We start from the raw sequence: 52,440 nt of genomic DNA, 5'->3' as shown, positions 1-52,440 counted from the left end.
TTTAAACCATTTAATTCTCACAGTGACCCTCTGAGGTACATACTAGCATCATCTTCTTGTCCATTGATAAGGCAGCTGAGGCACAGAGAGGGTAAGAAAGCTTGCCCAAAGTCCCACAGGAAAGACCAAGCCTGGCTCCCTGTCCCTGCCCACCACATCATCACCATGTTCTGCTGTGTCTGCTACAACATGTGAGCAAACAAGTTTTAGATGATGATTTATTCTTCATTTTCTTGTCTTCTTGGAAGAAAGTTTAAAATTATTTAAAAACAGATGTTAGGGTTTAATTTTATCTCCAAGTATCAAGGAGATAAAGAGACCCATGAAGTTACCTCTTGAATGATAGCTAAATATTCTCATTTTGTTGTTGTTGTTAACCTTGACATTTGCTCGGTATTGTAAACCACTTACTTACCACTGTTTACTGGTAAACAATGTCATTAGTAAATATTTGAGGCTTGAAAAGATATAATTTTTTCCCCCACAATCCTTGAAGCATTTGGGGATTGATCTGTGTAATGTCTTAGATTACCTTAACATCAGTTCTAACTTCAGGGTATTATGGCAAATTTATTGGTACTTTTTTCAAAAAGATTGTCTCATATCTCACAAAATCAAGTTCAATAGCTGGAGTAATTATGTAAGTCTTAAAACACTTTTTTTTTGCTTCAGCATCATTTTATTAAAGAATCCAAATAATCATTATTGACCTGGATGTTGCAATAGGGTGACTTATCAGCATAAGATTTTCTTGTGGACAGTGCCATGGTCACAGTTTCAATAACTGTCTCTCCCAAAACAGTCTGTTTGAAAAGGTTTCTTCTTCTACCTTTGACTTTAAACCATTTCAGCATCTACTAGGATTTTAACCAAGGAAAAGGAAAACAAGAACAAGAAGAGGAAAGGAAATCCAAACCAGTTTGTCACTCATTTATTATCCTGATAAGGAACAGATAAAAAGGAGGTGAAACATTGACTTTAAAAGTTACTTTGTAACTAGGAGCAGTGGTGGCTGAGACAGGAGGATATTGAGTTCAAAGCCAGCCTCAGCAATTTAGCGAGACCCTGTCTCAAAATATAAATGGGCTGGGGATGTAAATAAGTGATTATATGCCCATGGGTTCAATCCCCAGTACCAAAAAAAACTTACTTTGTGGTGCAAATTATTTATACCCATTTTATACTACTATAGATGATTTTGTACATGGAATAGTGGAGCTTTCAATAATGTAATAGCAGAAACCCTTTATTTTAAATGTTCAATCAACATCTGCAATCCTAATTTTCAAGTTAAAATCCATCTGCTAGATAGGTGCCTAAAGTTTCCTTTGCTCTTTTAAAATTTTGTCTTACCAGATTAATCTTGCAGGCATGACTTTGCTGACACCAGCACTTGGTTGTCAACTGAATTTCAATGCCTTGTTTTCTCAGGCTGGAATGATAAAGCACAGACATGCTATTGAGCAGGTACGAGACCAGAGCAGGAGCTGAGCTTATGGGCTGGCAGTTACTGGCCATGGGACTCAACTTCTCTGAGGCTCCTTTTTTCTAATTTGCTAATGTAAATTGGGGATAAAGCTGGGGTGGAGCATGCCTGTAATCCTAGCAACTCAGAGAAGACTGAGGCAGGAAGATCTCAAGTTCAAGGTCAGTCTATTCAGTTTAGCAAGACCCTGACTCAAATAAAGCCAGGTGTGGTGGTGCCAGGTGGGAAACTGAGGCAGGAGCCTCAGTTCAAAGTCAGCCTTAGTGAGGCCCTTAGTAACTTGACAAGACCCTGTCTGTAAACAAAATATAAAAAAGGCTGGGAATGTGGCTCAGTGATTAAGCACTCCTGGGTTCAATCCCCAATACCAATAAACAAATAAATAAAAAGGGCTGAGGATGCAGCTTAGTGGTAGAGTACCCCTGAATTCAATCCTCAGTCCTGCAATAAACAAATAAATAAATAGAGCTTGGCAACATGGCACACCTGTAATCCCAGTGGCTTGGGAGGTTGAGACAGGAAAATCATGGGTTCAAAGCCAGCCTCAGCAACCGTGAGGCACTAACCAACTCAATGAGACCCTCTCTAAATTAAATACAAAATAGGGATGGGGATGTAGCTCAGTGGTCAAATGTTCCTGAGTTCAATCCCCAGTACTAAAAATAAATAATACTATTGGGGGTAAAAGTCCTTGCCCTGCCTACCTCTATTGTTATGATGCTGATCAAATTAAATAATGTATGTGGCAGTACTTTACAAATTTTTTCATAAATGAAAAAATATATATAAATGTATAAATATGTGAATTTTATATAAAGGGAGTTCTTAAAAGACCATCAAGATGATTGGAAATTTTTTAAAAATTTTAATTAAAAAAAGAACTTTTAAAGCCATCAGAGTAGAGTGATGATGTGAATGGGCTAAATTAAAAGTCTCCTAGGACTGCCTCCCGGTCAGCTTCTGCCACTGCTCCTGCCGCTGCGGTGGGGGAACTGGGCTGGGGAACTGGACTGGAGTCTGTACCACCCACCTATGGAAGTGGGCTTTGCTTGGGGCTGCCTCCTGCAACCTGGCCCATGCCGCCTGCCTAGAGGGGCACAGAGGATGAGGGGGCCAAGGCTTCCTCTGGGAATGTTGGTTCTATGTCAGTGGTTGACATAGAATCTAGGCTGAGAATGCAAGGTGTAGAACTGAAAGAAGAATGACAAGATGAAGATTTTCCAATACCTTTACCAGAAGATGATGGTATTGGAGCAGATATACTAGATGTAATGGACCAGAGAGCCAGCCTGGCTCACTAGACGTTAATGGAAAAAAAGTGAGAAGCTAATGGCTCCAGACATCAGCCTGACACTGGACCAAAGTGATGGCTCTGTGTTAGATGATCTGGATGAAAGTGGGGAGATTGACTTAGATGGTTTGGATACACCATCAGAGAACAGTAACGAATGTGGGTGGGAAGATGATCTTCCTAAACCCCAAACTTTGGAAGTAATTAGGAAAGGCTCCATCCCTGAGTATACAGCAGCACAGGAAACAGAAGATGTTTGATGCTGGCATATGTTCAGGATTTTAGAACAGCACCAGGGGGTTGACGTGAAGGCAACTGAACCCTATAAAAAAGTTATCAGCTATGGAAGATATTACAGGGATCGATTAAATGCCGTTGGGTTTGTTGTCTGTTTTATATCTGAAAGTGATCAATCTAACTATACCGGATGGACAGTCTCTTTAAGTATGTTATTGGCACTTTGGGGCAAGTAATAAACCACATGATAGTTTATTTAAATGGTGCAACAACTCAAAGAAAAATGCCCAGTCTGGGATGGCTTATAAAATGCTATCAGCAAATTGATAAAAACTCATGGAAAAAAACTAAAATCCCTAATCATCATACCTATGTCTTTAATTTAGCAGAACTACCAGAACTTGTTCCCATGGAATATGCTGGCTTACCAGAATACATGAAACAAGTTGATCAAGAGCTTAATGTAAAACAAGATGAACCAAAAAGTGAACAGTAAGTTTGGCCTCTAGTTCAAACAAGACTGAAGAACATGCTGATGAAGCAAGGCTCTTTTTTGCATTTATACTGCATTTATTGACTGGCATTTTTATGTAATCTGTAACAAAATTGACTTTTTCTTAATAGACTTTTGTACAGGGGACTGTTTGCTGCTATATTGGTTTACAAATCTCTTGAATTTAGCTCTTTTTAAATTTTTAGTTGTAGATGGACTTAATACCTTTATTTACTTATTTTTATGTGGTACTGAGAATCAAATGCAGTGCCTCACTCACGCAAGGCAAGTAAGTGCTCCTACACTGAGCTACAACCCCAGCCCCTTGAATTAGGAGCTAATTAATTATATTGTAATAATTTAGTATTTTATAATAATGAATAGCAGAGAACTATATAAGGCAGTTTTTGCATTTGTTTATTGAAAGATGATGCATTTTCAGGAAACTATATGTATATATAGCAAAGAAAAGAAATAATATATATTTTTACTTTTTGAGCAATATTTGTAATGTATACCTATTTTGTAGAAGAACAGGCAAGTAAATAAATTTTTTTGGTACCAGGGCATGAACCCAGGAGTGCTCAACCACTGAGCTTCATTCCCAGCCCTTTTTATATTTTATTTAAAGACAGGGTCTTGATAAGTTGCTTAGGTCCTCACTAAATTGCTGAGGCTGGCTTTGAACTTGAAATAGTCCTGCATCAGCCTCCCAAGCTGCTGGGATTACAGGTGTGTGCCACTGAGCACGGCATGAGACTATGGTCTTATAAAATGCATATTAGATGTTTTGATTTTGTAAAAGGTTGAATACATTTTCTAGGTAACTTTAGAAAATTATGTTGCTCTAAGATAAGGTTCAGTTACACTGATTCTCATGAACACCCAATATCATATACATAACCTAAGTAGATATGTACCATTAGCTTTTTTTTCTCACTTAATGTATATTGTTCATTAATTAAAAACACAAATAAAGTGAATTGTATACTTTTTCCTCTCTGAAAACAAGTCAAAAAGCTATTTTTAGAAGTAGAAATTTAATATACTAGGGGTGTGTGTGTGTGTTGGGTATTCCATATATGGAATATTTTGTCTTCTGGCCCAAAGTCAAGACTTTTTACAAAAGTCTTGGATTTGTTCACTAATGTGAAATAAACTGGTGTCCAGGGTATTGCTCTGCCGAATGTGGAAGTGCTTTGAAATATTGCAGAGAATGTGATAAGTGGTCACTGTCACAATTTCTGTAGGAAACGGGCTGCGTTTGTTGTTGTTGTTTGTTTGTTTGGATTTTTTGTTCGTTTGTCTGTTTTGGTACCAGGGATTGAACCCAGGGACACTTAACCGCTGAGCCACATCCCCAGCTCTTTTTATTTTTTTATTTTGAGGCAGGGTCTTGCTAAATTGCTGAGGCTGGCCTTGAACTTGCAATCCTCCTGTCTCAGCTTCCTGAAAGGCTGGGATTACAGGTATGTGCCACCATGCCCAACTCAGGGCTGCTTTTTAAACTGTTCTGCCTGTGGGCATTTCACCAAAATACTTCCATATCAATTACTTAAAGTCAGTAGAGTTTGAAATACTCAGCGATTATGTGCTTTCAAGTTTCTGTTGAATCTATTTGACAATAATACTATGAATTAAGTTAATTTTTATGTCTTAGAGCATTATTATAATGTGCTGTTTGGGATGAAACATTTGATATAAGTGTGTAAGCTTCTTGTTTCATTTGGTAAGTACCTATACATTGAAATAAATTCTATTTGTGCCTCAAAAATAAATAAAGTAAAAGTCTTCTAGGAATAATAAAAAGGAGTCTCTTAGGATGTGGTAGCTAGTCTGCAAAATTGTCCCTAATGAGCCTCTCCTGCTGATACTCCAAGACGAATGCAATACAATTGATTTCAATCTGGGCTGGCCCCCTCACTAAAAATGCCATGCATCTTTAGCCAGGGCCTTTTGGAAAGCTCACTGTGAGCAAGCCAGCAGCTCAATGAGGAAGCCCCAGAGAAACCATGGGGGCTGGTAGAGATGCCTAGCCAGCCTGTTTCTTTCAGCTATTCCAGCGGAAACATCATATGTGTGGGTGAAGAAACCATCTGGGATATCCAGTCCAGACTACCTGCTACGTGACTACCATCATATGGAAGACCCCAAGCTGGAACCCCCCAGCTCAGCCAAGTCAACCTAAGAACGATGAGAGAGAGTAGTTGTTTTAAGTCACTGAATTTTAGGGTAGCTTATTACACAGCATCTACCACTGGAATATAGGATGATTTTGATTTTTTCTTTTTCATGGCAGGTTTGTTGAATTGATTAATATAAAATTCACAAGGCATCTAGGACAAAGCCACTGATCCATATCAGGACTGATTTCTGTTGATTTGCTGCCTCTTGCCAAAGATGCATTGTTTTTAGAAAACATATTTCAAGGGGTAAAATGACTGGTAATCGAAACCAAAATGAAAGAGGGAGGAGGAAAAACACTTTGACTTTTCAGGCTTGAGTTCTGTCACTTATAAATGATTGCTGTGAACGAACAGCTGTGCTAGTTACAGATTTTCAAAGGATGGATTTTAAGGAATTATTGGAATTTATTGAAGTTCTCTTTATGGTTTAATTTGTGGATAATCAGAATTATCCCATTAGTTGTCTTTCTTATTACAGTCAGGTTTTTTGAGATAAAATTTATATACAGCAAGATTCATACTTTTTAGGTGTCCATATCTCAGAGTCTTAATAAGCATGAAAGGACTTATATCCACCACTAGAATCAGGGGAGAGTATTTCAGTAACCCCCCCAAAATCCCCTCATGCCCCTTCATTGTCAATCTCCTCCTTACCTCCCCATCCCCTGGTAAACACTAATCTGATCTGTCCCTGTAGCTCCAGCTTCTTCAGGATGTTACATAAGTGGAATAATACAGGGCATGCTCTTCTTGAATCTGGGTCCTTTTACTGAACATAATGCCTTTGAGATTCATCCATGTTATTCCAGGTTAATACTTCTAATATGATATCATTTATATTGATTTTTTTATTTCTTTCTGTAGCTTTTTCTTTCTTTCTTTTTTTCTGTGCTAGCTATCAAATCCAGGGTTTCACCCATTCTAGGAAAGGTAAGTGCTCTACCACTGTGCAAAAGCTCTATCCCAATTTTTCTTATGTGTATTCTAAGGGTAGACAGAGTTATGAATAAGCTAAATAAGCCACAGGGCCAAGGCTTTTCAAAGTTTTGGCTGGGAACTCACTGCATCAGGATCATCTGAAGTGTTTTTTAGATTCTTAGATTCAGATCTATTAAGTAGAATGTCTAAGCTACTCGGTAATGTGTGTTAATACAACCCCCCCCCACACGCCCAACTTTATGTATGCCTAAAGTCAAAGGCCCTCAAAGATTCCAGAATGAACAAGAATGTCAAAGTTAGAGGGTTCTGCATTTGAATCTGCCTATATTAGATGTATGAAATTGGGCGGATTACTTGTTTTCTCCGTATCTATTTCTTCCTTTGTACTCTAGAATCCACTCTAGTATGTACTTTAGTATGCTATGTATGGTTCTAGAAACTAGAATTGTAGCAACATTCTGCTATGGACTCATCAATGGTTTAATGCAATAACAATAAGTCAAAGCCTATGTCTTTATGGAGTACACATTCTGTCAGGGAAATATATACAATAAGCCCTTAAGCACATAAATATGTGAATTACTTTCAGATATTAATAACTACTCTGTACAAGATGACATAAGATGTTGGTGTAGAAGGTATCTATGTTAAGGTATAGTCTGGGATACTTATAACAGAGTGATCTTTTGTAAATGTCTGGAGGTAGTGGAGGACATACACAAGTTGTCATCCTTTCACATCTTTCTCTTGCATTTTTTGATATTTAAATCCATTTCTGAAAAAAATGAAACCTATTTCTCAAGTTCTGAGGCTATATTAAGAATAAAGAGTGTGTGGGGGGGAACAGTATATCAGACAGCATGCCTTATGGTAATTTTTTAAAACCTCTTTGGGGGTTGCAGATGGTTCTGAGAAGAGTAGCAACTTTCCCCTAAGACAATGCAAAGTTCTGGGCCTTCTCTTACTGGAGTCATCAGCAATTTTTTTAAATATAATATTTCCTTAGTTGTCAATGGACAATATTTATTTATATGCGGTGCTGAGAATCGAACCCAGTGCCTCACACATTCTAGGTAAGTGCTCTACCACTGAGCTACAAACCCAATCCCCAATTTTGTTTAACTGATTACTCCCTCCACTCTCGGCTGTCCGGTCCAGGTCCGCCTCACACAGCGCACCCTCGCTGCACTCGAGCTTGACTCCACCTCAGAAGTGTAAATGGCTGGGAGCCTAGTTTGGAGTCTAGTTTGGGAGTCTGCGGGTTCCAGGAGGCCGCGATTGAAAGCGGAACCACAGTGACCCGCCTCTGTTTCCTACCGGAACACGAAGGAAATGGAACGGAAGCTAGTTTAGGGGACGTTTTTGGAAAAAGGACGCGCTACTCTGGCTGCCTTCTTACTTCGTTCCTCGGCCATGTTCCCTATGATGTCGTCGTTTCTACCTGTTCGCCCCTTCACCCGCCTCTCTTGTCCCTCCGGAACCCCGGAAGCGTCGGTGGCTGCAATCGTGCTGCTTGGTGCTCCGCTCCGAACGGTCAGGTACTGCATTTCAGAGCTACTGGCCCCGCACCCCTCCGGTGCATGCATTTGTTGTTCCCGGCTCTCTGGGGTCGAGGTTATAACCCTCAGAGTCTAAAAGCTGTCTAATCGTCCTACAGAGAGGCGAAGTTATTTTGTCCCCCAGCCTTTTTTTTTTTTATGGTCTCATCCCTTCCCCTTCATTTATTTAGTTTATTATTGGAAGTACTTACAGTGTGTCATTACTGGTGTTAAGCCTGGAACAAGACAGTTGGGCCATTCCCGACTGCATAGGTTTACCAAGTAGGTGATTCAAGTATAACGAAGTAACTGCTATAGCAGTTTAGGTGCGCCCAGTGTGCTGTATTCATCCAATAAGTAATTGCTGGGAGAGCAAATAGGGACACCTAAACCTTGGAGGAGAGATTTAGGGTATCCTTTCTGGAAGAGAAGCCAGGTAAAATCTGAAGGAGGACGACTGGTTGATGTGAACCAGAGAAGGTAAAGGAGTTGTGGCATGCTTGTTTTGGTATGCTTGGTTGTGAAAACCTAATTCCACTGCATACGTCCACGCAAAACTGTTTGGGACCAGTTTGGTTTAATGCAGTGATGAAGCAAGTTTCTGGCAGAGGAATGGGAAGGATCAGCTGGATGGAGAAGGAAACCCCAGAGGTAGAATTAATAGGATGTGACATAATGAGATAATGGTAGAGTGGTCAGAGAGCAAAAGGTTTCAGCTGATTGCCTTAGAGGATTAAAGTATCATCAAGTGTTAACAAGAGAATGAGAAAGAGTTGTGAGAAAGAGTTTAAACATGTCAGAGTTTTTAGAACACAAAACTTTTTATGGTAGGAAGCCCATCAATCCAGAGGGTATAAAATAGGAAGTCAGTCTGAGGGAAGAGCTGTTTATTGAAGGAGGTTTTGGGTATGTTGCATTTGAAGTGCTGATGAGATGTTCTCAGTGGAAACAACAGGTGGGAAGTTAGTGTTATGGAATTTACATGATATTCCTTTAATAATTATAGATTATTTTCTTAGATACTCTAGCAGTGTGGAAAGAAAACATTGTAAAAAGATTATATGTGAAATTCATCCTCTTCATTGCCATCTTTCTGTTAAAATACCTTTAATACTAACTTTCTGATAAAAAAAATATTTGCAGTATTTCCTTATTTTGAATTGTCCAATAAATTAGAGTCCTGTGTATTGATTAAGATTAAGATACTGGTTGTGCAGTTTGTTTTTCATGCCAGTTTTCAAGTGCCTGATGTGATAGCCTCTGACATTTTCATAATCACAACAAATAGTTTCAGCATTTTTGAAAATTGCTCCTTATATTAAAGTGTCACTGTCCTAGCACTACTATTTGTTAGCTTTGAGAATTTAATATTATTTAACCGAGAGTCTAATGCAGGGATCAGACTGCATCAGAATCACCTGGGGTCTTAGTTAATATACAAATCCCTGAGCCCATTCCAAACTTACAAACTAAGAATCTTAGGAATCTGGTGGTGGTGGTTGTTTTGTTTTAGTAGCAGGGATTGAACTCAGGGGCACTCGACCACTGAGCCACATGCCCAGCCCTTTTTATTATTTAGAGATAGGGTCTCAATGGGTTGCTTAGTGCCTTGCTGTTGCCGAGGCTGGCTTTGAATTCTCAATTTTTCTGTCTCAGTCTCTGAAGCCACTGGGATTACAGACATGCACCATAGCACCCAGCTAATGAATAATTTTTTATACATTATACCTGCTTACTCAGACTAACATGTTCATTAGTTTTTAAAATTCTTCAATATCAAATACCAAAGAGATATTTGACCTGCCAGAATAAATTTAGACATTTGCGTTATTTAAAAGGAAAATCTTCTGTGTAATCACATGTGTTCTTTTTCATAAGTGTACCTCTTGAACAGAGCAGGACAGCTGTAATCACTGAATATTCTCTTTTCCACTTGTTTTAAAAATACCTTTATTTTGTGTGTGTGTGTGTATTTTTTTTTTTTTAATGTGCTGGAGATTGAACCCAGTGCCTCACGTGTGCTAGGCAGGCACTCTACCACTGAGCCACAACCCCCTTCCTCTTTTCCACATTTGCTTAACTTACTGTTAAATAATATTTGCAGGGGGTCGTGAATTTGTATTGCACACCTGCCCTTGGCCCAATAGATTAAATCAATATAGAACCAATTCATAGCTTTGGTTGTTTGCAGGAGGCTTGAAGCCAATTAAGTAATTGAGCTGTAAAAACTAATTAAGCTATAACCACTTGACTGACTGATTGACTAAGCTCTAACCAATTAAGTTGTTTTATATTCTTCTCTTCAATTTTTCTATAAATGCTCTCTGGTCACCTTCTTGGTGGGAGTTTTCAGGATCTGCTCTGGTGCCAGGAGCTGCCCAATTTGCAGATTGATTTGATCATATTCTACTTTGCTCAGACTCTACTAAATTAATTAATTAATTAATTAATTTTTTTTGTACCAGGGATTGAACCCAATTGAATGTAGATTGAACTCTGATCTACATTTCTAGTCCTTGAAACAGGGCCTTGCTGAGTTGCTGAGACTGGCCTCAAACTTGGTGATCCTCCTTCCTCAGCCTTCTGAGTGGTTGGGATTATAGGCATATGTCACTGTGCCTGTCTTCTACTAAATTGAATTGTCTAAGAAATTTTCCTTTTAACATTACAAGTAGTGATTGATTAAATGGTATGTCTCTCAAGAAAGTTGGTCAAAATAGCACACAGGGACTTTTGTGAGTAACCTTTCTTCATAGAGATTTTGGATTTGAGAATAATAATCATTTATTAACCATGTCAGTGTTTCCCAACTCTTTTTAATATTATGGAACCCACAGAAAATATCTGAGAGCTGGGGTTGTGATTCATTGCTAGTGTGTAAAGCTCTGGGTTTGATCCTTAGCAGCAAATGAATAAAACCCATCCTGGGGTAAATGGAGGGAAAGGAAACAACAGACTTGGGAACACCAACAGTCCTGGTGTCATCCAGCCACCCCAAGAACCAGGTAATCAGTATTACCTCAGCATACCTGTATCCATTTGTGGCCCATCGGTGTAGACTTAGGCTTTAGTAATCTGTCAGCTACATGATCTTGGGTAAATTACTTCTGACTTTGTTTCCTTATCTGCAAGACAGGAACTATGCCTACCATGTTGATGTGGATATAGGAAAATGTTTAAATTATGTTGCATGAGGCTAGGTACATAGTAATTGCTAATACATGGTAAATTGCTACTGTTATAATTGTTAGTAATAATTTAAAAAAAACAAATGGAAAAGGCTTGAATTGAAAATCATTTAAAACGCAGAAGGAATGTTTTGAGTTATTAATTATTTTACATTATATTTTTCACTTTTTCTTTAATATGTCTTTACAGGACAAAAAATAATATTCCAAGATATTTTGGCACTAGCACTGTGACTTATAGCAAGAAAGATGAGCAGTGTATTCCAACTGTTGCAAGTCCTGAGAAGACCTCAGAGAACCAAGGCAGAATAAAGGAGAATACGAAAAAAGGCTTGTTAGACATTATTAAGGGTATGAAAGTTGAATTAAGCACAGTAAATGTACAAACAACAAAGCCACCCAGCAGGAAAACACTCAAAAGTTTGGAGACAATTGGCAGGCTTCGAAGAACTCCAGGAGATGCTCCAAAGAAGGGGTAAATTGAATTGCATTTTGAATGTTTTTTGAAATTAATTTTTGAAATTCCAAAAAGCCTTTTTCTTTTACTAAAAATATTTTTAATTAGAGTACTTGGGAGATGTTGAATTAATAAACATCAGCTTATAAACACAGGAACTCAAATTACTTGAGGAATGCTTTTATTGTTTTATATTTTAAGTAATAAAACGATATTTGTATACAATCCAAAGGAAAAGAGTAGTGGGTCTAATTGAGAATTCCACACATTCTCTTATATAGTCATTAATGTTATTAACTGTCACATGGTTGCTTCTTTAAACTTAATTAACAATATCGTGTACATCTTGTTTTGAAAGTTGTTTTATGTCTGTAGAGGACTTGCTTTTTGAAATGTTTTAGCCAATATCACTCCCCAATACTTCCCCTTTCTCTCTCCTCCCTCTCCTTGGTCCCTTTCCTCTCTTCTGCTGATCTCCCTTCCATTTTCATGAGATTCCCCACCACTACCTTTCTTTTCCTTTTTCCTCCTCTAGCTTCCACATGTGAGAGGAAACACATGACCCCTGGTTATTTCTATTCTCTGAAAATATAATCTGCCATTTCTGGTAACTTGATAACTGTAGAAAGTCAACTATAGTATAGGCAGTTGTTAGGACAAAATTGACCTTGATTGATAGATTGCATCTGACCTCAGAGCAGCAGGTATCTGATAAGGCCACCATCCTTAGGGCTTCCCTGAGAGCTTTTTCTCATCACTGCCTGTCCTTTGCAGCAACCCTGGAAACAGCTTATGGCCTTGTTTTTAAGAGCTGTTGATTGTTGTGGGGCACTAAGCCAGGCAGTTCCCTGGCCTATGTGATGCAGATCTTTCTCTCTCTCTCTCTCTCTCTCTCTCTTTTTTTTTTTTTTTTTTAACTTGTGATCCTCTTGCTTCAGCCAGCTGCACCACCGGGATTTGTAATGCACCACTGTGCCAGCCTGCTGTGGTTCTATCTTTTATCTTCTTTTAATTTCTTTAAAATGTTGATGGAGCTTTATTTTATTCATTTATTTATATGCAGTGCTGAGAATCAAACCCAGTGCCTCATACTTGCTAGTCAGTCCTCTACCATTGAGCCACAACCCCAGCCCTCTCTTTTATCTTCTTAATGGATAGGCCATGAATATCTGTGGGTCTCAATGTTTGGTGACACCTAACTTACATCTGGTGGTTATAGTAATGACCAAAATTTCTAGTTTCTGATTTAACATTCTTACAATCAAGGAACTTCCTGCCCTAATCATCCAGTAAGAAGGCTTCAACTATTATTAATTGATCTCCTGCTTGAAATTTAGATTATTTTCACCAGTATCAAGATGCTGTGGGCTGGGTACAGTGATCCCACCATCTTTGGGAGGCTGAAGCAGTAGGATCACAAGTTTGAGCCCAACCTGGGCAACTTAGGAGACCCTGTCTCAGAATAAAAGATAAAAAAGGGGTCTGGGGCTGTGGCTTAGTGGTAGAGCGCTTGCTTAGCACGTGTGAGGCCCTGGGTTTGATCCTCAGAGCCACATAAAAATAAATTAGTTAATTAAAGGTATTATGTTCAACTACAACTAAAAAATAAATATTTTTTAAAGGGGGCTGGAGATGGAGCTTAGTAGTAAAGTGCCATTGTGTTCAATCTCCAGTACTGCTGAAAAAACAAATACAGCAACATGGGATGAGACTTAAGCTTGTTCATAGATCACAGTTTTGAAAGCACATTTCTTTTTTTTAACTAATTGTTATATTTTGTTTTCCTGTTTTTCTCTTCCTATAAGATCTTCCATATCATAGTAAAATTCTTATAATCTTTATCCTGCAAGCTTTGGGTTTCTTTAATTTGCATATTAAATAGCAGAATATAGAAAGCCACTTAAATATATTAATTTGGATCTCATTCACTGAGGTAATTCTCAGAGAGTTTAAAAAAGTGGTGCATGGCTGTAATCCTAGTGGATCTGGGCTGAGACTGGAGGATCTTGAGTTCAAAGCCAGCTTCCACAACTGTAGGACACTAAGCAACTCGATAGAACCTATCTCTAAATAAAATACAAAATAGGTGTGGCTCAGTGGTTCAGTACCCCTGAGTTCAATTTCCAGTACCCACCCCCCCAAGAAAACAAAAACTGGTAAATAATTTCTTCTTACATATTTTTTCTATTAACTTACTCCAGTTTACTTAGGAGTATACTTGCACATGATAGGCAAGTGCTCTATCACTGAGCTTCCAACTCTAGGCTCAGTAGGGCTCTTTGTTTGTGTATTAGGGATTGAACCCAGGGGCAGTTAACCATATCCCCAGCCCTTTTTTATATTTTATTTTAAGACAGGGTCTTGCTAAATTGCATAAGGCCTCACTGAGTTACTGGGGCTGGCTTAGAACTTGATATCCCTCTGCTTTGGGCTTCTGTGCTGCTGCTATTATAAGACAGTGCCACCACACCCACCCAGCAGTAGGTTTTTTTTTTTTTTTTAATTTATTTATGTTTTACAGTTCTGGGGATTAAATCCTTGATACTATACCACTGAGCTAAACCCCAAACTATTTAAGACAATCTCACTAGGTTGTTGGGATTGACCTCAAATTTGCAGTCCTGCCTCAGTCTCCCTAGTAGCTGAGATTACAAGAGTGCGCCATTGTTCCTGGCCAGATGTTTTAATTTTAAGCTTTTTTCTTATGGAAAACTTAAGACATATGCAAAGGAAACAAAATTGTATAATGAACCTCTATGTACTTGTCATTTACCATTCTTGAATCATCTGTTATCTCCTGCTCAATGATGATGACTTATGGCTTCCCCCCCCCCGCCCCCGCCAGGTAAAATTTATATATGTCGAAGTGTACAGATCTTATCAGCAGGATTTTAACAGATGGGTAAACCCATGTAACCCACATATTTATCAAAATACAGAAAGTTTTTCATTTTTGTTTTCCTAATCAGAAGGCTTTTGTTCTGAGGCAACCGCTGTTCTGTTTATTTTTCAAATCCAATTAGTTTTGCCTGTTGAACTTGATATTTCTTTCCTTTGTTCTCATGTCTCTGAAATTCACTCACATTATTGATGGGAGCCAAGTATTATCACATTGTATGGTTAGCTCACAATTTTTTTATCCATTTTCCTGTTGGTGGACCTTCAGGTTTGGTACAGTTTTGGCCTATTATGAGTAGAGCTTCTATGACAGATTTAGTCACTTTTTAATTTTCTTGCAGCATGTATATATTTGAAATGAAATGACATTTAGTTAAAAATTCCATTAATTTAAAATTTTTGAGGTTTGAGTTAGTATCCTAATTCAGGAAGTATCTGTTAAAATTTTAGTTTTTCAAAGTTTATAGAAAACCACTGTCTAATGTTTAAAAATTCTTAGAAATTGAATTGAGTGGTATTTTTTGAATGACAAGTTTTCCTTCCCAAATCATTTCACTTTTCACAAAATTAGTGGCATAAGTAATTCTTCCTTTTTCATTTTCTTTTTCAGAAATGATTCTCTGAGTCCTGAGTTGGTGGAAGCTGCATCTGCTGTGGCAGATTCTCTGCCTTTTGACAAGCAGACAACCAAGTCAGAACTGCTTAGACAGCTCCGTCAGCATGAGGAAGACTCAAGGGCACAGAAGGATAGAGAAAAGACTAAAATTAGGTTAGTGGATCATTTGTGTCAGTAATGCTTATATCTCTCTCTCTTTTTTTAAATTGATTTTATTTTTTTAAATACACAACATTGAAATGCATTACAATTCTTATTACTCATATATAGCACAGTTTTTCATATCTTTGTATATAAAGTATGTTCACACCAATTCATGTCTTTATACTTTTTTTTGCATTACAATTTTTATTATACATATATACCACAATTTTTCATATCTCTGTATATAAAGTATGTTGACACCCAATTCGTGTCTTCATACATGTACTTTGGATAATGATGTCCATCACATTACACCATCCTTGCTAATCCTCTGCCCTCTCCCTTTCCCTCCCTCCCCTCTTCCCTATCTAGAATTCATCTATTTCTCCCATGTTTTCCCTCCCTAACCCACTATGAGTCAGCCTCCTTATATCAGAGAAAACATTCAGCCTTTTTTTTTGGGGGGGGGGGTGTGGCTAACTAAACCTAGCATTATCTTCTCCAACATCATCCATTTACCTGCAAATGCCATGATTTTATTCTCTTTCATTGCCGAGTAAAATTCCATTGTGTATATATACCACATTTTTTTATCCATTCATCTACTGAAGGACATCTAGGTTGGCTCCACAGTTTACCTATTGTGAATTGTGCTGCTATAAACATTGATGTGGCTGTGTCCCTGTAGTATGCTGTTTTTAAGTCCTTTGGGTATTGTCCAAGGAGAGGGATAGCTGGGTCAAATGGTGGTTCCATTCCCCGTTTTCCAAGGAATCTCCATACTGCTTTCCATATTGGCTGCATCAATTTGCAGTCCCACAAGCAATGTATGAGTGTATCTTTTTCCCCACATCCTCGCCAACACTTATTGTTGTTTGTCTTCATTATAGCTGCCATTCTGACTGGAGTGAGATGAATAGTAATGCTTATATCTCAAAAAATGTGTCTGGGGATGTGGCCTGGTGGTAGAATGCTTGACTGTCATGGATGAATCCATGGGTTCAATCCCTAGCACCCACTGCAAGAGAAAAAGTCAAAATGACTGATGTAATATGCATGTATAAAATATACCTTGTAAATAGAATTTTAGTGATTTTTTTTTAAAAAACTATGTCTTAAGTAAGATTTAGTTTTGTTTTTTAATATTTTCTTTAGTTGTACATGGACACAATGCCTTTTTTAAAATTTTATCATATATGACAGCAGAATGCATTACAAGTCATATTACACATAGTGCACAATTTTTCATATCTTTGGTTGTGTACAAACAATGCCTTTATTTATTTTTTATGTGGTGGTGAGGATCAAACCCAGTGCCTCTACACATGCTAGGCACGAGCACTACCACTTAGCTACAACCCCAATCTGAATAAGATTTAGTTTATAAAAAATAAATTGAGTAGTGAAACTTTCCTTTAAGGAAGTTACACATTTTATGCCCCTGAAAAAGAAATGGTAAATTCAGTAATGTTATTAAAAATAAATAGTAGAATGGCAAAGAAGAATTAAAAAATAAAAATAAAATAGTTTCTCTGAGGCAAAAGATCTCTATAATGAAAACTATAGACCACTAAAAAAAGAAATTGAAGAAGACTTTAGAAGATGGAAAGACATCTCAGGTTCTTGGATAGGCAGAATTAATATTGTCAAAATGGCCATACCAGAAGCACTGTACAGATTCAACACAGTCACTATCAAAATTCCAATGACATTCTTCACAGAACTGGAAAAAGCAATTCTGAAATTCATTTAGAAAAATAAGAACCCAGAATAGCCAAAGAAATCCTTAGTATGAAGAGTGAAGCAGGAGGCATTGCAATATTAGATCTCATATTACAGAGCTATGGTTACAAAAGCAGCATGGTACTGCCACCAAAACAGGCAGGAAGACCAATGGAATAGAATAGAAGACACAGAAACAAAACGTCAAAGGTGCCAAAAATATTTTGGAGAAAAAATAGCTTTTTTAACAAATGGTGCTGGGAAAACTGGAAATCCATTGTAGTAGAATGAAACCCATGTCTCACACCCTATGCAAAAGTCAACTCAAAGTGGATTGAAGACCTAGGAATTAGACCTTGTAGTTCCTAGAAGAAAATGTAGGTCCAACACGCCAGCGTGTCAGCACAGGAATTGACCTCCTTAACAAGACTCCTAAAGTGCAAGAAATAAAATCAAATCCATAAGTGGAATGGTATCAAATTGAAAAACTTCTGCACAGCAAAGGAAATATGAGTGTAAAGAGAGAGCCTACAGAATGGGAGAAGATCTTTGCCACCTGTTTCTCAAGAGCATTAATATATAGAGTACACAAATAACTCAAAAAAATTTTTAATACTTTACAATTTTTAATAATTTTATTTTATTTATGTACCACTGAGCCACAACCCAGTCCCTCAAAAATTTTAATACAAAAACAAAAAACCCAGGAAGTAGGCAAAAATAACTAAACAGACACTTCTCAAAAGAAGAAATACAAATGGTCAACAAATATATGAAAAAAATGTTCATCTCTAGCAATTAGAGAAATTTAAATTAAAACTACATTGAGATTTCATCTCACTCCAGTCAGGGTGGCAATTGTCAAGACTACAAATAATAATAAATGTTGGTAAGGATGAGGGGAAAAGGTACACTCATTTTTGCTGAGACTACAAGTTAGTGCAACCACTATGGAAAGCAGTATAGAGAATCCTTAAAAAACTAAGAATGGATCCACATATGACTCAGCTATCCCACTCTTCAGCATATATCCAAAAGATTTAAAATCAGTATACTACAGTGATGCAGCCACATCAGTAGCAGCACAATTCACAATACCAAAACTATGAAGCCCATCTAGGTGCCCTTCAGTAGATAAATGAATAAAGAAAATGTGGAATGTATACACATTAGAGTATTACTCCAACCACAAAGAAGAATGAAATTATGGCATTTGCTGGTAATTGGAATGAACTGGAGACTATCATGCTAAGTGAAATAAGCCAGTCCTAAAAATCAAAGTTTGATCCAAAATTTGGGGTGGAGGTGGGGGTAAAAAGAAAAAGAAGAAAGGGAAAAAGGAACAGGAAATTTCACACCAAAACAGAGACAAGATCAGTAGAGTAGGGGATTGAGGAGGAAGAAGGAACTGGAAAAGGAAAGAACCATAGAATGATACTGAATTTTTGTATGTGAATGCATGATATGGCATGGTGGTTCCCACCATCAGATGTATCCACAGGCACTAATTTTAAAAAAGTAAATAGATTGAAGAGGGATTGAGAACTAAATTAGAGTGGGTTGTGTTCCATGTTTTTGTGAGTATGTCAGGATATTTCCTGGTATTGTATATAACTAAAAAGAATTTTTAAAAAATAGTTTCAGAAAATGTACTTAGTTAATTTGCTGGTTTTGTACATAATGTGATAATGAACAGACATGTTTCCTTTCGTCTTTCTTTTCTTTCTTTCTTTTTTTTTTTTTTGTTACCAGGGATTCAACTCAGGGGCACACTCGAACACTGAGCCACATCCCCAGCCCTATTTTGTATTTTATTTGGAGACAGAGGCTGACTGAGTTGCTTAGCACCTTGCTTTTGCTGAGGCTATCTATGAACTCTCAGTCCCCCTGCCTCAGCCTCCCAAGCTGCTGGGATTGTAGGCATGCACCACTGCGTGGCAATTTGTTTTAAATGAAGCTTTCACTTCCTTTTTTGTTTTTTGTACTGGTGATTGAACCCAGGGTTGTTTAACCACTGAGCCACATCCCCAGCCCTTTTTGTGTTTTATTTAGAGACAGGATCTCACTGAATTGCTTAGAGCCTTAAAGAACACCTTCAAAAGACAAGTAAGCTGGATGAAAGTGTGCACGTTTGTAATTCCAGCAGCTCGGGAGACTGAGGCAAGGAGGATAGCAAGTTTATAGCCAGTCTCAGTGAGTTGGTGAACGAACCCCTGTCTCAAAATGAAAAGTGCAGTGATAAAGCCCTCCAGAGTTCAATCTCCAATTAAAAAAAAAAAAAGTAGTAAACATAAATTTTAATGGTCTATAGTATGTGAATATTAAAATGTAACTTTTTAAATTTAACATTTTATGCTTCATTAGTGCATGAAAATGAAATAAGAATTTTTCTCCTATTTAAAAAACATTTATTACTGTTGTATAGCTAACTTTAATATGAAGTGTTTTTTTTTTTTATTTCTGTTTCAGTAATATATTATCAGATATGAAAATTGCCAAATCTGCTACGGCTAGACTTAGCACAAGACCAGAGCATCAGATTCAGTTTGATGAAGGATCTGATCATTCTCTCAGCCAGGAGAAGACAGCTGATCTTAAAAAAAGGTATTCAGGCTTTCCAGTCTATTGGATTTTGTTGGTATTTTTTTTTTTTAACATTAACTGTAAATTTACTTTATTCTGTGTTATTGCAATTGCTGATAGTTATTTGAGCATTATGGATACTCTGCCTATATCTTATTACTCTCTGGATGCTATTTCCTAGAGAGGAAAATCTTGTGCATTTAGCAGTTCTACCTTTTTTTGTACTATAAAGCAAAATGGGTCTTGCCTCAGAGCTGCCCATGTTAAATAGGGGTCCCCCGATTTAGAGTAAGTGGAGCTGACTGAATTCTGAACAAATGAATGTTTTACAAGAAGCATTATTTTTCATTCTGAATGTTTATAACACTGGATGTTTATATACCTTTATCACTCTATAGTCCTCTTTCATCATATCTTAGAGAAACAACCCATATTTAAAAAAAAAGAAAGTGATAGATATTTATAGAAACTTGAATTTGCTAATTTATAACTTTTTATGGTGTTGAAATAAGCTGCATAGTTATTTTACAATTGAAAGCTGCTCTATATTTACATAAAGTTTCTGTATTTTCTCTCCTTTAAGCCCAGAAAGCGACATTTGGGGAGAGGGAACCAGATATTTAGCATTATCTGACAAAAACTAACTTGTCTTTGACAGTAAGTGTGAACTGGTTGTGGTGGCACATGCCTATTTACCAACCACTTGGGAGGCAGGACCATCACAAGTTCCAAATAAGCCTGGGAAACTATAGAGACCCTGTCTCCAAAAAAAAAGGGGGAGCAGAATGTTCTCAAATTGGAGTAGTTTCAATGCATTGTATATTCTGAGGGATTTTGTCTGAAATAGAATCTGAGGAACTTATTTGACTTAGCTCCTTCCAGATCCTAAATTACCATGTTGTGGGGCAGGTCACTCAGAAAACATACCAAGTTCCAGTTTTGTCCAAATTGAAGAGTCTTTGTTTAGCCCATCAGCCGGCAGCTGCTCCCCACAAGACCCATAACTGTCTCTGCAAGGAACAGCCCTGAGCCTGAGCATTTTAGGATATTTAAAGGCAAAAACCACATCTGGGTTAACATAGCTGCAAGCAAGCAGGTATAGAAGCTGAATTGGGCAGTTAGTGAGACAGTGCAGTGGGTACATTGGTATTTCCCATGGGACTTCCAGGTTGGTATAGCAACAAGCAAGCAGAAGGGAAGTGGGTCAAAATGACCCTAGTTAAGTACAAGTTAGAGAATGGTTTCTAACATGTAGACAATCAATCACTGACAAGGTATATTGCCCAAGAAAAATGGAAACCCAAGAGAACAATTTTTCATTTTATGAGAATTGCTATTTTGTGTTGCCAAATATGTTATGCTAGGTAACTATTAATGGGTACAGAAGCAGGGCTTTCCCATGGGAGAAGCATTTCTTACATGATATGGAGTCTAAGGGTAAAATGGAGTCTGTTTGGTCATTGACCATATAGCCTGGTCCATAACAACCGATTTGTACTGGAAGACTGAAAAAGGTGGTCAGCATTTAACAGAGGAAGTTCGGTTAAAAGTGACTTTGGATGAATATTTGAATTACTAATTTAAAGTGATTTAATGTCTGTGACATGTTATTGAATACTTGAGGTTTGACTTACTAATTCATTGAATCAGTCTTCTTTCCGTGGTTCTGTGTAACTACTTCTGAATGGTTTATCATAACTTGATTTTTAATAATATTAGCTGCCATTGAAAATTAGAAAACAACAAGGGAGAGGCTTAAGAAAGTAAGGGAGGGGTTTCTCTGCATATAATGACTGCATTAAAAAGCTGACTAAAGCTGGGCATGCCTTAGGAAGCTGCAGCAGGAGGATCAAAAGTTTAAGACCAGGCTCAGCAACTTGGCAAGATCCTAAGTAACTTAGAAAGACCTTGTCTCAAAAGAAAAGATAAAAATCCAGGACTGGGCTGATTCTTTGAGTTATAGACTGAGAGGTATTAGGTACAGTGCATTGGCTTTGGAGTCATACTGGCCTGCTTCAAAATCTTGGCACTGCCACAGACTAATTCCATGACTGGAGCAACTTGTATAACCTTAATTTCCTATAAAATGCTCAAAGTGAAGTAGCTTAAATGACTTTCTTGAGGAGTAGAGGAGAAATTTGAATCAATTGTCAATTACATAGTAGATACTTAGCGAATGTTCATCACCTTCCATGTTAGTAGATTCCTCTTAAATTTCCATACTTTGCCAATGCATTCCATCTTTACCGTGAATTTAATCATCCTTTTTGCTTGTTATACACTTGTGGGAAAGTAGGGTAGGAAAATGAATGCAAAGCACTGAGGATAGTTCTTTCTGGAGCATAAAGGTATTTATTTACAAAATATTTGGAATCATGCTAGAGGAAAACATGTGATTTGAGATCGCTTCTAATTTTAATACACTATTTACACTTTTTCCAGTTAGCTTTGTTTAGTAGAGAAAAATATTTTGATCCAGAGAAGTATTACAAATTGTTTTAAAAACAAATTCTCCAGTTTATAAACTGGTTTTTAATCTGCCAATATATTCATTCAAGTAAATATGTAAATTGATCCATAAAGCAGTTGATTAAAATTGTACCAGAAGTTACCTGTTAACTCTCTGACATTAATTTCAATAGTTAATTAAAAATAGTTATATAAAGAAAGTTAATATTTTAAACATCAGAGTGATTGCTTTATGAAAGAGAATGTTGCCGGATGCAGTAGCAAACGCACGCTTCTAATCTCAGCGGCTCAGGAGGCTGAGGCAGGAGGATTAAAAGTTCAAAGCCAGCCTCAGCAATTTAGTGAGACGCTAAACAAGTCACTGAGACCTTGTTTCTAATAAAATATAAAATAGGGCTGGGGATGTTGCTCAGTGGTCAAATGCCCCTGAGTTCAATCCCTGGTACACCCCCCCACCAAAAAAATAAATAAAAGAGAATGTTTTGATTTAGCTGTGCAATACTTTATAACTACAGTTGTAGTTAAACGTTGCATTGTTTTCTGCTGTTAAAGCAATGTAAACTTTAGAAGCTTATATTTTAGTGTATTTTTGTAGCTTTCCATAATACTAGGTCTTATTACACTTTTATATGGAAGGGATCAAATAAAAATTATGGTGAATTAAACCAGTCTTTTCCATTAGGTGAATTGAAAATTAAACTGTTTTAAATGGTTTGTTGTATTTGTGAAGCAAAAATTCAAATGTCATTATCAGTCCTAACAGCATGGCATTTTAACTATAATGGCTGATGTGGTTCATTGGAATTATTTTTCATTTCTACATAGAATATTTCAAGTAAAAGTTTTCTTCTTATAAACAGTTTTTGTTGACAGTTTATATAGTCATTAAGAAATGTTTTTTTCTGTTTTTACTCTTAGGAAAAATTTATTCAAGGGGAAGAGGCTTAATATTTTTGACATTGAAACATTTTCTGAAAAAGCACCTGAAACAGGTTTGTTAAGAAATAAACAGCAGGGGCTGGGGATGTGGCTCAAGCGGTAGCGCGCTTGCCTGGCATGCGTGTGGCCCAGGTTCGACCCTCAGTACCACATACAAACAAAGACGTTGTGTCCGCTGAAAACTAAAAAATAGATATTAAAAAAATTAAAAAGAAAAAGATAAACAGCAAAAATAAATTAATTAATTAAAAAAGAAATAAACAGCCCTCAAATGGAGAAACATTTTTGTCTTTCAAAGATGTTCTTAGAATTTTGATTACATAATAGTTGGTACTTTAATATTCTCTCCTGTCATTTTTCTGGATCATGCTTTTGAATGTATGCTTATGAATGTAATTGTTGACACTACTAGTTCTGGTCAGATTTCCCCCTTAAAACAGCACATTCTGGGCTGGGGATGTGGCTCAAGCGGTAGCGCGCTCGCCTGGCATGCGCGCGGCCCGGGTTCGATCCTCAGCACCACATACCAACAAAGATGTTGTGTCTGCTGAGTACTAAAAATAAATAAATAAATATTTAAAAAAAAAAACAAAACAGCACATTCTGTGGGGCCATGGGAAGGAAGTTGGTTCTACCAGTTGAACAATCCAGAGATATGGATTGACTACTGGTATCACATAAATCATTAATCAGCACCCACTATTTGCAATGCAACTCTGTGCTCTTACATAAAGAAAAGATGAGTTGCGATTCTTGCTTTTGGGCAACCTACTGTCTAAAAGTGGAGATCACACTTATAGAAGTAACTTTCTGAAATGAGGTAGTGACTGTTCAAGAGATGGAAAGAACATATATTCAAGGAATATATGTAGCAGACTTGTTTTTTTGTTTGTTTTTGTAGTTCTAGATGGGGATTATACCTTTATTTTATTTATTTTTGTATGCAATGCTAAGAATCAAACCCAATGCCTCACACATGCTATGCAAGCGGTCTGCCACCGAGCCCCAGCCCCGTATTTTTTCTTAAAACTTGGTTAGTCTTTGTTCTGTGCTTGCCCTGTTCTTTGAGTAAGATGTCAAAGCCTTCAAATTCTCCATTTTAAATCTAATCAAAAGAAATAATTAACTTTAAATTTGGTTTCTTGATGAAATAAATTTTTAAACACTCAATAAAAGTTGTTTCGTGCTTATGAACATGAATCTTGGAGAAGTAATGTATATGAAGTTAGGTTCTCCTAGGCCAACCTCCAATGTTGTATTTAATCTTACTACCACTTACTAATACAAACATCTGATTTTTCCACTATTCAGTCAACATGATTTTGGGGGCTAGGTCTCACTCATGTTTGTATACCCTGAATCACCTAGCCATGTGGTTTATAGATATTAGGAATTATCTTAAATTGTAAATCCTGCAGGTCATGGTGGCACAAACCTATAATCCAAGCTACTTGGGTGACTGAGCCAGGAGAATCCCAAGTGCAGGGCCAGTCTGAGCAGCTTAGTGACACCTCGTCTCAAAATAAAAACTAAAAAGGGCTAGATTGTAGTTCAGTTGAGTGAACCTGGGCTCAATCCCAGTACCACAAAAAAACAAATCAAAACAAAAAAACACTTTAATCCTTTTTGAATAAAATGAGCCAAAAACTAAATATCCATAGGGGAAGGAAGTTGATGCAGCCAGTGTTCATTCACTTGAACTGAAGATGAAGCAATAGAACAACCCCCTTCTTAAATTGTGAAAACCTGCATTTTGTTGTATATGGTGAAAAGGAAGTGCCAAATATGCAGGCATGGAGAGAGATTCTCCAGTGGCATCTGTTAAGCTTGCCTCAAAGAGGAATTTGTTGTTAGGAGAGCTGCTGTTTCCCACCTAATGAACAGCCACAAGAGAGACAAGTTCTCTACCACTGAGCTACATAACCAGTCATTTTTGTTTTTACTTTTAGTTTTGAGACAGGCTCTCACTAAGTTGCTGTAAGCTGTCCTTGAACTTATGATCCTCCTGCCTCAGCCACCTGAGTCTCTGGGATTATAGGTGTGCATTATCACAGCCAGCGTACTTTAAAAAATTGGGAGTATTATGTATTAATTTACTGTAATGAAGATACTGTTCTACTAAACTATACTTGTATGAGTCTAAAGAATATATTTTGTTCAGTTAACACAAGAATAGCATCAATATAGGAACTTAAATTTAACAGTTGTTCATGGCTCTTTCCTTACCTGCCTAAGTAATACCTACAGTATAGTTAGCATTCAGTAATTATTTATTGACTAACATAATGAGTTCTTCTCTCCCATGATTCCCACAATTTCCATCAAATTCTTAACCACTGCAGCAAAAGGACAGCGAGTCCTACTAGTTATCTCAAAGTAATCTAAATCTTACTGGAAAGAGACTTGGTTTGGGGTAGAATTAGATTCAAATTCATATTCTCCCATACTATCCCCTGAGTCTCATTTACTCACCTATAAAATGAGAGCTGCCGCAGTCTGGCTGGGCACAAAATAACCGAGCCGCCATAAAACCTTGTAGGTTCAAACAGCAACTCTTTATTCCCCAACTCTCACCTGCACTCTCCACACACTTCCCGGGAATACACTCCCTCCACCAGGCTTCATGCGCCAATTCTCACGGAGGCAGCATGATCCGCGCTGTAATCTCGGAGCCATAACCTCAGCCCTCTAGTATAATCTTTATGTGAACATTTGTTACCTTTCTCTCTTAGGTGAATATCTAGGAGTGAAATGGCTATGTTGAATTGTTGAGTATTCTTAACTTTTTAAGAAACAGGCAGTTTTTCCAAAGTGCTTATACCATTTTACTCTTCCACCAGCAGTGAAAGATGACTTAAATTTTAAAAATAAGTAAATGATTGAAGAATATAACATGATAATGGTAATGAATCAACATTGATACCACCTTACTCATAGGATACTAGTATTAAATTAATTTATGTATTTAAAAAACATTAGCTGGGGCTGGGGATGTGGCTCAAGTGGTAGCGCGCTCGCCTGGCATGCATGCGGCCCGGGTTCGATCCTCAGCACCACATACAAACAAAGATGTTGTGTCCTCTGATAACTAAAAAAAAAAATATTAAAAAATTCTCTCTCTCTAAAAAACATTAGCTGGGTGTGGTGGCACATGCCTGTAATCCCAGCAGCCCAGGAGGCTGAGGCAGGAGGATCACAAGTTCAAAGCCCACCTCAGCAATGCCAAGGTACTTATAGCAACTCAGTGAGACCCTGTCTCTAAATAAAATACAAAATAGGACTGGGGATGTGGCTCAGTGGAACTCAGTGGTCAAGTGCCCCTGAGTTCAATCCCTGGTACCACCTCCTCCCCCCCCCAAAAAAAAAATAGCATAGAGTGTTCAGTATCCGTTTGTACTTCTGTCGTTATTATTACATTAACTTCTTTTGTCTTTAATAATGGTAATGCATTAGTGACAAATTTTGTCAGACTGAAAATAGGCTGGACTTTAAAGATCAAAATCATCTATCAGGACCAAGCATGGCAGTATGCACCCATAATCCCAGAAAGTCAGGAGGCTGAGGCAGGTGAATCCCAAATTCAGGGGTCAGCCTGGGCCACTTAGTGACATCCTGTCTTAAAATAAAAAGAGCTGGAGATGTAGCTCAGAAGTAGTATGTCCCTGGGTTTAATCCCTAGAACTGCCTTCCCCCAAAAAAGACATAATATATAAAATATATTAATATTCATGAAAACACCCTTGAACAAAACACAAATTCCTTTTTTCCTTTGAAATAGAGCAGTAATTGTTCAGAATTGTAGTAATATAGAAATTAAAGCTTACCATTATTGTAGTTATAATCTTTATAATTTTTATTGCAGTTTTAGCTCTCCGCTTTTGTTATATACTGTTTAGTTGTGAGTATCAGTGTCTGAAAATATATTATCAAATCAGAATTGATTATAGCATTTTAAAGAAGAAATACATTTATGTTGACTTGTGCTTACTTAAAATATTTTTATGATACAGAGACATCACCTTCTATTTGGGATGTGGAATTTGCTAAGCAACTAGCTGCAGTAAATGAACAGCCCTATCAGAACGGGTTTGAAGAAATGATTCAGTGGACAAAGGAGGGGAAACTCTGGGAATTCCCAGTCGACAATGAAGCAGGTATGTGTTAATTTCAGAAGTTTATAACATTGATATGAGACCATGTTTAGAAAATGTTCATTTTTAGAATTTGGATGTTTATATGAATCTGAAACACTGCAGATGTCTTCATGGTGTCCTAGAAGAAATCTGACAATGTTTTTGAAGAGTGTTCGAATTTTATTAATTCTATGTATTTGATAAGGAAAATAAAAAAGTAAAAGATCTTTTTAAGTTTCTAAAGTTTTCCTATAGAAAGCAGTATTTTATAATGATATAAATCAATTTCTTTTTTCTTTTTTTTTTTTAGAGAGAGAGAATTTTTTGTTTTAATATTTATTTTTAGTTTTCAGCGGACACAACATCTTTGTTTGTATGTGGTGCTGAGGATCGAACCCGGGCCGCATGCATGCCAGGCGAGCGCGCTACCACTTGAGCCGCATCCCCAGTCCCAATTTCTTTTTTTCTTTTTTTTAATATTTTTTAGTTTTTAGGTAGACACAATATCTTATTTTACATTTATATGGTTCTGAGGATCACATAAAATGATATGAATTTCTGTGGCATTAAAGGATTGAGAACTACACTTAATACTTTCTAGTTACTAAGCAGGACATTCTTTGCTGGTTATGAGATTACAGTTCAATTTTGGAAAACATTTCAACTCTTAAAGTTTTATGTTCATGTCTTTTATCCATAAAACCACTGCAAGGTACACTTAAAAGCTGCTCAAAGCAGAAATATTAGGAGGTTTTAGAAATCTTTGCATACTGTAAACGCTTTGAACTGGTAATAGAATATTATTTACTTTCCTGGGTGTTTTCTGAAGATGTTTTATCTTCCTCCTTGCACTATGCTGTTTTTTTTTTTATGGCACTCATGTTGTCATGAGTTAAAACAGTCTCATTGAATTTTCTAGGTGCATTTTCAATTGGAAGGTGTCCATTTATTCTTATGGTAAGATTAGCTAGAAGTTGCAGACACCTAATTCAGGAAATGTAGTCTATATTTTAAGCTTTGAGGTATTATGATATCAGTGTAATATTTTAATCTTTTATATTCTTTCATTTTATATTTTTTCTGATTAATAAGTAGGATGAAAACTTGAGCATTAGAAATTGACTTATATATTGGCTGGGGTTTGTGGCTCAGTGGAAGAGTGCTCGCCTAGCATTCATGAGGCACTGAGTTCGATCCTCAGAACCATATAAATGTAAAATAAGATATTGTGTCTACCTAAAAACGAAAAAAAAAAAGAAATTGACTTAAATCATTATAAAATACTGCTTTCTATAGGAAAACTTTAGAAACTTAAAAGATCCTTCAGCAGACTCTTAAGGAGTATTCACATGGTATATATGCAGTAGTGTAGCATGCTGCATTTTGTCTGTTTTTTTTTTGGTACTGGGGATTTAACCCAGGGGTGCTGTACCACTGAGTTACTTCCCCAGCCCCTCTTATTTTTTTGAGACAGTCTCACTTGAACTTGAGATTCTTGAACTTGAGATCCTCTTGCTAGGATTACAGGCATGTACTGCTGTACCTGGCAACAGTGTTTTTTGTTTTTTAATATTTTTAGTTGTAGATGGACACAGTACCTTTATGTTATTTATGTATTTTTTATGTGGTACTGAAGATCGAACCCAGTGTCTCACACATGCTAGGCAAGTGCTCCCACACTGAGCTACAACCCCAACCCCGAAAACAGTGTATTTCTTAAAGTATTGTGGTTTGTGTATCAGGGTAATACAAACAGACCAAAGACTTTTTATTTGTGCAAACCTGAGTACAAACATGAGCTATCAGTTAATAGCCATTTGCCTTTCAGGAAATTATTTAACTTTCTGGTCCTCAGTTTCCTCATCTGCAAAATTAAGGATACCTCACTGGAAGAGTGTGAGAATTTAATAAGATATTCAGTTGCTCTGCAGTTCCTGACATATGATGTTGTAATAGATAGCATATACTTGGATCATATTTTTATGTACACTGTGCCAATCTCTGTTTTATGGTATATTTAGACCATTTACCTACAACATAATTGTTGGTTTGTTAGGACTTAAGTCTGTCCTATTTTATTATTTGTTTTTGGTTCATTTTCCCTATTTCTCATTCCTATTTATCTTCTTTCTCCCTCCCTCTTTTTCTCTTCCCTGTACCAGAGATTGAACCCAATGGCATGTTACTACTGAGCTACATTTCTATCCCCGTCCCAGCCTTTTTCATAGTGAAATGGGATTTCTAACTTGCCCTAGTTTCTTTGCTTTTTGTGGGCTGCCTGAACTTTTTTTGTGATTTCTTCTTGTTTTATTTACATATTTTAAAATATAGTTTGTATAATTTTCTTAGTGGTTGCTCTTGATATTAAAATATTAATAATAATTGTTTCTGTACTTTGAACATTTGCTGTATTCTAGGCATTGTGTGTGTCTGTTTAATCTTTACCAAAAACCCTAAGAAGGTACTCTTTTAATTGTATTTACCTGAGGAAATTGATGGTCAGAGAAGTTAATTAATTTGCCTAAAGTCACAGTGGTTAAATTGGTGGGTAAACCTTGGTCTGACTCCCAAGTTTATGCATTTAACTATATTTTATGTCTTATTTTCCTAGGTTTTGATGATGATGGTTCAGAATTTCATGAACATATATTTTTGGATAAACACCTGGAGGGTTTTCCAAAACAAGGACCAATTCGCCACTTCATGGAGCTGGTGACTTGTGGCCTTTCCAAAAACCCATATCTGAGTGTTAAACAGAAGGTCGAGCACATAGAATGGTTTAGAAATTATTTTAAAGAAAAAAGGGACATTCTAAAAGAAAATAACATACAGTTTAATTAAGACAGTGGAAATTTTTATTTCAAGCTGTTGGAGATGGATATTATAACTAAATTAAATAATTTTACTAAAAGTTTTCATCTGATTTGACTGGTTTAAAAATAGAATTTTTTTTTGAAATATGACAGTACCTGAAAAATATCCTTGTATGGAAAAAAAATCACTAGCATTCATAGGTTCAAAAGAATATCTGAGAATTAATAATAACTTTAGACAATTTCCCCCAAACATTTTTATTTTTATTCAGTGACTGTACTTTGAAATACAATTCATTTATGAGCCATATATTTGATGACATCAAATTGCTTACATTATATTGTTTTTGTTGGTATGATACAATAACTGAAACAGGCTAACTTTATAAAGAAAAAAAAAAGGTTTGTTTAGCTCATCACTTTAGAAATTGGAAGTTCACACAACATAGTGTGAGCTCTGACAGGGGCCTCATCAGAAAGGGCAGGAGTAAAGATGGGAGGAAGACATGAGATCTTTTTATTTTTTTTTTTAAGAGAGAATTTTTTTTTTTAATATTTATTTTTCAGTTTTCAGCGGACACAACATCTTTATTTTATTTTATGTGGTGCTGAGGATCGAACCCAGCGCCCCGCACATACCAAGCGAGCACGTTACCACTTGAGCCACATCCCCAGCCTCAAGACATGAGATCTTGAAGTAAGAAGTGAGAGAGAATAGTCCCTTCAGAGGGCATGTCCCTAATGACCTACTTACTAGGTCCCACTTTTTTAAAATCAGAGATTTAACCTAGGGGCACTTAAACACAGAGCTACATCCCCAGCCCTTATTTTTATTTTGAGACAGGGTCTTGCTAAGTTACTTATGGCCTTGCTAAATCACTTAGCCTGGCTTTGAACTTGGTATCTTTCTGCCTGAGCTCCCAAGTTGCTGTGATTACAGGTGTGTGCAACTGTGCCCAGCCAGGCCCCACTTCTTAAAGGTCTACTGCTTCTACATTGAGGACCAACTCTCTAATATATGAACCTTTAGAGGACATGCTCAAACATCAAAATCATTGTAGGGCTGTTGTAACATTTGAGATGATTTGTAGACATTCATATGCATAGAATATATATGTATATTTATATATAATATAAGTAATTGCATATATTTTATTTCACACCAAATTACCCTTGCATAAGACTAGGTCAGTATAAACAGATAAACTTCTAGAAAAAAAAGGGCTTATTCTAATCTCTTCTAGTATTTTCATGTTAAACTATGACTATTTTCCATAATGGTGCTCAGCATTGTGATTCTATTTTCATACAACTGAAAGGATTGAAGATTCTTTTAAAAAATAAAAAAAATCACAAAACAAGATTTAGTTTACATTGGTCCCAAGCTAGCAATGTCCAGGACCCTGGTACAAGTCAACAAGAATCATGCAAAATAATTCACGATACTGCAGGCTACAAATTAGAAAACACAAGGAAACAAACACCATGAATGTGCACCAGCAGAAACCATACAACAGAATCATAAGGCCTCTGAATTACAAATTCAGAATGTAAAATATGCGTAAGAAAAAATATTGAGCAAGACACTTTAAAAGTAACCAAGCAGCCAGGCTTGGTAGTGCATGCCTGTAAGCCTAGCAACTCGAGAGGCTGAGGTAGAGGATCACGAGTTCAAAGCCAGCCTCAGCAATGTAGCAAGGCCCTTAGAAACTCTTTGAGACCCTGTTTCAAAAAGGGCTGGGCATTTTTGGTTAAGCACCCTGGATTAATTCCCCTGCTTTAAAAAAAAATTGTTGATAGATTAGTCACTATGAAACTGTTCTAAAGAAATTACCATATGCGGGCTGGGGCTGTATCTCAGTGTTAAAGCACTTGCCTAGCACTACTGAGGCACTGGGTTTGATCTTTAGTAACACGTAAAAATAAAATAAAGGTGTTCTTATGCAACTAAAAATATATTTTTTTAAAAAATTACCCATATGCAGCAGAGAGAAGCAAAATAAAATATGAAAGAATTTAAAAACAAAAATTTACATCAAATTGCCAGGAGGAGAGAAAAGGGAAACTAGCTCAGAGATTGCTAACTTTGGATAATTAGTGAGTTTTATTCTAGTTAGTGAAAGATAGTATTTCCCAAAACAACTACTGCCAACAAAAGTAGAATACATTCTTTTCAAGTATGTGAGAAAAGCTTTAAAATTTTTGTATTTGGGTATTTGTATTTATCATAGTTACTGATATGTTTGGGATATCTTTTAAAAATGAGAGCTAAATGCATTTAACAGACAAAAGCAGTTGGCTACCAACAGATGCTCAATTCCATCCCACAGAATTTATAGATGTTAGAATGCGGGGAGGTAGTTTATATATAACTGGCATATAGGGCATTCTTGAAAAAATAACATCAGTTCTCTTTCCATATACTCTTCCCCAGAACTCCAATGCCTGGATGGACACGCAATGAGTCTCCCCTCACCCGTAACTGCAATATGTATTTGGAAATGGCAGCTTGCTGCTTTTAAAATTTCAATCCTAGTTGCCATTACCTAACATCAGTGAAATGGAATACTTAATTTTTATGACATTTTCCTCATCTTCCAATACCCATAAACAGTCATTTTACCACTTTTTGAAAAATCAACTTTTGCTGGTCGAGGTGGCCCACGCCTGTAATCCCAGCAAGTCTGGAGGCTGAGGCAGGAAGATCGCCATATTCAAAGCCAGCCTTAGCAACTTAGCTAGACCCTGTCTTAAAATAAAGAGCTGGGGATGTTGCTGAGTGGTTAAGCTCCCTGGTACCAAAAATAAATAAATTAAATAAAAATCTGTATACTCTTGCATGAAGGAAAGTGGGACGGACTGGTCAGTCAGAGACATTAAAATAGGATTTCTCACCTAATCACTCTGTTCAGTCCAGTACTGAATAGCTTCAAACTGATTCCTAGGACAACAAAGACCCGATATGACCAAATAAGTAGATGCCTTCAATGAGTGTTTTTCTCTGTTTTAATATCTCTCTGGACGTGCAAAAGAAGCAAAATAAGAGTAGATCTCCACATTAACAAAACAGTGACTAACATTTGCATGGTACTTGATGCCATGCAATAACCTTTGCATGTGTATCATTAATTTGTCAAGCATGTACAGAGCTGTGCCATGTGCTAGAACTTTGCTGGACACTAGAGTAGAAGCATATTGGTGAGGCACTCCTTGACTTAAAGGTATCATCTTAATTAAATGTGACATTCCAAGAAAGCACAGACTTTCAAAACTGAGAAAGACAAATTATCTTTTTCAAATTCTGTCTTATAGATGTGGAAAATTAAGCCCCAGGAGAGTAAGTTGCTAGCAATTTTATAACTGAAACTTATGGCAGAGTTGAGAAAGACTCCAGATTTCTGGTTAGATTTCCATTTTATTTCTCTTTACATAAATCAGTAGCTTGCGTAGGTGAGAATTATTTTCTGAATGAAAACAGTGAAGTCAATAAATTCAGAGATGTAGAATGCTAACTGTTTTGAAAATATTTCATCATTTTGGTGTAAGCATGTGATTTAAGATGAAGAGCAGTACAGTATTAAAGGAAATTCTGAACAGAATTCAAGTCTGAGCAGACACAAGCAGCAGGATGTGGTTTGTTTTGTATTGTTTTATTTTGGGACCGGGATCTTAACTGAGTTGCCCAGGCTGACCTGGATCTTGCAATCCCCCTTCCTTAGCCGCCAGAGTATTAACACACATGTGCCACTATACCCAGCTTGATAACAATGCTATTAATTAAACTTCTAATTTCACCATGTCCCCTTCTAATGTCCTTTTTATGTTCCAGGATATAATTCAAATTCCATAGTGCATTTAGTTTCTGCACCTTAGTCTCCTCCCATCTGTGACAGTTCCAATGTTTTTCCTTCTCTTTTATGAGCTCCTTTGATGAATACTTGTCAGCTATTTTGTAGAATGCCCCTCAGTTTTTTCCCCCAATATTTTTCTCATGATCAAACTGAAGGTACAGGTTTGGAAGAAGACAAGGTGAAATATTTCTTCTTGTTTCATTTCAGGTGATGACGTTCTTGTTTACCATCTCATGGTTGGTTATCTGCTGGGTTTCCCTACTGTAAAGTTACTATTTTTCCCTTTGTAATTGATAAACATCTTCTCTACAAACTTTTGCCCGCTGATTCTGACATCCATTGATAGATCTTGTAAGCAACAGTTACCACTGTGGTATTTTAATGGGGATTTTGTATTTTCCTCAATCCTACATTTATAACTGTTACTCTTCTGAAAGGAAGAGTTGGTCCTTATCCCCCAAATCTTAACTATAATACTTTATTCAATCATTTATGTTTATCAGTTGGACTTAGGATATTTATTTTGTCCCATGGGATATAATTTAACATTATTTCTTTTCTTGCTCAAGTTGTTTCAGTTTTAGCCTCTGGGTGCTTTTTCCAGTTGCTTCCTGTGTCCTTTTGACATACCCCCTTTTTTTAGAGCACAAGATGCTCCAGGTTGTCCTTCCTCCAGTCCTGGAAATCAGTCACTTCTCCAAACAGCCCTGGTTTCTTTTAATGGGCAATGACATTTAGAAACCAAGATATGGAGGAGGGAGCTTATTCTTTGATGGTTACAAATCTTATGTATCAGAAATTTTATCAAATAGGACCAAGAATTATCTTCACTGTTTTGAAACAGCTGATATAATTGGGTTAGCTTTAGGCATGATTTTAAATGTTCTTCTCACTCCATAATGTGCCTTAGGCATGAATATAGTTTATATCAAAGTTGGGAAAGTATTTTCCTTCCTAAAATGCTCCTTTATTCTTCAGCAGGAATATTAATTTTCTTCTCTTTCCAGTCTTTCAGTCTTCTATCCAAAATGTTAACCTAATTACACTTATATCTTAAATAATAGAAAGACAGAATAGTCATTCTCACTGATAAAGATATCCACGCTTAACAAGATTGTTTCCATCTTATGAAAATACTAACAAATGTTTAAAAGATTGATAGTATCCAGTGTTATTAACTGTGGTAAAGCAGGTTCTCTACCACACCTTTTTTTTTTTTTTTAATATTTATTTTCTTAGTTTTCGGCGGACACAACATCTTTGTTTGTATGTGGTGCTGAGGATCGAACCCGGGCCACATGCATGCCAGGCGAGCGTGCTACCGCTTGAGCCACATCCCCAGCCCCTCTTCCACACCTTTTTGAGAGCAATTATTGGTTGAAAGTCATTCTAGAATTGATCTATCAAAAATTTAAGTACAAGGGCTGGGGTTGTGGCTCAGCAGTAGAGCACTGGCCTAGCACATGTGAGGCCCAGGATTCGATCCTCAGCACCACATAGAAATAAATAAAATAAAGATATTGTGCCAACTACAACTAAACAAGAAACAAAAAAAGAAATTTAAGGGGGCTGAAGCTGTGGCTCAGCGGTAGAGCGCTCACCTAGCAAGTGTGAGGCACCACTATATGTATTTTATTTACTTACATAGTAAATAAAATAAAGGTATTAAAAAAATCACATCAACCTTTAAAAAATATATAAGTACAAGCGTATATATACATAAAGGTGTGTGTGTCTGCAGACTAGTAATGATGAAAAACTAGAGACAACATAAATATGTGTATTAGTCAGCTTTTTATTGTTTTGACCAAAAGACCTAACAAGAACTTAAAGGAGGAAAAGTTGATTTTGGCTCACAGTTTCAGTAGTTCAGTACATGGTTGGCTGACTCCATAGTTCCTTGTTTGGGCCCAAGGTGAAGTAAAACATCATGGCAGAAGGCATGGTGGAGGAAAGTTGCTCAGTTCATGACAGCCCAAAAGCAGAGAGAATGAGAGCTGAGAGCTCCGCTCACCAGGGACAAAAATATAAAACCCAGTCAGGTGAGGTGTCGCACCTGTAGTCCCAGCGGCTTAGGAGGCTGAGGTAGGAGTATCGCAAGTTTAAAGTCCGCCTCAGCAAAAGTGAGACACTAAGCAACTCAGTGAGACCCTGTCTCTAGATAAAATACAAAATAGGGTGGGAACGTGGCTCAGTGGTAGAGTGGCCCTGAGTTCAATCCCTGATACCAATAAATAAATAAATGAAAAATAAAAACTTAAAAAAAAAAATAAAAGTAAACCCCAAAGGGATATCCTAGTGACCTACTTCCTCTAGCCACACATTACCTACCGACAGTTACTACCCAGTTAGTTCATGCAACTGGATTAATTCACCAATTAGGTTACAGCTCTTTTAATCATTTCACCTCCGAACGTTCTCGAATTGTCTCACATAGGAGCTTGTAGGGGATACCTCGTATCCAAACCGTAACAGTGTTCATCAAGCAAGGACTGCTTAAACACTCTGAACTACTGAATCATTCAGCTGAGAGTGAGTCATGGAAGGCCTCCTAGAACAAGTAATGCTTAAGCTATGACTTAATAATAAATAGGGATGAACCATGGGGGGGTATATATTGGGGGTGAGAAGACTTCCAAGAAAATCTGTAGCACATAGGGTGACTCTGGGGCAGGCGGGATGGTATATTCAAGACATGGAGAGTGGAGAGAGTAACTCAAGAAAGAGCTGGAGAATGGAATGGACCTTGCAGTCCTGAAGGGCATGGAAACATGAAGCTCTTCACAGTTCAACCCACAAAGCCTCCATCGAGGACAACAGACTCAGATCCAGGTTCACTTTGGAGTCAAGTCACTTGTTTTGGGCATAATTATTCCCAAACGCCCCTCCTCTGAACAGCTGGCTACATAAGCTTTTCATTGTACCCACCATATTGAATTGCTATTATCTATTTATTTATTTATTTTAAATATTTATTTTTAAGTTTTAGGTGGACATAAGATCATTATTTTACATTTATGTGGTGCTGAGGATCAAACCCAGTGCCTCCTGCATGCTCGGTGAGCCCTCTACCACTGAGCCACAACCCCAGCCCTGCCATTATCTATACCAGTCTCCCCAACTTGACTCACTGCTGCTTATTTATCCTGTATCTCTATGTCTAGTGCAGTTATTGGTGTCTACTACATAGTTTGTGAATGAATGAAGTCATTTATCTGACAACCCACCCCCAAGTAGGTTCTCATGGTGGGGAGAGTTTGTGGATAGAGATTTGGGTGCAGGGTGTCTGTGAACTTGGATAGGAAAAAATCACTTATTTCTACTCACATCTAACTGCAAATTAGCACTTCTTTCAATTATGAATGTACACAACCAAATGCGGTTTTAGCAATACCTATGACTTTGTCACCCATAGAAGTCACAGTTACTTTCACATCACATTAGAGTTGTTGCAGATATCTCAAAACGTAGTTTACACGCATTTCTACTTCAAAGTTACAGTAATGAAGGCAGGGAACAGTAGCGCATGCCTATAATCCTAGAGGCTCAGGAGGCTGAGACAGGAGGATCTGGAGTTCAAAGCCAGCCTCAGCAATGGCAAGTTGCTAAGCAACTCAGTGAAACCCTGTCTCTAAATAAAATACAAAATAGGGCTGGAGATGTGGCTCAGTGGCCAATTGCCCCTAAATTCAGTCACCAATATCCCCTCCAAAAAAAAAGAAAAAAAAATTACAGTAAACATTATACCTGCCACTATATCTTGTTATCTAATGTATCAGAATAATTTTATTGTTGTATCACATTAAAAATATTTTGAGAACTATTTCAGTGTAATTGGCTTCCTTTGTAATCATACCTACTTTATATTTTTCATTTAAGAAAGTCCATAGATTTCTCCAGACTACTAAAATAGGTGCAAGGGTTAAGAGTTTTGTCTGAGATGGTGGCATATACAACCCGTTCTCCCCGGCTCTCCATGATGGAGTATCATGATGTAATTGCAGGTGTCATGGCCCAACTCCCTTTCTGTCAAACAGGTGTCAACCTTTTCCTCTCTCCCCTCCTCAACGCAGGTCATTCTGTTCCCTTTCCTGGCTCATTTGGAGAATCCACTTGTGTCAGGCTTTCAATTCTTATTTCCATAAGAATGATGATTAAGTATGAATACCCAGTCAGACCTCCCTCTGAGCCCCAATCATACATTAACAATTGTCTATATTTCTTGTTGTGTGTTCAACATTATCTCTAGTTCTTCTTTCCTTGCAAATTACCTCTTTTCCTGATGGCTCTCTTCTACTCTAAGAGCAAAACACAGCTATCAATTCTAAGTGCTCGTCTCTTAAGCTTCTTCTAGTCAGACAACAAAACCCAATAATTCTCCTCAACCCTTGAGCTTCACTGTTTTAGATGCTCTGTATGATGATTCGCTTTCCTATGAACAGCCCGTGCAATGCATGTGTATATAGATTAACATCGTAGAGGCTGTTCACATTTGTGAAGTACCCTAATTAGGACCTAGCACTCTGGTTAGTTAGCATTTGAAGGACTGTAATCAGAAATTCATTCTCTAGAGGTAGTTACATAAGCACTTCAGATCCATTATTCATTTACAAATGAAATGATATGATTTTCTTCCAAATAATCCAGGAGGAGGGATAGGGATTTGGATGAAATAAGATTGGCCATGAATTCTGTAATTGTTGAGGCTGGGCAGTGGATAATATGGGAAGTGGGAGCCACCTTTAATCCCATGGGCTCAGAAGGCTGAGGCAGGAAGATAGCAAGTTCAAAGTCAGCTTCAGCAACTTATTGAGGCTCTAAGCAACTTGGCGAGGTCCTGTCTCTAAACAAAATGTACAAAATATAAAAAGGGGATGGGGATGTGGCTTAATGATTAGGCACCCTGGGTTCAATCCCTAGTACCCCCCCTAAAAAATACACACACACACATATATGTATTATATATGGAGTGGGGGGTTATTAACATTCTTTGTATTTTGTGTGTCTTTGAGACTTTCTATAATACACAGTTTTGACATGTCCATCTACACCAGAATTTGTGTCTAAAGATAACACATTGAAAGCATGCCGTCTACTTTGCTTCCTGAAACTTCATTCAATGACAGTAAAAGGATTTTTCTTTAAAAAGGCATTAAGAGCACAAAATTGAAGAGAATGAAAGAAAGGACCAAAAAAGTTTTACAAGCTGCATAGATGATGGATGATAGGGGATTAGCAAACCAAGAAAATGGGGCCCTGGTGTTTTGCACTACAGAATTCTGTCCCCCTGTCTCCCCCACCAAAATCAGTAATTGATTACACCAGATTTCCCTGGAACAGAGAGCGAAAGGGTATAGATTAAATAGGAAAGACATTAACTATCTGCTTAAGAAACTGGAAAGTGTCTATATATCCTACTCTATCCTGGCAAAAGACTGAAGATTTGTTGTAGAGAGGGCAAAACAGAGGGTTTGGAGGAGATACCAGGCACTGTTGATGTGATATACTGGGCTGGGAATGTAGCTCAGTGATAATGCTTGTGCCTAAAGCCCTGGGGTCAATCCCCAGCACAGAAAAGAAAGAGATTGTAACTGCCATAGAGAGATCAAAATGAAAACGATTTAAGCCTCCTATTGAGATACATCAGGTGCCACCCGTGTCACTTCCTTAGTGCCATTCATGTCACTCCCCCATGAGTGACATGAATGGGATAGAGTCCAGAGGCACTTTACCTAGGGATAGAGTCCAGAGACACTTTACCGCTTTGCCACTGCGCCACATCCCCAGCCCTCTTTATTTTGAGACAAGGCTCTAAGTTGCCTAGAGCCTTGCTAAATTGCTGAGTCTGTTCTTGAACTTGTCTCCAGACTCAGCCTCCCAAGTCTCTGGGATTACAGGCGTGCCTATTGTTTTTCCTTCTCCTCCTTCTCCTTCTCCTTCTCTTCTTCTTTTTGGTACCAGGGATTGAACCCAAGGGCACTTAACCACTGAGTCACATCCCCAGCCCATCTTTTATTTTGACTTGGGGTCTCTAAGTTGTTTAGGGCCTCACTAAGTTGCTAAGGCTGGCTTTGAACTTGCAATCCTCTTGCCTCAGCCTCCCAAACTGCTGGGATGACAGGCGTGTGCCCTGGTTATTTCAACTTCTTAAGGATACTGCTCTCCTATGGTTGTATTGTTTGTTTATTTCTTTTCTTTTTTTTTCCCCTTTGGTACTGGGGATTGAACTCAGGGACACTCAACCACATCCCCAGCCATATTTTGTATTTTATTAGAGACAGACTCTCACTGAGTTGCTTAGCACCCAAGCAGGTTTTGAACTTGTGATCCTCCTGCCTTAGCCTCCTGCACCACTGCGCCCGGCCAGTTGTATTGTGTCTTATAGCCTATGTCTTACTCTTTCTTAGTTTACTTCATCTTTTGATGAAGCAATCCTTTAATAGTTTTCTGAGAAATGGAGTATGAGTTAGCTCTTGCTATAATATGCCACATAACAATTAATCACAAGCTTAAGGGGGCATCTATCTAGCCTTCAGCATGCAGACCAGAGTCAGCATAAGTAATCTCAATAGGTCCTAAGAATTCCCTTTGAGGCATCTTAAACAGATTCCTGAGACCTACCCCAGATGTGTGATCGGAATCTCCAAGGCAGAGAGCTGGAAAGTTAACTTAAGTCACTCAGAGGATTCTACCATCTGGCAAGTATGAGAAGCACTACTGTGGATGAGGGTTACCCTGCCTGGGTCTTCAAAATCTGCCCAAGGCTGGGTGTGGTGGCACACACCTGTAGGATCATGGGTTCCAAGCCAGCCTCAAAAACAGCAAGGCACTAAGCAACTCAGTGAGACCCTGTCTCTAAATAGAATACAAAATAGGGCTGGGGATGTGGTTGAGTGTCCCTGAGTTCAATCCCCAGTACCAAAAAAAAAAAAAAACCTGCCCAGACAGGCATGTTGGAGCCACCTGGAGAGTTAATCCAAAGGTAGCTAGGCCCAGTGATGCCGTATGTAGTCTTAGCAACTCAGGAGGCTGAGGCAGGAAGATTGCAAGTTCAAGGTCAGGCCTAGGCAATTCGACAAGATCCTGTCTTAAAATAAAAAATAAAAAGGACTAGGGAGGAAGCTCAGTGTCAATGGTAGAGTACCCCTGGATTTAATCCCCAGTACCAAAAACATAAACAAAAAACAAAAATCCAAATGTGGCTGGGGATGTAGCTTGGGGTAGAATGCTTGTCTAGTATTTGTGAGGATATAGGTTCAATCTTCAGCATAGAAAAAGAAAAAAAAAATGTTGTTTATTCAGTCTCAATCAGACTACGATTTCTTTTTTTCTTTTCTTTTCTTTCTTTTTTTTTTTTTTCTTTTGGTGCTGGGGATCAAACCCAGGGCCTTGTGCATACAAGATGCTCTGCCAACTGAGCTATATCCCAGTCCCACAATTTCCTTTTTTTAAAACATTTTTTTTGTAGATACAATACCTTTATTTTATTTATTTATTTTTATGTGGTGCTGAGGATTGAACCCAGTACCTCGTACGTGCCAGGCCAGTGCTTTGCCACTGAGCCACAATCCCAGCCCTCAGACTGCAATTTCAAAGGGTCATGGATGAGTCTTGGGAATCTGAAATTTTCAAAATTGCTCCTCCCCAGGGTGAGGTAGAAATAGAGCCAGGATACCAGTGTTTTAATAAATGTGCTCTCAGCTAACTCAATTACTTTTATCTTTTATCACTTTGCACGGATTTTGATATTTATTATATTGAGGATACATCCTGTTATTAATAAATGCACTGTTAAAGAGAAGGCTCAATGAGTTTTATTCCTTCTCAGCACTACAATGCACACCTGTAATCCTAGTGACTCTGGAGGCTGAGGTGGAAGGATCACAAGTTCAAAACCAGCCTGGGAAACTTTGTAAGAACCTGTCTTAAAATTAAAAAAAAATAAAAATAAAAAGGGCTGGGGACATGGCTCAGTGATAGTCTGTCCCTGGGTTCAATCCCTGACACACACACACACACACACACACACACACACATTATCCCTAGCAATAGCAACTTCAGTCTGGAGTGAGAGAAAATAATTAAACACAACACAAATAATTAAACACAACACCAACTAATCAGAGGAAACTATATTTGCACCCATCAGATTAGGCATTTTTCATTTATCTGTTGATTTCCTATGTTTATCAAATGCCTATGTTGTGCTAGGTACCATACAGTTTGAATACTTGACCTCAAACCTATGTATGCATTTTTGGGATATGGACTGATTTTTTTTTGGTGGTGGTTTGATTGCAAAGCAACCTGAATTTGTATAAGAAGAGCGATGTGAGTCAGGCATGGTGGCAAATGCCTGTAGTCCTAGTGGCTCAGGAGGCTAAGGCAGGAGGTTGACAGGTTCAAAGCCAGCCTCAGCAATTTAGTGAGGCTGTAAGCAAACTAGTGAGAACCTGTCTCAAAATAAAGAATGAAAAGGGCTGGAATGTGCCTTAGTTTTTAAAAGCCCTTGGGTTCAATCCTTGGTACCAAAAACAAAAAACAGAGAGCAAGAAAGAGAGAGAGAGAGATGTGCAAGAAGTCTGGCTTCAGCTTCTCCTTTCAGTAAAACAAGTGCATTATAAGTGCCTCACAGATCTTCCTGGAATTAGGAGATGCTGAGGAAGTTCCTCAGGAGCCTGAAGGAGCAAATGTCGTGTGAGAGGCTGACCTAGTTTACCTTTATGTTAACTAGATGGAAATGCAGCTATTTCACTAATGCCCATTCGGACACACACATGATTATGTGGCAGGACTTCTAACCCTCTACCTACCAGTAGCAAGGCCATGTGTCACAAAATGTATCATCTACAATACAGCATCTAACAATTTAAAACGGAAGTGTGTGGGGGGGGCAGATATAGGCCCTAGAGCTTTAATACCCAGTACAAAAAAAAAAAAATCCTGCCTTGGATCAGATCTGCCGGTCGCTCTTGTCCAGTCATAGTCAAACCTGCCTCACCCAGCCCAGAGCAGCTCCCTTGAGCAGGGGCTGTGGTAGCAGGTCAGTTTCTTCTAGAGGGGGAAGCAGAGTGTGGGAAGCCCTGTGTGTGTCTGACAGACGTGTCTAGAATATGTTTTAAGACAGAAGTTGAGTCATGGTACCTTGTCATTCTTTGGTTTTAAGTTTTCTCCTGTGTTTTTTTTGTTTGTTTGTTTGTTTTTTGTTTTTTTGCCCATCACCTCTGGTTATGGTTTCTAACCAGCAGCACTTGAGACATAAAGTTTCTTGGCTCCAACCATCAACACCAGACAGTGGCACGAACAATAGAGTTTGTTTGTTTGTTTGTTTGTTTGTTTGTTTTGTACTGGGGTTTGAATCAATGGGCGCTCAAACACTGAGTCACATCCCCAGCCCTTTTTCATATTTTATTTTGAGACAGAGTCTCTCAAAGTTGCTTAGAGTCTCACTAAGTTGCCAAGGCTGGCTTTGAACTCGCAATGCTCTTTCCTTAGCCTCCCAAATCACTGGGATTACAGGCATGCGCCATGGCACCCAGCTGAGTTTGCATGTTTTTAAATCTTGCATGTCCAAATTGACATTCAATAGATGTTTGATGAAAATAGAACGAAGCAATAAGGTTTCCATAAACTATCACAGCACATGCAAATCTCTAACTACTTTCTTGTCCTGAAAATTCTCAGTTTTGTACATTTTCTTGATTTCTCCACTGGGGGGACGCTGGCAGCTCAGCCACATCTAGGTTTTTCCAGTCTTGTTTCTAGCACGGGCGGGGAGGGGGGGGGGTGTCAAACCCCAGATCTGTCAGTCCTCACACCTGATCTCAACTTTAGTCTACAGTGAAGACAATAGCAGATACTTTGCACCTCCTGAGACGTCCCATTCATGTCTTCCCCAAAAGCAGCTGGTTAGGTGATTAGGGAAGGTGTTTAATCCGAAGTGCCCCAAAATGAATCACACAATTGCTCCAGAATGATTTTTTATTATGCCATAGAGTTGACTATGATACATTCTTATTTAAAATTTCTAACTTAAAAAAACACTTTCTCCAGGCATGGTGGTGCAAATTTGTAATCTAGCTACAAGGGAGGCTGAGGCAAGAAGATCCTAAATTCAAATGCAGCCTTGGCAACTTATCAATAAAATAAAAAGGGATGTAGCTCAGTGGCAGAGCACTTGCCTAGCAGGCACAAGGGCCTGGGTTCAATCCCCAGTCCTGCGGAAAAAAGGAAAAAGAGCCGGGCCTAGGAGGCTGAGACAGGAGGAATCATGAGTTCAAAGCCAGCCTCAGCAAAAGCGAGGCACTAAGCACCTCAGTGAGACCCTGTCTCTAAATAAATTACAAAATAGGCTGGGGATGTGCCTCAGTGGTTGAGTGCCTGGCATGGATTAAATGGCAAATTTTACACCTTTGTACCTTTCCACATACTGTTCCCCCCATGAAGGGAGCACCTTCATTCTCTGACTGGGAGACTCTTTACCATCCCCATTAAGACGCAGCCTGCCAGTAATCGTTCTGGGCATTCCTTCCACTCTCCAGGCACAGCTGGCCCTGGTCTTCCATTGTCCCCAGGCTGGTGTGGCACAGCATCATCATGCAGCCCCTGTGTTGAATAGCTATGGGACGGCAATCAAGTATTTCTCTGAGTAAGTTAGTGGTGGGAGTCAACAAAAAGAAAGTGATGGGAACTACTATTTTGTGTGTGTGGTACTGGGGATTGAACCCAGGGACTTATGCATGTGAGGCAAGCACTCTACCAACTGAGCTATATTCCCAGCCTAAGAACTATTTTTTTTTTTTAATACCTGGCATTGAATTCAAGGGTCAACCACTGAGCCACATCCCCAGCCCTATTTTGTATTTTATTTAGAGACAGGATCTCATTAAGTTGCTTAGCATCTTACTTTTGCTGAGGCTGGCTTTGAACTCACAGTCCTCCTGCCTCAACCTCCTGAGGTGCTGGGATAACAGGCATGCGCCACCACACCCAGCTTGGGAACTGCTTTTTAAATTTGAGTTTCCAGATTTTACTACTTGTGGGGATCCCCCCACCCCAGGGAAGGTATTGAGGATTGAATCAAGGGAACTTTAATCACTGAGTTAATCCCTAACCCTTTATATTTTTATTTATTTTTTAAATTTTAAGACAGGGTCTCACTAAATTGCTGGGGTTGGCCTTGAACCTGCAATCCTCCTGCCTCAGCCTCCCAATTCGCTAAAATTATAGGCATCTGCCACCAAGCTCCGGCAGAGGCTGTGCTTTTAACACAAGGAGCCTCTATATTTCCATCCATTCCCTACTGTGAAAGTCACCATGTATTTGTAGGTGATAGCCTATTTTTATTCTTTTCTTTGAGCTAAGTATTTAGCAATACTACAGAATGCAGTAAGAATGATTTGCCCTTTTACTCCCCCCTCCCCCAGGTGCTGGGGATGGAATGCAGGGCCTCTGGCATGCTAAACACATGCTCTACCTTGAGCTACAGCCCCAGGCCAGTGATCTGAACTTTAATAGACTTGGTTATAAAAAGTATTCTTCCTGCTGGACCTCAGGCCTGTAATCCCAGAGGCTGGGAAGGGCTGAGACAGGAGGATCACAAGTTCAAATCTAGCCTCAGCAAAAGCAAGGTGTTAAGCAACTCAGTGAAACCCTGTCTTTAAATAAATTACAAAATAGGACTGGAGATGTGGCTCACTGGTTGAGTGACCCTGAGTTCAATACCCAGTATAAAAAAAAAAATTATTCTTCCTGAGTCTTCCCTTCCCTTAGAGCAAGAGCTGAACCTTCTGACTTTAGGAGAAATCAACCATGGAGACAACACTGGTCTTCAAATTGTCTAGTTCCTGTGAATTATCATCAGTAGGTTTAGGTTTAAAAGAACTGTCAGGGCTGAGGTTGTGGCTCAGTGGTAGAGCACTTGCCTAGCATGTGTGAGGCACAGGGTTTGATTCTCAGCACCACATGTAAATTAATAAAATAAAAGTTCACTGACAACTAAAAATATTTAAAAAAAGAAGAACTGTCAGTTAAAGCGGCTTTCTCCACTACAGTGTGACTAATAATGGCAGTTATTAAAATTGAAGCTAAAATACCTAAGATTTTGGCAGAACACACTGAGACATTCCATGGTTTTGGACATTTTAACCATATGTCTTGATTAAATGTTCTCTTGTTCACTTCTTACTAAACAGATTTGAAAAGCAAGAGGTGAAGGTAAGTGACAGAAATAAAAGTTACATAACAAAATACGCTTCAAATGTTTCTTTTGCTTCAAATGAATTTTAAAAGTAAATTTAGGATTCAGGTGTGGTGGCTCTCCCCTGTAATCTCACCAACTCAGGAGGCTGAGACAGGAGGATCACGAGTTCAAGCCAGCCTCAGCAATGTGGAGGCACTAAGCAAATAAGTGAGACCCTGTCTCTACATAAAATACAAGATAGGGCTGAGGATGTGGCTCAGTGCTCAAGTGCCCTGAGTTCAATCCCCAGTACCAGAGAGAGAGAGAGAGAGAGAAGCTGACGATGTAAGCTCAGTGATAGAGTGCCCCTGGGTTCAATCCCAGGACTGCAAAAATAAATAAATAAAAATATATAAAGGCAAAATTAGGATAAGAAGGCAAAAAATGACAGGAAGATCATCCTTTTTTTAAAACCCCAAGGACTGAAAACAGCTTAGAACACCCTTGAAGAATTAACAGAAGACCATTTTAGGCAATTAGAATTTCCTGGGAAGCTTCCCTGGTTTTGAAGATGTTATACAGTGAGAGTACTTTTCGCTGTCAGAGCTAATCTTTCAAATCTGGCACAAGATTATGTGGCTTCACTAGGTGCTTTTGCTTTCTTTCTTTCCTCTTCCTCTTCCTCTTCTTCTACATGAATCTGTGTGCGTAGCTTCCTTCTGGCTTTGCAAAAATGGGCCCACCCATTGCTGAATGGGAAATCACTGAATCACTGAGTAGCCATGTGTCCACCCCTGGGCCCGATGCCTTCCTCTGCAGGCAGGCACTACTTGGCTGTGGGAAGTGACTTGGAGGTTTGCTTGTATTTGCTTTCCTTGTTCTGAGAGTGGACAGGGATTGCTTGACCATACAGGGTCTCTTTTACCCTGATTGGCTCTGCATCGTATCCAAACAGAATGGGGGGCCGGGTTGTTTCCATGTGCAGGTTGATGTTGCAAAATTATTCTGGTTTGCTTTATTAGGGACAAAGTTTTTCTTCTATTTAATTCGTAATATTTATAGTTCCAGCTCTGATAGCCCTCCCACCACTGGCCTGTTTGACTTGGTTCCTATTCTTGTGAACTGTACTGATCTCATGTGGCACGATGTATCCATCTACTATCCTTATGGGAATTTAGGGCATTATCATAATAAAATCAATACACAGATCGACTTCAATAATTACTATAATTGTGCTGGGTGTGGTGGCACACACCTGTAATCCCAGCTATTTGGGAGGCTGAGGCAAGAGAATTGAAAGTTCCAGAAAGTTCCAGGCCAGTCTCAGCTATTTAGCAAGACCCTGTTTCAAAATAAAATAAAAGGCGCTGGGAATTTAGCTCAGTGGTAAAGTGACCCTAGGTTCAATCTACCTACAAGGGGAAAAAGGAAGTAAATAACAGACTCTCCTTTTAAACTTTTTTGGTGAAGTTTATTACCTTTTCTCTAAAAATAGCAAATTCTCTTCACAAATAGCTACTAATAGGATATTCCAGTAGGGGGCACTACAACATTGCTTTTAAAACATTAAAAACTATACTGTGAAAAAAAAAAAAAACACCAAATCGATGAGGACCTAGCAAAGAAGAGGAACAGTTCAATGAGAAGATCAGAACTAACAAGTTACTGTGATCTAACCTGACAGGGGAGAGAATAATTTTCTTTGTAAAAACCAGCATGAGAGGGATGGATGTTCAGTGTTGGTGAATGTCTCAGGGACGTGAAACCTCAACTAGCTCTCTCACACTCCAGAACTTTTGAGGGCCATTATGTATGGGGGTCCTCCAAACTGAAATAAATGTAAAAGCTCAATTGCAGCCGGATGTCGTGGTGCACCCTGTAAACCCAACAACTGGGGAGGCTGAGGCAGGAGGATCACGGGTTCAAACCCACCCTCAGCAACTCAGAGAGACCCTGTTGCAAAACAAAACATAAAAAGGGCTGGGGATGTGGCTCAGTGGTAAAGCACCCCTGGGTTCAATCCCCAGTACCCCCAAACAAACAAAAATCCACCCCAATTGCACATGGTCTGCTGCATATTTCAATGGTCTACAATTTGTTACTTTAAAAATCTAGATGGTGCCAGCCAGGATGGCGCATGCCTGTAATCCCAGCAGCTCTGGAGACTGGTGCAGAAGGATCAGCGTTCAAAGCCACCTCAGCAACAGTGAGGCTAAGCAACTCAGTGAGACCCTGTCTCTAAATTAAATACAAAATAAGGCTGGGGATGTGGCTCAGTGGTCTCTGAGTTCAATCCCCAGTAAACATTCCCCCCCCCAAAAAAAAAAATCTAGATTGTGAGTTTCCAGATCAATTGTCACTTGGACATGTACTATTTAGCATCCACTTGCAGAGTGGCAGAAGGATATGCTGGGGATTGGCCAGATGTATTCTCAGGTGTGTGCTATATTTACCTGGATAGTCTGACATAGTAGAGGCCGTGCTCATTAACTGGCAGGGGCAATCAACACCAGGAGTTAGTGTGTAACTGGTCATTAAAAAAAGAAAGGAAGAAAGAAAGAAAAAGAAAAAAAATTGCGCCATTTCTTGGATTATTTATTTCATGAGAAAGAGGAGAAAGAAAAGCAAGATCCTGTTGGCCACACAACACAATTAGAGAATGTGCACTGATTTTAGCTCAGCCCGTAGAATTTTTATCATTTGCTTTGCAAATGTTAGTAGTACAGAAGAAGGGTGGGGCAGCACAGCTGTAATCCCATCTACTCCGAAGGCTGAGATAGGAGGATGGTAAATTTAAGGCCAGCCTGGGCAATTTAGTGAGACCCTGGCAAAAAAAGAAAAAGAAAAGAAAAAAAGCAAATGTTAAGCTCAGAATTGGGGGGGGGGGCGAATTTTAATAGTATAGAAAGAAACCATGGGGGTGGGGATCCAATGGCTCTGAATGTGTTCAGATTGGCGCCAGTCTCTAGTGGTAAAGCTCTGCGCTCCTCCTCTCCTCCCCTGGTGGTGAAAGCCCTCTGCAAGGAGGGGGAGGGGTGCTGAGGGTCGAGATGAGACTGTTTAGACCCAGACGCCGGCGCAGCTGCAGTCACGCACGGGAGCAGCAACTTCACGGGGGCAATGCAGATATCAGAAGCAGGCTTTTAAAGTGCTGTCTCTTTAACAAGACTAGAAGGAAATTCATGAAATGCCTCTATTAGCCAGGATAGGAGGATGGCAAAGGCGAGGACAAGGCAGAGCTGAAGTCCCAGGGGTGGATTCGCATTATGGGTCGTGATTCCAAGGGCGCGCGGGGGCGGGGTGGGGGTAGCTCAGGGGTAAGCACTTTCCTATCATGCCTGAGGCCCTGGATTAAAATCCCAGCACCAGCACACACAAAAATGTAAATAAGTGAAAGTTTTTTTTGTTTGTTTTGTTTTTGTTTTTTTTTTTAAGGCTAAAAGTAAAAACAAAATAAAAACCCAATTGTGGTTCCAAGAGGCCCAAACTGTACTGAGGCCAGCGCCGATCTGGCTTTAGGACATTTGGAGCAAGCGGGGCGGGGGCGGGGGCAGGGGCGAAGAGCTTGAATTACACTTTGGGAAACTGGGTGTGGGAAGGAGGGTCTCTATGATTCTGTGGGCCCCACAGGGGACTGACAGAGGAGGGATCTGGTCTGTGCTTGCCTAACTTTAACCTGTTGGCTTCCCCGCCCCCGCCCCCCCCCCCCCCCGTAGGCTTCTCTGCAAAAGGTTTCCACAGTCCAGCGACTCCTCTTCCTCGTCCTCAGTTGGGTTTACTGAGGGCAAGGACTAAGGGACCCGTAAGAAAGGCAGGATTGCATCTGCATGCATTGCAGATGCGAGACAGCTGGAAAGGGGTGGAAACCCCTGGTGGGACTGAGATAAAAGGACTAGTAAACAGTCGGGCAATGCCTGAGGCTAATCCCACCTGCTAGCATCTTTGTACCATTATCTCTGTTGACCCCCAGAGCAGGCACATATTCTGGTGTCTATTATTCAGATAGGGAAACTTCCTGGAAGAATACCAATAGAGCTTGAATCGGAAGTTAGGTCCCCTCCCCACCTCGCCCCTGACTGGGGATTGAATCTGGAGCGCTTTGCCCCTGAACTACAAATCCAGTCCTTTTCATTTTGAGATGTGGACCTTGCTCAATTGCCAGTTCTGGCCTTGAATTTGCCATCCTCCTGCCTTAGCCTCTGGAGCTTCTTCTGGCATTATATAACTGTAACCCTGTGCCTGGCCGGAGTTAGGTGTTTTAAGTCCAGGTCTAAGTAGATTACTCCTACTTTGCACTGCTGAGTGTTTGGTGAGGGAGGGGTAACAACTATTAGATCTATTAATTAAAGAAGCAGCATGGGTTACTAGTTAAAAGCAAAGATGTTGGGATCACAGCTCCAATGTGCTATCTACACAGCCTCCTGCAAGTAACTCAACCTGTCTATGCCTCAGTTTCTTCATCTGTAACATAATACTGCCCCACGGGGTTTTGTGAAGGTTAAATGAATTTCCAAGGACAGGGCTTAGAACAATATAGGGCACATAAGTAAGGGCCATCATCTAGGGCACATCACCTATAATAATGGCCATGATGCTTGTTAATAAACGAAGTGTTAGGGTTTAGTTGAAAGTTCAGTTCAGATTTTTACTGACACATTAGTGCTTTATTTGTTTAACTGGATTAGGGTCTTTAGATCCTCAATTGAATGTTAAAAATCTATCCTAAGCCAGGCATGGTAGTGCATGCCTGTAATCTCTGCCATTTGGGAGGATGAGGCAGGAGGATCACAAGTTCGAGGCCAGCCTCAGCAATTTAAGGATGCCCTGGGCAATTTAGCGAGTTTCTATCTCAAAAAAATAAAAAGGGCTTGGGATATAACTCAGTGATAAAGTGCCCCTGGATTCAATCCCCAGTACAAAACAACAACAACAACAAAAAAAAACTAACCTAAACTAGTTGGGTGTGTTGGTGCTTGCCTGTAAGAAAGACAACTGATTGTCTAGCCAGTGTATTCATTTCCTAGGGCTGCTATAACAAGATACCATAGACTTGGGGATTTAAACACAGAAGTTTATTTCCTCACAGTTTTGAAGGCTGGAAGTGGTTTTGATTTCTCCTGAGGCCTTTTGCCTTGACTTGTAGATGGCCACCTTCTCCTTGGGTCCTGGCATGGCCTTCTCTCTGTGCAGGCACATCTCTGTGTGTCTAAATAGGGCCTTGCTAAATTGCTGAGGCTGCCTGGAACTGGCTATCCTCCTGCCTCAACCTCCAGAGTTGCTGGTATAACAGGCATATACTTCCAGGGCCACTTGTCATAGTTTGATTTTGCTTTTGGTGCAGGGGATGGAACTCAGGACTTTACACACGCTAGGCAAGTACCCTATCACTAACTGACAGGTAACATTTATTACTTTTATTATTATTTTTATAGCATTTTTATTAGTATGGGATGGGGGCCACCTCGGGCATCATGGAGGGAGTCTTTGTATAGGCTCTGTCCTGCAGGCATTCTAGAGAAGTTTGCTTTGAGTTTCTCCTTCACTTTGTTGAATGTCTCAGAAAACCAATTCCAGGTCTTGGCAGGAATGTCACTCTGTTTGATGTGGTCCATGGCTGCCTGGCCATGTGCTCCAGGGTGTTTAAAAACTCCCTCAGTTCCAAGGTGCTGGTCTGGGGCAGCCTGAGCTGGGGCTGGACTTTCCAAAACCATGGACAGGACCACTACCAGAGCCGACAGTCATAGGATGAGCCTCACGGCAGCCAGAGGTGGATCAGTTGTAGGACAGCTGGGGTCGACAGGTACCATTTAAAGTGAAGAAGCTCAGTGCTTGGGAGCAGTCTGGTCCCTGGTGGGTATCAGTGGAGTGCTGTCACATGATTATGGGTATGTACCAGAACCACAGTATCCTTAGGATTTTTAATTGAGTAGGAAATCCTGGTTTAAAAAATTTCTCTGTTTTCCCTTTCTTACTCTTTTTCTCAGTTGAGAGAAGAGGGAAAGTGGAAGGATAAGGTAGAGGCAGATGGTGAGCTTTGTCTAAAACTATTTCAGGAACTTGGATGTCCTTCCATCTTGGTCCAATTCAAAAAAGATCCTGCCGGGCGTGGTGGTGTATGCCTTGAATCTCAGTTACTCCAGAGGCCAAGGCAGGAGGATCACAATTGCCTCAGTGATTTATCGAGGTCCTAAGCAACTTAGTGGGGCCCTATCTCAAAAGTAAAAAAGGGGACTGGGGTTGTGGCTCAGTGGTAGAGCGCTTTCCTCGAATGCACGA

The 52,440-nt window shown here is 38.9% G+C and overlaps 1 protein-coding gene and 2 pseudogenes across 2 annotated transcripts; 2 read left to right on the top strand and 1 right to left on the bottom strand.

Annotated features, from left to right (window-relative positions):
- Window positions 1–2,661: 2,661 nt before the first annotated feature.
- Window positions 2,662–3,510, top strand: LOC124099093 (BCL2/adenovirus E1B 19 kDa protein-interacting protein 2-like; annotated as a pseudogene).
- A 4,474-nt stretch (window positions 3,511–7,984) lies between these two features.
- On the top strand, window positions 7,985–30,452 carry Mrps31 (mitochondrial ribosomal protein S31). Of its 2 annotated transcripts, XM_046454210.2 has the most exons (7): window positions 7,986–8,170; window positions 11,549–11,833; window positions 15,324–15,482; window positions 19,665–19,799; window positions 23,166–23,239; window positions 27,197–27,340; window positions 29,931–30,452. In XM_046454210.2, the coding sequence occupies exons 1-7, from the start codon at window positions 8,046–8,048 to the stop codon at window positions 30,158–30,160; spliced, it is 1,152 nt and encodes a 383-aa protein (XP_046310166.1). In that variant the 5' UTR covers window positions 7,986–8,045; the 3' UTR covers window positions 30,161–30,452. The 2 variants fall into 2 exon arrangements, with proteins under 2 accessions (XP_046310167.1, XP_046310166.1); XM_046454211.2 differs by lacking the exon at window positions 11,549–11,833 and having other exon boundaries at window positions 7,985–8,170.
- A 21,138-nt stretch (window positions 30,453–51,590) lies between these two features.
- On the bottom strand, window positions 51,591–51,971 carry LOC124099007 (apolipoprotein C-I, basic form-like; annotated as a pseudogene).
- Window positions 51,972–52,440: the final 469 nt, after the last annotated feature.

This window comes from Marmota monax, unplaced genomic scaffold (genome assembly GCF_021218885.2).
Source record: "Marmota monax isolate L192 unplaced genomic scaffold, Marmota_monax_Labrador192_F-V1.1 WCK01_AAM20220418_F8-fsc00011, whole genome shotgun sequence".
Taxonomy (NCBI): domain Eukaryota; kingdom Metazoa; phylum Chordata; class Mammalia; order Rodentia; family Sciuridae; genus Marmota; species Marmota monax.
Note: the sequence above shows the minus strand (reverse complement) of the source record. Positions and strands in the feature narration are given on the sequence as shown.

Coding starts and splice junctions, on each gene's coding strand:
- Mrps31 (XM_046454210.2), top strand. CDS start 8,046: ATGTTCCCTATGATGTCGTCGTTTCTACCTGTTCGCCCCTTCACCCGC. Junction 8,171..11,548: donor GCTCCGCTCCGAACGGTCAG/GTACTGCATTTC, acceptor ATGTCTTTACAG/GACAAAAAATAATATTCCAA. Junction 15,483..19,664: donor AGAGAAAAGACTAAAATTAG/GTTAGTGGATCA, acceptor TTTCTGTTTCAG/TAATATATTATCAGATATGA.